The sequence below is a fragment of the Megalops cyprinoides genome, chromosome 22 (genome assembly GCF_013368585.1).
Source record: "Megalops cyprinoides isolate fMegCyp1 chromosome 22, fMegCyp1.pri, whole genome shotgun sequence".
NCBI lineage: Eukaryota > Metazoa > Chordata > Actinopteri > Elopiformes > Megalopidae > Megalops > Megalops cyprinoides.
This window is the reverse complement of record NC_050604.1, coordinates 8,893,090-8,964,877: the sequence shown is the minus strand read 5'-3', so window position 1 is coordinate 8,964,877 and position 71,788 is coordinate 8,893,090. Positions and strand designations below refer to the sequence as shown.

The following is a 71,788-nucleotide window of genomic DNA, read 5'->3' as shown; positions in this document are numbered from 1 at the left end:
CGGAGATGAAGCGGATGACCAACATCAGGAGCATGGAGAGCACTGCGGGGGGGGGGGCAGCAAACACAGGGGTAGAAATTACCCACAATCCCACCCTCGGAAAGAGCATTCAAACATCTCTCGCTCGTTCTGGATGAGCTCCGTCTCCCTGGGTGCTCTGGTAACGCCCACGGCCACGATTCCGCAGGGCAGGATCTCTTATCGCCCGACCTTGTTTCCGTTCTCACTGCCACCTCCAGAGAGTACCTAGCTGAGCGCCAACCTCTGAAGGGCGCCGTTACCACTAATTACAGCTGAAGGGAGGCTGCCGCGGCGACAGCTCATGATAACAGAGTACTGGCCCGTGCATAAAACACGCCCATCAGTTAACTCTAATGCTGTCTTGCTGTGACTTTGTGCCGGTCTATTTACATTACAGAAACGTTGCAAAAACGTTATTGCTTTCCTCTGTGCTCACACACACGTGCATGCCCGTCTAAACACACATACACACAACCTCATCTTCCAGAAACCTCAATTTCATCACTGAAATGCGGTATTACGAAGCCAAAGAAGTCTGACTGTGACCTGCTGGTATAGATAAATAGAGCTGCTCAGTACTGATGAGCTGCACTGGCCAATAGTCCGAGCATGATGTTCTTTTGAAAAGCCACCATCGCTTACAGTTGGCCTGTGAAGGACGCAATAGGCTAAGTGGCTACCTAGCGCCAGGAAGCAGAGCCCTATGATGATCTCCTTGCTGGCCATGACTCCGGCGATGAGCCTGTGGAGAACGCTGTTGTCGCTGACGAAGGTGATGAGGGCCTCGGCGAACTTGGCGTAGCAGGAGATGTTCACTGGCATGCACCGGTGAAATACTGGGAGAGACTTGCTGCGGGCAGAGAGAACACCACAGACATCAGCAGAGGAGAGAGGAGCTTTCACACCATTGATATCAACACTGGAAAAAGGAACTCTAAAACCAGACATCAAAACTGGAGTGAGCGTTTTTAAAATCAGATATCGACACTGGCAAAAGTATATTAAAAACCACTGATGTCAACACTGGAGAGAGAATCTTGAAAAAACAGATATCAGCACTTTAGAGAGGAGCTTTAAAACCATCGATCTCAATATTGAAGAGGTGAACTTTAAAACAGTCCCAGAATCACAAAGGCATTGTGCCATTAGTCACTGTATTCTAAATCATCACAGCCTTCTAGCAAAGCATACCTAAATACTCTAATACATTGTATGTCTGTGTAATTTGATAGTTTATTGAGTTTCAAGTGCATTAGAGAGAGGGGATCTCTAAAACCACAGATATCAAAGCTAAATCTTAGAAAGCATGGATATCAATACTGGTGCATGGAGCTTAAACCACATTCCCACAAGAGATCACAGACCTGGTAAAAAAAAAAACAGCTTTAAAACCTGACATCAAGAGGTGACAAGAGAATAGAGCTTTGAAGCCAATACAGGTGATATGCTCTTGAACAGAAGACAGTACTACAGATAGCTGGAGGGGAAAAAAACAGCTCAACGCCATTGATGCTTGCTGAAGAAACACACAATAATGACTTATTTACATTATCAGTCACAGTAACGTCTTAAAGTGCTCTGAATGCGCTACCCTCCTGCATACAGCGCCCAGAGCGCTAACGCAGCTAATGACAATAAAACAAATTGATTTTGCCACAATCCCATTAAACTGCTGTTAATCTCTGCGAGATCCGCTCTGCTACCTCTAATCTACACTCTGATCCATCTGGATGCTCTTACGTACCTCGGTGGTACTGGGAGCTTGGGGCATTTAGTGGTTCTGTCCGGATGGCTGGCGTATCTGTTTTTCGGCACCTCGTAGGAGCAGAGCTCAGACCCTAAAAATACAAGCGGATTAAACAATATTCTCATTACAGTGCTCGTTCCAAAACCATTAGTAAAAGTAATCACATGATTGCCCTCTTAAATCATGTTTACATCATGAAACTAACTGGAGGCCATGAAGACGAATGGTTGAGCAGTGGTTCCCAACCTGAAGCCAAACCCTATCGACATAATAAGAAGGGAGAAAGGGGGATACCAGCCACATTACATTTGTGACATAGCATAGAGGAATAGCAGGATGTCTTGATTTATGAGGGCAGAACCAAAAATGGCAAACATTTTTATGCCACATTACAACGGAAATTGTGACACACACTTTCAGGCCACGCAATCTCAGCGTCTCATAGCAGTGAGAGTGCATTACAATTTGCAGCCCAATGCCAGGCACAGTGATGGAGACACTGTGTTGGCGGAGGTTTTTCAGACAAGCCCTTAGACCGAATTCCTGACTCACCGCGGTCATTAAGGATCCAGTGGAAAGTACAGACTTAAGACAGGTAGGGGGTGTTAACCCAGCTGTCCGGGCCCAAAGGCAGTCAGGCGTTTCTCATTCCCACTCTGAGCAGCACCCAGGGGAAGACGACGGGCAGTCACATCAGTATCCTCCCACTCATTGTGATATTGTACGAGAAATGTATGGCAAGTTAACATACGCAATGAACTTGCCATTAGGCAGGTCACTGAATGGCCACTTAACAGGGTGTGTCTAAGTGTGGCCCTAAAGGCAGTCAAAACAGTTTAGACAGAGCGCAAACGGTCCCAGTAAGGCTGATGTGATGGAGATCATCAGAGCCATTCTGAGGAAACCAGCGCTCTGGAATTGTGGGTAATGTCACATGAGATTGAGTTCATCGCAATATTCTTTGATTCTCTGTTTCCCCAGTGAAGGGAGGTCTACTCTGTTCTGTGCAGTGGTTTCTGTCTATTCTTCACTACGTATTGCCTGCTTCAGTCATTAGGAGAATACAATCCCTGGTGCTCTCTGCTATTGGCACAGGAAGCTCTGTAATCCTGCATCATGCACCAAACAGCAGCAGAAGAAATTCTCTTTTGAGCTGGGAGAGTGGGTCGCAGCTGTCTGACCTATTACAGTAGCACTGGGCCTTTCCTGAGAAAGGAAGCAAAACGGAGGCCTCACCATTGGTCTGTGCGAACGTTGCAATGTCCTCGTAGGTCTTCAGTTCCTTATCTGGACACTTGAACACGCACAGCGCCATAGACTTGATCTTCCGGTGTACGATGTCAATGTTGCAGGGGTCCAGGAAGAAGACGTACCTAAAGGGACAAAGACAGCGTTCACAACATGAAGTCCCCATTCACTGATCCGCAGAGTCGTCCCCCTTTCAACCACCAGTGAGTGAAAGCAGCAAGCGTTCTGACAGGCACAACTCCATACAGGGATGCTGCTCAACAAATATTTTTCCCGCTTTTTTTGTCTGGCCCCCTTCTTTTGGGTTTAAGCCACACAGCGCTATAAGTGTTTGTTTGTCAGAGTGTTTATCAGAGTGTTTGGCCCGTCTCAGATAGCGGAGGCCGATTCTCTGGAATATTCCGCCGGGGGAACAGTCTCTGACAGAGACAAAGGAAGCTGGACACAAGGAACCAGACAGACTGGCCCTCCTCTGCGGGCTCAATGTCCGCCTCTTTCATACCCTGCCCACGCACAGAAGCAAGGGCTGCCGCCTTGTGCGACTGACCAAAACTGTGAAACAGACCGAGCAATTACAGATCTTACAGCACTGGCCAGATTGAGGACCAGACAACAGATGAGGAACCAAAGCGAACCAGCGTGTAAAATCAGATTTATAACTACAGACGCTTGCACATTGACAAACCACAGTCCCCAAACCGACTCGCAATTCTCTGCAGTGTCATTTGATAAAACGGCACCAGATGTTTCAGTCTATGTGTGTGGGTCTTCACACTGAGTTAAGTATTTGTGGATTCAGAAAGTGCTCTGTGGAACAAAGTTACTTATCAACCCAATTCATTTTCACAAGCATTCTTGGCACAGACAGGAAAACTAGAAATAAACTCTACAAATCCTAAGGCTATTCCCCCAACCCACCCCCACCCTCACACCCCCAAATGGTGTAGCTGTGCGTGTTCGTCTGAAGATCTGTCAGTTAATGTGACTGCTTTTAATGGAGGAGGCAGAATATTTTATTATTTAAATATTCAATCTGCCTTCTACTGCTTGTTATTGAACAAAACAAAGGATTCTGTTTCAGCGGTATTCAAGGAAGTGAGCCAATAACCCTGCGCATGCAAACTCTTTCCCGGCAAACGTGATGACCAAAAAAAACACTCAGGAAGGAACACTGGGTGCACTCCCTATAGCCACCGTCTCAGCCTCCTAGAGCAAGCGCAGTACGTGGTGAATGGCACCCTGACATACAATTAGCCAGTGCGTTCGTGGAGCACCCGTCAGCGCTGCTTTGTGTGCGGAGGCTACCTAATCCATTTTAACCCAATGATCTGAAGACTTAAACCATTTAGCCACTCAGGCATTGCGTACACGCGATTGTTTACAACAGGTGCGTGCAGAGGCCTTTGTGCGCTTCATAGCCGAAGCGCTGAGGGCGCTGTACTTTTTTGAACTGAATTATCTATCAGCTGTAAGTTATTAGGAACAAACATCTTGCAGTTTACCTTTTTTTTTTACAGGATTACTATCACAACAACCTAGAAGAAGACAGTCAAACTAAAAAAATCTGCGTTTCCCTCACACTCATTTTTGTCCTTCAGTGTTTTTGCTGGCTACTGTTCTGTCTGCTTCCAGTCCCCAGCCTCTGGAATTGTGAATCTCGTCGTCCCAACACGAGTAATGCCAGCGTCTTTAAATAAACGTCCCTAAATGTGGATTATGTCCTTAAAGCTGAGTTTTTGTGAAACAATGACTACAGGTCTCAGTGAACTCTCCTGTCTGTTCCAGCGAGGTGCCCCTTATCCCCCTGACAGACATGGAGGGGGAAGAAGGAGACAGAGCGTGCGTGCGTGTGTGCGTGCGGGCGTGCGTGCGTGCTCGTGCGTGTGGGCGAGAGACAGAGCTCGGGTGAGAGAAAGACAGGATGACAGGGGAAGGGCGGAGGGAGGGAGACAGTGTGTGTGTGTGACTGGGAGAGGAAGAGAGAGCGTTAGCGAGGGAGAGCGTGAGAGGACTAGCAGGAAGACGTGCGGGTTTTAACGGAATCCTGTGACAGCTGTTTTCTCAGCAGAGCTCAGCGGCAGGCATTTTTCTGCACACCGCGCTGAGCCCTGCGCTAACCGCACCCCCACCGGCAGCTGCGGAGCCGCGCCGCACCCCTCTCGTGCCAAACTACCAGCACCATTACACAGAACTGTCTCTCCCCACCGCTGCTGAAGCAGCCAGCCTGCTTCTGAACAGGCCTGCCTGCAGGCGCCCGATTACCGGCTACCCCACGACCTCCCCGTGACCTCAGGCTGAAGAGGACTTACAAGGACAAGGCCACTCTAAATCCACGGCTTCAGCGCTGGACAGGCTGTCCAATTAAGATCAGGTACTTCAGAACGCTGTTTTCCCCGGGCAGACAGCAGAGAGCCCACCAGATCCGGGACGTAAGGGACAGAAGCTGAAACCGCGTCCTGAGAAGGGATGACACACGCTGGCCCTGCTGTGGCCGAAGTGCCGGAGCAGCTGGGGCACAGAGAACGTCTGGCTCCTCCTGTTCCACAGGAGTCTTCTGGAAAGCCAGAGCTCTGCTGAATTTACATGTGGGAAGCCTTGCTTTTGTTCATAGTGGAGAATGGGTAGAAGCAGAAGCCACAGCCAGCACAGCAGCCTCCTGGGTAGGCCTTTTTATCCTTTCTGCTGCAAGATGGAGCAGGGAGCAGAAATGTATTCATAAGTAAACCAAACAGTAACTGAAAAGCAGAATAAAAAATTCAGGCTAGGAATACCTATCGCTGCTGTTTCCCCTCCCTGTCTTTCCCCTCTTCTACAGATGTGCAAGGACAGTATTTGCTGTGTGGGTTTGTACAGCAAGGACCACATCAGTAGATACTTGTGGAACCCGAAGACAGTGGCAATAGGGAGGAGGCCCCTAAGCAAACCCATCTGCAACTTAAATACACCTGACCATAGATACAGAAATATAGAACTAGATCTGCATTTTCCAAGGGCTTGGCCATAGATACAGAAATATAAGACTAGATCTACAGGCTTCTCAGGCTTCACCATGGATAAGGAATTACGGCATTAGAGCTGTGATTTCTGTGTTCACCTATCCTTAGCAGCAGCCGATATGGACGCCCTCATCAGGAAATGCAACCTGATACTTTAGAATCAAAGCAGGTTAACTGTACTGCACCCTCCTTCCACTTGGATGTTTTAAAAGGGCTTATTGTGGAATAGTAAACATGGACAATGTCACTCAATCTGGTTCACTCTCATTTCACTCACAATGGAGAAAATTAAAACTAAGTTTGCCTGTCTTTTCCGGTCACAGTGCCTCCAGAAACCGGCAGCTCCAATTCAATACCCAACAATACAACCCACCTCACTAAAAGTGACAGTGAGACTGTTCAAATCGACCCACGCTCTGCCTTCCACAGACAGCATGATTCTATTCACGAGCTGATGCATTTCATGGGTGCAATATGAAATATACTAATAAATAGTACATACAATAAGAACTTTGCAGAAGACGTTCACAGCCAATGGGACCATCCAAAATTCTACTGTCACTCACAGCATGAAAATACTCATGAAAGCAACAAGTGTGTAAGACACATTGTACATAACACGTCACCCATTATGCCACACCAAAAAATCTTCACTGAAACCAGTAAAGTATATTCAGACCTCCACACAAGATTTTCCTGCATAACATCCCAACAGTACAGGAGCATGGCCTCAATCTAGGATGCCGAAACATAACAAACATATTTTCCTTTTTCTCAGACCAGCATCGGCAGTCTGTAGTATATTAAGCAGTATTACTGTCTGACGAGACGTGTTCAAGGTTATGGATAAACTAAACATTTTATCACACCTCTAACCCAAATTACACTATCTGGTGCTTGAGGATTCTAATCCAATAGCAAGCCACCAGACCACAAATGGTTGGCATTAACAGAGTAAGAAGAGGCTTTGTTTTGTTTGTACTGCATTAACTTCCATATTATATTTTATTGAATTTTATTACATTACATCCTAGCCATTTATATAGTATTTCATGATATTTTTGTGTTATATTCAAGGCTGTCTTAACAGGTATTATCAGAGTTACCTACCTTTCTGTTAGTGGCTGCTGGGAACTAATTCTTATCTTCATGAAACTTTTCAAAAGCTGTCACGAATGTCAGTAAGCTGTCATATCCGTTTGTATGCTGTTCTATTTGTCGCCAAACGCTCACGGAAAGAATGTTCATTAAAATGCACAATAAAGGAAAATCATAATCTTGACAGCATTTTACTAGGTACACATCAGCTTCGCCAAAAAAAAAAAACAAAAAAAACAAAAGGCGTGCTTCAAATTGACTCTCAAATGAAGTGGGCTGGCATGCCCATCACGTCCCTGAGGGAGGCCTCTATCAAGCAATGTGAGCACCGAGTGTCCCCAGGCATTTCCACACTATTCAGATCATCCAGCTCCTTAGTCTCAGCATTTGTATAACCCCCCGGGGAAAACTGCCGGTGTTTGACGCATCTGTTCAGGAGGGCATCAAACCAAGCATAGCTGCATTTATTCTGCAGAGAATACGTTTGCACAGGCGTACTGAGAAAATACAGGAAAGTGGTTATACTTCCGATTATTTACATAGAGGAAGACACGGAGGCAACAGTAGCACAACCAGGCAGCACCATGAGCTCAGACGTGAGGAGAGAACGGAGTGCCACTCACTTATTGTTGGTTTGGTCCATGCCGCTCTGTGCCACCCCCTCGATGGGAGAGTTCTTCTGGCCGCAGGTGTTCCCGTAGCTGTCGTAGCCCGAGATGAGCCTGGAGGCCGCCCCCGTCACTATGGCAAAGCCGCATATGCAGCCCTGGGGAGAAAACCGATAGGCTGCTCGTCAGCGCCACCGGGAGGGAGCCCCGCCCCAACCGCGCAGCCCCCAGAGGCACATCCCCTCCGAGTGGTGCGCGCCAATTCCCCAAACGTGGGTGAGACCCACACCTTGACCAAACTGAGTTTTATTTTCATCCTTCTTAATTGGTCTTTTTAGCAATCTCACAATAGTCTATTTCGATTTACCAGTCCATGGCAAATGCTCATTTTAATTGAACTTTGAACACCCCCCCCCCCCCCATGTTCTGGAGAATCCTACCACTCAAGGCTTGCATTTATACAGCACCACATCACACATCATGCATGGTCATAGTGAAAAGGGAATGGCCCAGTAACGCTGGTAGCATTTTAAGAAGCAGGCAATATAGCCAGCTGACCAAACAGGAAAGCCCAGACCATTAATGCTGAATCCTTTGTATGTGTGTGTCTCTCATAGGAAGTACATGGCCAGAAATGCTCCACCATCTTTGAACAGGGATTTTGTATGCACTGTCTTCAAAACACACTGTGCCTCAAAAAAGTACAGATTTACAGCATTTTAGAATGTATATGCTTTTGATATATATTTTTAATGTTTTCACATATACATATATAGGCCTACATATATACACACACACATACATAAATATATGAACAAGCATATACATATATACTACATTGCTGCTGAAACCGTTCTTAAAATAACCAGAAATGGCCAGTTCAAGCTGGTACAGCCCACTATAATTACTGGCCACAGATGGGTTTGGTTTTGGTTTCAGCTTCAGAGGGGCTCTCCACCCTAAGCCACTTTACCTCACTCCAAGGCAAATCTCCTGCTTTGTATCGGCGCCGAGTTAATGATGCAACCCTGCAAACCGGCAGAGCAATAAGGCGCATAAATACCCTCTGATCTCACTCGGATGACAGGGATTGAGGCGAGCCCCACGTCCTTTTCAATGGAGTTACCGCTTCTCTACCCGTGTTACCACTCACCATGCCGATGCAGAAGGCTGCGAATAGAAGAAGCCATGGAATGTCCGTACAGCTTCGGTCTTCCAAAGGCTTCCACTCTCGCTTTGCCCTCTGGGAACACACAGACATAAAAAAAATATGTCTCACTCATTCAAATTATCACCAGAAGCATTTTGGTTTGCGACGTAACTGTTAGCATTACGCCGCGCATTGTACGAACGGATCTAATACAACTTACACCAGATAATAAGGTATATGGTTAACTTTTGGGAGTGAAGGGTGCCTTTCGATTCTGCTAATGCTGTAGACACGGTGTTTCGTTAGGCAGCTAACTGTCAACAAACGACCTTTGCAGAAAACCCCTATCGGGAAGCGAGGTCGTTTTTGTTTACAAGACAACGGTGATCTTGGAACGACTTTTACAGAAATGCCGTTTTACTCACAGACTTTCTCTATAACGCCAGGTTAAGTAACTATCTAAATGATTAGTGATTTTTTTTCTCGACACAAACACGCTCGAAAAGCAGAGAACACTGACAGATCCCCTTCTTACAAATAAACAGGATTAATCCGCAGCGAAGGGTGCTCCGAGAGAAACTGGCCACGGCTAATTACTGAAACGCTAGTGTAAAACGTACTGTCAGTATACTCGTTTCCTAAAAAAAGTGCAAATGTCACCGCACATTCCACTACAGCGTTTCCTCTCCGCCAGACCCGGGAGGCTTCGAGGTAAATGTGCGAAAGTGTTTCCTTACCTCCGTGCTACCGCAGCATCCCATCGCCTGCGATACTTCAGGACTGCGATGAACTTACACTACCACGCAAAAGACTGCCCAAACTTGCAGGGAGTTGACGGTGTCCCTTCACCCCGCATAAACTGCAGAACGGAAGTCTGATCGCTACCAAAAACAAAAAAAAAAGTCGGCCCACGCCCAACTTAGCGCATGCTAATATCCAGGTCTCCTCCACAAGTTGCCGAGTGAGTAAAGACCGATACTTTTTAGGATTTATCCCGCCGTACTTCCTTCCGCAGGTGTAGCCGGAACAGAAATAGCGTAGGCGCTCTCTGGTGTTTCTGCACTCTGTAGTCAAACAGGGATTTCTTGGGATGATGGGACACTGGCGGAACCCGCGAGTTTCAAGTGCGGCATTCCACTGAGTTTCTCACGCACTGGCTGCATTTTGCTCTTCTCGCAATAATTTATTGTCACATTTTAGACCTCGGCGTGTCGACGTTCGCATCTCCATTGTCTATTATTTATCAGAGCATTTTAATAAGACGAATCCTCTTTATGCAGGCTATCCGGGATATGGAATGTGATACTGCCGTCGTTTCTTTGGTTTCTTATCAAGCGTTTTTTTTTAATCAATTAGCTTAGCATCCCAGAGGGAGAGAGAGCGCACAATGGTTATAATAGTGTAGGCTATGTAGTGAAGGAAAAGTAGTTGAAATACTACTTCCAGTCTTCCGAGGTTTTTACTCGATAACCTTTTTTTTTTTTAAATACAATAACCACTTCTGGAATTCTGCACAATTAATTACCGACAGTTTCAAGAGACATTTGTGCTCTGAGTGTACATTTTTTTCAAAGAATAGTTAGAGATTGGGCTGCAACCTTGGGACCTTTTTTCACTTTCCCAGACGCTTGTAGCATCATTGGATAAAGGGAAAATGAATGCAATTTTCAGAAATGGAATTATATATTCTTTACCGATATAAGAAAATGAATATGACCCTAATATAGTCTTTATTTTACATAAATAAGACAAGCGCCGTTAGATCAATCTTATATTAGTCTAACATTGCGTATTGTAGCAGAATAACTGAGATAATGTTTATTATTTTACAATTATTTTGCATTAGTTACAAAACAACCTCTTTGCCAACTGCACTTTATTTATCAGTATGTTGACGCCATCATGTTGACGTTGTATGGATTCTGAAAATGCATGCATATGAATGCATGAGAATGTAATATTTTTTCCCTTTAATCAGAACATTACATTATAGACAAAATCGGGTCATAAAATAAATATAGAGGAACTAAAAGTGTTACGCAGGAAGATAACAGAGCCTAAAAATCTAAAGATACTGCTGACCGCTCTTTATGTGGGTACATGCAGCCGAAGAAAACACATGACCAATTCCAGGCATCAATTCCAGGTTTTCATTTCAATGGTTTACTAAAATACCTTAGAAATTACACTTGCTCTTGCACCACAAATAAATTGTACGTGAACGTTAACTAATATCATCTAACACCGACTTTATTGTTGTGATTTTCAATTATTTGCTCCGAATTGATTCGACCTTTTGAAATGGTCCGTTTCTCTCTTGTTCGGTTGTTTCACGAACAACCACAAGGGGGCGGTCTTGTTCCATTTCACAAAACCTACTCGCCGAGTGGACGGATGGTGTGGCTGTACAGTCCCTACTGGTTAATTTGTTTGCGCCTGATCATAATGTAAAGGTTATCATAATTAGTCTTTCGGCGCTTTGAGTAACAAATTAAAGCCTTTAACTGGGATCGTTCAGATCTACTGTGGCTCTCCTGCAGAAGCGCATGCTTATCTGAATAGGAAATCAAGTGCAAGGGTACAAACATAACCGTCTGAGGCATCATATTTGATGTACATTGCCGGCCACGTGTGCTCCACACTGTCTTAAATGTATTTTCCATTCATTACGAACGGGCAGACATTGCTGCAATAAACCGACGACATAAACGATAATTCTGGGATGTCATATTTAACTCAGCACAGCATCCCTTTGCCAAATTACGGCCCAAAAGCACATTTAAGGAAGTGAACACTTCCTCCGCACAGGTTGGCAGGCACATCTGGGCTTTCATCAGATTGGTCTTGGAGCATATGCAGGGATGTGTAAAGATTTCACATTTTGGGTTCTACATCGTTGGCTACATCCTCCGAGATTTCATGTATCTGGCAGTGGAGTGGTGGGAGGATGAATTATTTCCAGGAACCAGAGCCAAGAAATATGCGTGGGTGCTACCCTAAAAGCACACTTACCAGCACACACAGTATTCATTTTGTGCTTGTTATGGTCAGCTAACCCACTTACCACTGCAAAAAGAAAAGACCTTGCGCAGAATGGAAAAGCAGCTGGAATGCTTTTGAGTATAAACTGGGCCTAATATTTAGCTGCACTACATACCGAGAGCTTAAGGAGGTCAGTGAGGTCTCTTCTTTGGGAGGGCAGCCTTGATGCTGTAGTACCCCAGTGTCCACTGGGTAATATTTCCCCAAACAGCATTTGTTGTTGACTCAAGTCAGTTACAAGTTACAAGTTCCGATTACTATGAATGGCTGTGCATTCAAGGTCTTCGGCAAACAGCAAATACTATGGAGAAACTTGGAATGCCACCAAAATGGCCACGCTCCAGGACGAGTTCATGGTAATCGTGGAGCTCAGGTACAAACAACAACCAGCGTGGGGATCGTTCAAGGCCACGTTACAAAATGCAAACACCGCACAAGTCAAATGAGGCAAGACACTGGACCATAGCCTGTGCTGTTTATCAACAGGATGTAGCATTCAGTTTAAAATGTGTTTTCCCTTTCTGGATGGTGTCAACAACTTTGTATTGGTGGCATACATGTTTCCAATGTGTTTAAACACAGCTAAAAGAATACACATTATGATCCAGGCTGCCTTATGATCATTTGTTTTGAAGGGAAACCTTGGGAAGCACCTAGGAATACATTGTGTAGACAAGAAAAATCCCAAGCATTACACACAGTCCATTTACAAGGGCAATTAGGTGGCTGAAAAAAAAAAAAAAATACAATATCTTATACATTTTCAATTACTTGGTTGACCTTTACATTCATATGGAGCTTTAAAGGAAACATTTTTTTCATCAGTCTCTTTATGTACCCCTGGGACTTCAAAACACACATTTTCAAAAAATGTAAGTGCATAACCATCTTGAGATAAAAGCAAAACAACAACAACAAAACATTTTATAATAAATAGGAGAATTCAGGTAGAATCACTTGTGGAAAAAGACATAACTGATACAGCTGATACCAATCCTGAAGCCATAACCGCTGGAACATTGTAAATATATTCTGTTCTACAATACACAACCAGCATAGATGTCAGTGACTGGGTACATGGTGGCATAGGAGGTTCAGTTACGCACCAATCAATACAAGAGGCAGGATGGGTGTGGAGGAGCCTCGGCCTGTCCTGGCCCCGCACCCCTCTTCCCATCCCAGCTACTGTGTTCTTTTCCAGGAACAACCATATAAGTGGGCAGCAGGAGGTCCCGTGAGGCCTACCTCCACCTTCCACATCCGGCAAGAACTCAGACAGCCCTCTTTGCATCACTGCACCGTTTCATCAAAACACCATGTGCCCGTGACATAACAGCCGCTGATACCTCCGCTGGAGGAAGAGTCTGTTTTCATTTCCTCGGTTGAGGTGAAAATCACGAGCTTGGCCTCCCTGCCTGACGAATTACAGAGGTTGAAAGTTAGAGTCAGGGTTGTTTTGTTTTTTTTTATATTGATGTGCATTGTGACCCTCACTGAGCAAAGGTAAAAGGCTCTACTGCTAAATAAACACACTCTCCCAGTCCCCCCACTTCCATAAACTCCTGTTGTAATATTCACTAAAAACACTAACTTTAGTTTCATGGTGACGTGGGAGTGTATTGCTCAAAATGTGTAAAAGTTGAGAGGGGAGTATCTAAACAGGGACGGGGAGTTGCTTGGGAGGTTAATTGAAATTGTGTTTTTGCATGTAGCCCACCACAAACTCTGATCAGAGGTCACGTAAAGAGTGACTGCAGTTAATTAGTTATTTACCTCACAGACCTCCCATTTGCCTTTTTTCATTTACTTAAGTGCTAATCAATGGTTATCATCAGCAGTGATTGGTTTCAACATTGGGTTTCATTGTCTGAAGTTTACATCTCAATGGAGTGTCCATTTTAAGGACTTTGGAGGGTTAAGGTGGGAGGACATGTTTCATACCCTTGAGAATTCCTTGCCACCTAATTTAAATGAAATATACTTCTTAATCAAGATTTAAGATCAGCTCTGAGTAACTGCATGCGGTGACAACCGCTCAATTACCATACATTTAGATGTGAGAGTTTGCCTGTTACAGAACAAGCCTGGTCTTGTCTTTTTCCAGTCTTTGCACATTTGGTCTTTATTGTACACCAGCCTCTTCACAACTAATATCTAGTCACATTCCTATCTCCCATAATGCCTCTGCACCATAGATGTCACAATAATGGTGATATGAGGACCGGTGGAATGTTTGTATGACCAAGTGCCAGTATATCTGTGAAAACCAGTGAAGAAAATCGGTTAACCTGAAATGGAATGCACATCATTAACAGGGGACTGGTGGGTCCTACAGCTGAATGTAAACTGCTCTGTCTGCAAATCTATAGGTTAAAATGGCTTTGACTGCTGGGGAGAGGAATTTACCTTATGAGGCACTCCTTTGTGTGGTAGCAGCAGTTCATCAACCAGAGTATTTAAATGGAATGGGGCCAAATCAACACTTTTTTTTTTATCAACTGCAACTTTACCCATTTATTTCAACCGTGAAACCTAAAACCAAGGGAACATGTACTGAGCTAAGTGATTGAATCGTTCAACCTCCCCGCAACCGCCCTGTTTGACTTAGAATCAATTAACATTTAGCTCTAGCAGTTACACCCCCTCGGCCATCCCAGAAGCAAATATTTTCACTGAGAATCCATCGTTACGTGGAATCCAAATGCTTTATTTTGTGTGAGCGTACAATGCTGTTTTTGTGATTTCATTATGTAGTCACTTAATTTTGTTTTGATATGGCATTTATTTCAGTACATATCATTTGCTTTGCCATATGCTATATGTCACCTTCAGTAAACAAAACGTATACTGAATGACTCACTAACAAAAGATATTCTGAGATACCGATGCCACCTAACACCGCTGTTGTCAGTGAAGTGAGTCTCAATTACGGATATATCCTATAGGGGGCGTAGAGGTCCATGATTAACGTATTTGGAAAGGGCTGGGAATTGAACATCTAACCAGCGGCAGCTTGATGTTTATTTCGCGGAACACTTTGTTCTGCTGAGGCTTTCCAACCCTCATATTTTAGAGAGAGGATTCACAATGTTAAAGCAATAACAGTTGCATGATTAATTGCAGAATGAGCAAGTAGTTTGGTGTTTATCGTGTGCAGCAAAGGCTCTGTCATGCTAGCTATGTCAATATATGTTCATTTATAACCACAGGATGTGGCTTGTTGATGATAGCTCGCTTTGAGTATAGGCCTAATGGAAATTGACATAATGAATTACAAATTTTTAGATAAACATAATTTAAATAGTAAATCCAAACGACATATTATTTTAAATAAAGGTTGAAAAGAACATTTTATGAAGTTTGTCTGTTATGTGGCAGCAAACAAAGGGTTATGCGAGCTGGCGCTACCTGTTTCAGTTCCCGTGCTGTTGGGAAGCTGACGGCGCAGGGCCGTGGGGCCCTCTGTAACGAGGTGTTCCTGTTTTGTCCGACCTCATCCTTCTCAGCAAAAACCCCCCCTCAACCTCTAACACAAATTTGCCCATCTGACACGTCCACGTGGTGGCTAGTTTCCCGGTACAAAGCAATTTGTTATCTCTTCTCAAAATTCTGTATTTTTACTGGCAGAAAAAAATGTGCGGTGGGTTATCAAAATCAGATTATAGAGTCGTTACGTACACCAAATTAACAAAACAAGAAATTAAAGCAAAAAAAGAAATGTTTGGGTGTTTTTTTCAAATTAGTCTAGTAGGCCCTATTTAAATGCATAAATAGTTACCAAAAGAATATTGGTTAACTCTTAATCCATAATCCCTACTATATGATAATATGTAAGGGGTATAGCAACAGATTTCACATCTGGAAGGAAATAATGTGATGTTGGTGATATGCGCTGAGCGTTTTTTAACCCTTATGAACATGTCATTTCGAACCATTTATAACAATTTTATACATTTATACGTTTAAATAAAATCATGCCAAAACAGTATGTGGGATTGCCTAGTGTCTCACTACGCGTTTAGGACTGCAGTGAGCTTCACGAAGTGGAAGGTCAAAAAGGTAGGCCATTATTTGCGGGACCGTGCCCGAAATGGCGCTGTACGATATGTCATTCCGCGTAAACAGCCTCAGTCTTTTGAGAGGTGCCAATAACGTTGTAAGATCCGCATCATTTCACACAGCCTTCGGGCATAAAGTCTCTGTCATACACAGACACGCATGCTGTACTTATGGGGAGAGGAGATCTCATTGAATGGGAATCAATCAGTACCGCAGTCCTGAGTTTCTCAATCGATGTGGATGCCACATCTAATAAACGTGTATCTAAGTAATACTCGTCTGGATGAGAGTCCCCCCTCCCTTCGCCCGTGCTGTGTGTGTGTGTGTGTGCATTGTTATTCTCAGCAGCTGGGGGGCATCGCTGGCAGCTGCATTCGCTGTGGCGAGTGTCGTGCCCCCCTCACGTGTCGGCAAACGCGCCACGCACACTCGCCCAGTCCGATGGGATTGATCCGCCTGTTTATCAGAGCGCTGCAAATTTTTCTGCAGCGGTGCCAGGGGGGCGGAGGCTCGCGGCTCCCTCAGCCCCGAGAGCCGGGTCTGCTAGCGGCAGATACATCTGTCCCTCGTCAGTATCTGGCCGATGACATTGGGCGCACACGTCCCTCTGTTTTGAGCGCCGACGAAGCACGGGTATCGTGTTTCTTCCTTCGTGCATAGCTCTCCCTTGAATAAACGTAACCCGGTAATGTTATGAGCACATCATTTCCCACATACCCGACACGTCTTTTGCATTATTGATACTTCCGCATTGGAAAAGGTCCTTTGCTTAGTGTTTTCTAAGAATATGCATGGAATGATGCAAGGTTAAAGAGCACAACCCAGTCGACCCCCCGATGCTAACGACCCAGTCGACCGTTTATTTTGAGATGAGGGACATTATGACAAATTATGCACTCATCTGGAGTATGTACACAACTGACGTAAACGGGATTAATGTGGGACCGGCCACATATTTTAAAATAAAAAATTATGGCCAATTATATTGAGTCAACCGTCAATCGTATCGATAATCAATGTATAGCCGAATCTTGGGCAATATTCCGCGGTTACAGTGTTGATACCCACATAAAATGCGTTATCTGTTGTTCCCAGCCGTTAATTTTTGGATGTCAGTGAATGAAGCAACCTCGTCTGAATTGAACCCAAAGAGACGCACCACTTTAACACGCCCCATGCCCCAGAGCTCGTTCCGAGCCGACAAGCTATTTACAGCGGAGTCAGGCTCCTTCGGTTACATATGCACCGACCACTTCAAATGGGCTGCTTAAAATAGACCCAGCGATCCCCCCCAGGAACACGACGAACACAGAGAGCTTAATTAAACTCTGCCTCTACAAGCTGTTTTGTACTTTCCTGTTGTAACCCCTCCACATATTACTATTAATGTGAAATGTGTTTCTTTTAAAACATATGCCTTTGTGAGTCAAATATGTAATATGTTCTTCATGTATTCAGATGTACTGTCAAGCCTGACCTGGTTTATAAAGTTGCGTTGTAATTGCTTCATGCATTCAGGTAGGTGGGGATGTCTGAGAAATCACTTACTCCCACAACAGTACCACTGCTAACTAATATTGCTACTATTGACCCGATTACAAGTATTACTATCAACAATAATAACTGGACTCCACAGACCATCTTATAACATCATATTTACACTTTGCTCACATTGATTGACAAACCCATATCTGATATTCTGTGCCGACAAACTGCACATACAAATGTGTTAGTGTGTTTGTGAAGGTATTCATATTATGGATTAATGTACTGGGATCTGGTGTCAGAATTCTGAACCATCCCTCCATATATTTCCACAATGTCTTGTTTTGTATGCTTAGTAAGAATTGTAGCACTGAGTTCCATTTCCAACTGTTACGCATAGGCAACACATGTATCCTTACAATTGCTATGTTCCCATTTTCAGGGTTAATTTAGCCTAGAAACATGCATGGCAAGCAATCTGAAAGAAAACTGTGATATTAAGAAGGTTTGGGATATTAACTGGGTTCATTGGTATATGTTTTTATTTTTTTTTTTAAGATGGCCTGTGGCTCATTGTTAACAGTCTTTTGGAATATGTCAATATATAAAAAATTAATTTCAGTAGATATGAACTTCCATACAATCAAAATGCAGGGATTGCTGTTGATGTGGGTATAGCAGTACTTATATTTAGCTAGGAGTCTGACAAAGGAACTACACCTGGCCACTGAGCAGCTACAGGAAATAAGCAAGCATCCAGTTAGCAGACTTAAATGGAGATCAGGGTGGTGCGTGTCCATATAAAGCTCCTATACTAAAACACTGTCAGAATGTTCAGGGTCAAAACGTTCACACATTGAAATCTGAGCCTTCACTGTAGTCAGCTGAGGTAATGATGAAAAACAACACAGTAAATGGTGAAAAGGGACAGATGATATAATGATATATAGGGGGAGGGGGTGGGGGGTGTTAGACTTACTCTTACTGCCATCCAGGAACAATAAATTAAGGCTGGCAATAGCAACTGGCCAGGTACTGTTCTGTGTGCCCACAGCTTGATCGTCTCGTCATGACCATTCCATTGTATCCTGTATAAATACTGTTAATTTGGGAAACCATTATCCGATTTTGCTTCTTATGCGGACTAATGACCTCTAACGGTTTTGCACGACAAGGTTCCAAGCATGCAGTGACCACATTCTTAATCGGCTCAACTCCTCTCTTGGCAAGAAGAGTAATTACTAGGTTTTCACAACTTTCAGTACTTTCAGAGTCCTGTGGATGAAATGTCTTGATTACATTTCTCAAGGGTGAGGAGGAAGCTCCATTGCAAAAAAACAGATTTGGAATTGCACAAAACATTTGGAATAGCAGAAACATCACCAATTGTGTTGAATCATCTCCTTGTGGGGCTAGGGTGTGATCCCTGCATTACTGGAAAGGTCAGAATCTCACACTGAAATTGTTTCCCTGGATTACCAAATAATGGAATACACACATATGAGGTCATAACAACAGTACTGGGTTCCACCAAAAAATGTTCTGGGACATTCATAAACACATATTGGGTGCTGGCACTCCGCTGAACAAGAAACGAAAGCAACTTGTTGGTTTGGAGACCTTTTTTTAATTTATTTGTTCTTTCCGTCTGGATTTTCAAAAATAACAAGACACTTGTCATGTACTCTGTCACTTCTTTTACAATACAAAGAAGATTATTGAAATAATTGGTTCTTTTGTGTTGTATGCATTTCATATGAATTACATGTGATGATATATGTCATTCTGTACCATATACCACAGTCCATGCACAAGACTACATATATTACAGATTAGACCTTACACATCAGCCAAGTGGCTCTGCTCTGCATCTTCAGAGCACCTATCTGTCCCTCCCGTACTCAGTCACACAGCCTGGTCACGTCCTCTGTCCTGTCTGGCCCCGGTGTGGTGGAATGACCTTCCCGTAGCAGTCAGGACAGTAGAGTGGGTGGCCATCTTCCATCAGAGACTGAAGACCCACTCTTTCAGTCTGCACCTTAACTCCCCAACCCAGCCATTCCAAGCCATCCTTCCCTTATTTGTATAGTCTTCATATTATTTAAGGGTGTGCTGTTCTGCTGTTTTTCAGATTTGAAATTATGCACTTATAAATTTATGGTATTGTTTATTTATGGTAAGGCTGTTCATGCTAGCACGCACAGCGGTACACATTTTTGGATGTGTTCGTCTGTATTCAATGTATTCCATTATTCCTGCAACTGTGTTAGGTTCAAATTTTACTCTTATTTAATAAGTGACTCTCAATAGGAGCTTCTGCTAAACAATTACATGTAAATTGTAGAAATACATAATAGTAATATATAAATGTAATATATACATATATAAATGGGTAAAACATTTATAAGATATTTAAGACATGTACACTGTATGCATACATGCATTCTATGTATTCACTTTGTTCTGTTGTTCCTGCAACTTTACTAAATACATTTTGCACCCTTACTTTGTAAGTCACCCTGAATAAGAGCATCTCCTAAATGAATAAATATACGGGACAGCAGTGTAGCATAGTGATTAAGGAGCAGGACTTGTGACTGAAAGGCTGCAGGTTTGATTCCCCGCTGGGGCATTGCTGTTGTACCCTTGGGCAAGGTGCTTAACCCACAATTGCCTCAGTAAATATCCAGCTGTATTAATGGATAACATTGTAAAACGTGTAACCTATGTAAGTCTGCTAAATGCCAATAATATATATTGGCATATATAAAGCACATAATATGTAATATATATTACATATAACATTTGTTGAATAGTACAATACATTTGTTGAATAGAAAATATTGAAGCAGATACTGAATTGCCATGTTGGTAGCCAGCTTCTGTTGCGCTAGAATGTTCTAGTGAGGAACATAAATTGCACACGATAGAGGAAGTGTGGGGGAGTGGTAGAAAAGGAGCGGGCGGGGGGGTCACATGTCTTGATGTGTATGTGTGTGTGTGTGCTGGTGGAGCTGGGCTTGTCTGAGGCGGTTACTGGCGTTGCACCAGACAAGTTCAAAACCAGTTTTTTTCTTTTTCCAGACAAACAATGAAAGCATGATAATGGCCCTAAGGAGGAAGGTAAATATAGGTTATCGTTCACAAGAGGGCATTGACCGGGAGTTACCGATGATTTATTTCACGCCTGAGAGTGACCCAGCTTCACTCTGGATGTCTTTGTTCCTTTGAGAAGGCAGTAGATAACTCAGGCACCTAAGCTACAGCAGTGATTGGATTTCAACTGTAATCAGCTGTACAAATGAATTTTCCTGTTAGCATGATGAACAACAGTGCTTTGTCTTAGCCACACTGCTGTCACTAATTACCTCTCACAATTCATACAGGTTTAAATAAAAAAAATAATCATTTTAAAAAGTGGATAAAGACATCAGTACCTCCATAACATTTTTATAATAAATCACTGTAGTGAAAAAGTAGCCGCAATCTTCTCTTTGATGAGCTCCTCTTTGATTTTTTTTTTTTTAACCAAAGCATTTGATTACAAAGTAAAGCATACTGCTTTAAGCAAATCCTTAGTCAATCCTTTAAACACAAGAGAGGTGCTATAACCCTCTACCACTGATACCTGTGTTACAAAATGGAGACTTTAAACTGCTATCTTTTTGTGTTACACCACATCATCCTTTTTAGTGTGACGGTCTAAAAATATCCTGGGGTGCCTTCGGGGCCAAATTGAGAGGTAGAGCTGGATTCCCAACACAGCAATAGAAGCTATGGAGTGTATATCAACATTCAAGAGGACACACACATAACCTAAACAGGGGAATCATTAACTTGTCTGTGGTGAGGGGTAAGCAATTGGTCCAGGAGCTTCCCCCAATGATTTAATTATTGCCCAAAGGATTCTGGTTGGACCCAGTGCCAGAAGAGGTTTGTTTGTCTTCCACATTAACAGGCACCCTAAAACCCAACGTGAGGAGAGCATGGAGCCAATGAGATTCCCTTGTGCTTGCACGCTAAACGTTTGTCTTGTCTTTTCACACCAAAGTGTGACATTCACGCCTTTCCTGCATGTCACTGGGACCCAAGAGAGGCTGAATACCCTGCTCATCCAAAGATGGCCTTGGCTGAAAGTCCGATTGTCCTCCAAGGGCAGTCTCAGCTTTGGCCTCCTGCAGCAGCAGTAATGTAGAGAGCCTCTTATGGTCAATCTTATTTACTAATTTGTCAATGGCTTGTTTTCATTTTCAGCCACACCCTTAGATTGAATAAATGCTACTTAATCAGAGGGGGTTGCGTTAAATACTGCACAAAATCGGTTAGGACCAGTACATTCGTTTATTCTATACACGAGCAATTGAATTCCATTCTCCCAAGTCTGCATTCCAGTGGCCAACCTATTAGGCAAGAACCCTTTCGCTAATTTCGTTAAAATTGCGTAACATATTATTCATCGCCACGGCTATCTTCTTTTGCGTGTGTTTTAACGACTCGCTTCCCTTTTGTTGCACGGACACTATAGATGCACTCACACTTATGTACACTCATCGCTATATATGGCTGCAACATCAGAACAGCGGCAGCAGCAGCACCAGTCCACGGCGGAATGACATCATGTTGCCTTTCACCCAGTTTCTGGGAGCTGCAGTGAGGTTACTATCGGTCAGAAGCAGCTATCCGCGCGAACGGAAGTAGGGGTGGTATATTTATCCTCTTATGACTTGAATTTTAATTCCACTGTTTTCACCTGCAGATGTTTAATCTGTTGTACCTATTGTTTCGTTTTTATTAGCATATTTCTTAGATTCTTTATCTGCACCGAAAGTCGTCGCTGTGTATAGGAAATGGTGATGTTTAATGTTAAACTTACCCTAACGTTACCTCTCCTGTTACACAAAGTCATATCCGCCTTGTACAACGTAAAAACACACTCTTTTTGTAGCCCGCGTTGCAAAACGTTAGAAAACTACAGCCTACGCAATCATTAGAATAAACTTGTTAGTAAACGCTGTTAAATGCAACTGTCACAATATTCCTGCCTCATTTACTGTACAGCCAACATCAATAAGTCCAAAATTTAGCGATACAATAATGCAAACCATTACGGGAGGAAAACATATTTTACTTGGTGCACTATTTTTCTTAATGCACCAGGCGCCGTCGCGCTGTGGTGTTTGTATACTGTATCTCTTCGCAGTGCATTCATCACACAGCTCGAACGCCTGGTTCGCTCGCTTCTCGGGGTTACTATCGGACAAGCATCCTCCACCGCTTACGGAGGCTGGCAGGCTTGACGGGAAAAAAAAGCACGCTTTTGTTTTCGCTTCTGAATGTTCTCTGACCGCCCGCTCCACGAGTTTTCGCAAAATGGATCGTTCAGAGCTGTGCATTTTCAAGCGCCACGTCGGGGTTACTACAGTTCATAGTCATTTTTGCTACCCCTTTTATTAGTTCTATCCTGTTTCTTTTGAAGCGATGAAATCACCCCGGAAAAGACATTTTATCAAACCGCAATACATCGTTGTCAGATCGAACTCCAACTGTAATTCAGATTTCAAGTGAGCGAGTTTTCAAATAAGCAAGTTTATTTCTGACATATTTTGGTTTTCACCAAGGTTAACACTGCAGCAAACAAGCGCTGCACCCATTATATTTTAATCGTAGCATCACACTTGTCCTGCGTTTTAAGTTTTTTTTTCTTCGTGTATCTCCCTTTATTAATGTTCATATTTCAGATGCTGAAATGGAGTGCCCAGATCGCTAATCTACGTTGCTAGGGCACTGTGGTAAAGAAATCGTGCTTTTTATGGAAAGGAAATGGGCGAACTATGCCAACAATTAGGCTATCAAAAGATAAAGAGGAGCAAATACGCAGTACGTGTCAGCTCAACTGTTATTGCTTCAGTTGTGTTTTTAATCTGAAAGGTCTCAGTTCCGTACAGTTGCAGTTATGTGACTTGCGAACCACGTAAGGGGCTTTATCTGCCAAAAATGAATTTCCAGTAGGATATTGTTTCGTTCCTTGGTTTACATTTTGAGTTATCAGTGAAGTTTTCTACGACAAACTCCTGTCCTCCAGAGCAAAAATCAAAACCATGTATTTTCAGCAAGTTTTCTATCAAGCCTTCGTGTGTTTCCACGGCACAAAGGGATCTCTCTATCTCGTAGCAGTTGTAGTTCTTTTTCCGCGTTCATGGCTCATTGCTTGGAATATGAACACTATCTCCCATAAAACACTTCTTCCATTTTGGAACAGCTGCTCTTGTTTAAAAGGGCAACAGCGTTATGAATGGGACACGCGGTACAGTAGTGAAACTATGCCAATCGGAGCAAGATTATTTCATGTGTTCAAACTTGCAAACTGTTGTATAAATCAGCAGTAACACGGTCGTGCTCATATTCATATTTGCTCCAAAAAGAAAGCAATGAATGAACACAACAGGAGCGCTGACCTATATGTAAACTATAAAGTTGGGACTGAACCCTGATTCATGAAGGGAAATTACTATTTTAGACACAACTCTATATCACAGTGTAACTATGAGGCTGATGATATTTGACCTTAGTTATCTGTCTGTTTGGTGTCCACGTGGTGACACATTCCAATATAACAGGATGTGTCTTAAAATGATTCCCCGGATGTCTGTGTCAGCTGGACTTGCACTCGGGTTGCACAGGCCAGTGATGTAAGCGCCTCCTGAAACCTGCCGCGGGGAAAGATCGTTTGCAATGACAGTACAATGTACTGCAGCTATTAACAAACGGTTGGAAGCATATATAGTGCTCACCATATTTACGCATACCATATTCATTAATCTTAGCAAAACTTACATGTTGGATCATTTTTCATCTTTTTTATATTACACTTCAATCTTAAAAACATTGCACAGAGCAAAGTCATTTTGTTCCCAAGTAATATATTTTGTTCCGCAAAACACGAGGATCACATTTATTTAAATGATTGTTGTTTTCATTTTGTACATCAAGGCTTCCTCTAGAGGTTTCAGAGGTGGTAATACCTTTGATGAAGGATTTCTCCTGACAGATTCTTGGTTTTTCAGATCCTTTGGTTGTTGTTTCTGAGCTGCTTTCTGGAGTTTGCTTGCCACAGTCATGCAAGATAACATTTGATGCTCTACATCCCAAAGTTGCCACTTTGCTTTGGAGATCTCCAACTGTTGCCTTTATGTTTACCATAGCCTCCCAGACTACTTTTTCCGCAGCTTGTGAATATCAAATAGCCTTGTGTTGTCTGCTTGGCAGGGCTGCCACTGCATGACTAGCCTTAGATAACGGACGCTACACTGGAAAGTGTCAGATTGTCAGAGTGTGAATCTTTTAATAGCCTTTCATAACCTTAATAATCTTTCATAACATTTATAATTTGTGGAGGCCAAATACCTGCTTTCTGGCCCAAGCCTTGACAATGTATGCTACAAAAGAGTTTCCCTCCTGTGTTACTTCCTTTTTGGTGCTAGAAAACAGGAAGCCTTTGGCCGTCTCTGTATAGATTTAGAAGTTTCCCTTGTACCACCAAAATGCAGAATATTGGTGTAGACCTGTTTTTGTTGAATTTTCTTTAAAACATTATTATGAATAAAGGTGTGAATAAGTGTGACTCTCATGTTTTCTTCAAGCATAGTCTTTGTGAAAGGTCTGAATTTGTTCTGTACAATATTATATTTAATGTCATTGACAATGACATTAAATTACATTACATTACAATGACATTTTAATTAATTAAGCAAGAAATATGACCGTATATGTACATTGCACTTTTAGCACATATTCATGGGTATGAATAAATATGGAGGCCACTGTACATGCACACACATATCTATATAAGTACATATAATCCCTACATTCAATCACAGGGCTAATGAACTAAAAAAAGATGGTATAACAGAAAAATTGGAAGCTCAGAAGAAGCACTTTTGCAAGAATAACTGAATAATGCTAACAGTGACAATACTACACAGCAACAACAACATATGTCTCACAAATAAGTGGATGTTGTAGACGATCACGTTCATTTACACCTCATAATTATCTGCGAATAAAAATCACGTCACTGTAATCATGCTGTAGGTTTCAATTATCTGAAAGAAAAAGCTTCTGCCACACTTTACAGAAGCTACCAACACCCATCTTACCTCTGGGTACAAAGGCAGCTATGCACAAAAGTGATCCATTCCTAGCATTCATTGTTAGGGTTAAAGGCAGAGAGCTTGAGTTATTTCAGGGCCACTGACCTCCACAAGGCAGTTTGTGGTTTGGAGAAAAATCACAAGAAGCTGACCCTACTGGTTTTCGCCGCAGTATCCATTATCTAGCATTATCTGGAGGTTCAAGGCTGCAGGGACTGTCATCACCCTGCTGGTAAGAACATAACAGAAAATGTTTACCACAACACCCTGTGAGAAAAATGTGAACTCAAGGATAGATTGTAGATTGTAGTGTTTTTTTTTTTTGTCTTGAAAGTGTTATGGTCTTCGTGATGCAATGTATCAGAAATGACTTATCATTTGATATCAGCTGCATGAACATGATGTTCATGGCAGATTTACCAGAGAGATGCCAGCTCTAATGCCACAACATGAACATATGTTGTACAAAATACGCCATACTGCATCATTTATGGACTTGGTATGTTTTGCAATCAGGTGTAGTCTCATGGACACGCCCACCCAGTGGTAGGTTTAGTGGCGAAAAGATGAGGTGCATGCTTGGAAGAAGCCAGACCTATGCTTTTCTTTGAGTGCCCTTCTTGTTCTTGAGGGAGAGTTTGGGTCAAACACAATCTCTAGAGCCCCAGCCAGTGAAACATTGGCGTTCTGAATTCAGGAAAGTACTTGTCAAGTAAAAACAGAGGATTCTCAAAGAGATAAAGAGGTTCTTCAAGGAGGAGTGCTCAAAGATCTCTCCTGAGAAGCACTTGATCCTAACGACAAGCAGAAAACATCTTCTTAACGTCCTGAAAGTCCACAGGAGGATGCAAAAAGTATTGATTGCAATAGGGTGAATACTTTTGATTGTGTTTTTATTTTAATTTTTTGTTTGTTATTTGCTTATGTAACTTGTCCCACCATGACAAAAGAAGTTTACAATTTCAAGCATAGTATTAAAAATCAGTAAAACATATGCTGTTGTCTTGTGTGGTATTGGTAGGACTAAAATATTACACTTTTGTTTATTTGAGTAAAAATACACTGCTTATATGCTTCCATCTCTTTGGCAAAGTTGTCTTTTTGTTAGTTATTTAAGTATGAATATCGTTTGAAGTGACTCTACAACAAATACATATGTTAGACATGTACACACGTAGAGAGCTATACATACACAGCAGAGATTGATGCATAGCTATATTATAGATGTATAGATATATAGATACAGTATGTGCAAGTAATCAAAACAGATACTCAAGAAATGATCCTGAGTATGAAATGATATTGCTACTTCACGTATCAAGCTTCACGCTGCCTCACATTTTCTTAACTTTCGTGCGTTTCTAAACAGGCAGGAAGACAACGCAACCCTGAGAGAAACCACATTATAGACAGCGTCTCTGCAAAAGCTGACACATCTGCTACATTGGGCCTGCGGTTTTCCTCCTGACAGCTGCTTGTACTTTCTTACTTGACTTTACCACCGAAACAGCCGAACCGAAACAGCTGAACCAAAACAGACAAACTGGGGAAAGGGAATAAAGAGGCCAGGCGGTTGTGAGTGTTAAAGCTGTATACAAAATATCAATCTAAGATACAATTCTAACAATACAGATAAGGTGTAAATGTATATATGTATGCATGCACATCTCCCTCTTTTTGCATATGTATATTTGTGTGCACCCACCACATACATGCACAAACACACATGCATGCTCATAAATATAGTATGCATACCTTTATGTTCATACATATATTTATTCTTAGTTAAAAATATTTCCATTACATTGCATTCATCTAGCAGACACTCTTATCCTGAGCGACTTCCAGCACTAGAGAATAAATATTTGTCAGGGAAGGAATTTAACACTGTAGAGTATGTAACTCAGAATACTTACTTTACCTTGTATAATATTGCACATTGCATACCACAGTGGTTAACGCAACTAGGACATGCGTGCGAAACACACTCCGTACCATAAACAAACACATCCTGCTTCTGATATTACTGACTGACATCAGCCACAATGCTGACGTCCCCAAACATGTGGAGCATGATGGTCTCAGTGATACTTTGCTCTGTGGCACTGTGTCCGACGTCCATCTTGTCTCCACTCTTAAGTGTGAAACATCTTTTGGGACAGGAGAAAGGCTGGCGTGTGCTGCAGTGGTGGCCTTTCTCACTCCCAGTCCTTCTCATGCTCCCTGCCTGTTTTTATAACAAAGGCTCTGATCTGTGTCTCTCTCAGCACTGCCATTTGACCCCCACGCCAGCCAAAGTTAGCCACAATTTATCTCCCTTATCTTAGAAGTGGCTTTTACAGAAAGGGAAGCATGGTAACGGCTAACAACTTTGACTTAACATCATGCAATCACGAGTCCAGTTTATATGTCTAGAAACTATGTTGTCTACACATTGACAAATATAACATTTCGAGCCTGGTCTGTGTATGTATATATGTATATACGTATGTGTGTGTGTGTGTGTGTGTGTGTGTGTGCATATATGTGAGTGTGTGTGTATGTATTTGTGTGTGTATATGCACAATAGCGTATCTGTGTGTATGCATTCACACATGTGTATGTGTATGTTTTGGTGTGTGCAAGCTTGTGCATGTGCACATGTGTGTGTATGAATTTGTGTGTGTGTGTGTGTGCATGTGTGTTCTGAGTTCTGATGTTCATTTTTAGCAAGCTCTCCATAAGCAGGCCTCCGTTCCCCCATTCTCTCAGCTTGTGTATAGGTATCAGTCTAAAGTGGGCACCGCACAGGTTCACTGACCTTTACGTCATCTGGATGAGCTGATGGATCACACAGGATGTTTAGAGTAGCTAGCCTGTCCACACAGCTTAAAGAAGAACAGATCTGTGCAGTGCCTGCTCCGAACTGATCCCGTTTTGCCTCCTTCTCCATGTGGCTGAAGTACTGGCCTAGTAACCAAGAGGTTGCAGGTTTGAACGCCAGGGAGGACCCTTCAGCAACGTGTTTGAACTCCATTCTCTTAGGAAAATGACAAGCTGTGTAAACAGACAATATGTAATTAGAATAAGTGACCTCAGTATTTAAGTTGTACTGTAAGCAAACGAATCCAAGAGAAACCCTTTTCTACCTTGAGTGAGAAGTGACAAGGCAGCAGCCTCTTGAATACAGCACAGGATCACAAGCGGAAACACAAATTGAACAGAGACTACGGTTTTGTTTACAGTTTTAGTAAAATCCATCCTTGATGTCAGATGATCAATACACATGTACATTAAAAGATACACAAGCCGTTAAAAAGATATGCATTGACTATTGGATCATAGTTACAGGACTGTGTGGTGCATTCTCTCTCTCTCTCTCTTTCCCTCATGCACTTTATTATTATGTTACCATTCAGTCTAGCCCACCAGCGGGAGAAAGGTCATTGCACTCATGTGAAGAACACAAAATATCCAGCCTTCCCTAGGGTGCCATCGATGCCTAGAACCGCGAACACACAGTACGGTATCATCCCCAGTTCAGCCCAGACAAAATTCGTTCAGGGTTCATTATGAGTAATTTTGAGATTCAGTGTGTACATGCTGAAATAGTATATTGGCTTAACTGCATCTATCATTTGTGGCACCATGCTTATAGGCAGAAAGCCAGTATGTTAGGCATGCCATGGCCTTATGAAAATTACTGCAGGTAAGCTATGCTGGGAAGATACATTTGTTGTATTAATAGATAGTTATTAATAAATAGAGGTTAGTTTTCCAAATGTAATCCATTATTTATGTCTATTACAGCCCACTGAACTACCAATCAGGGGCAACACAGTTGTGGTCTGCCATTTAGGGTTCCACCCAGCTTTAAATCTTGATGGTAGAGGAAGGAGTTCTACCATGCTAGTAAATCTACTATCATCATGCCTAACGAACAACAGTGATCAGTCGGATTCGCGAGCTATGAGCCAAGCTGGCCAGAAGAACTGACGACAACTAATGAAAATGGAATATTCGTAAACATAAAGTTCCAGCAAGAACAAGCAAGAAAACCGCAGAGGCAGAGTGAGTCACTCTCACATGATTTATGAACAGCTCCATGCTGCGTAGCGAGGAGTAAGCATTGTTAAGGATGTTTTCCGTAAAGGTTAACACAGCAGCTCCAGCCTGACTCGTCTGGACTCCGTCCCAACCTACTATTGTATGTGAAGCTGGCCCACATACTGTTGGTCTGGGTCGATTTGTTGTGGAAACGTCTCTAGATTGCCTCAGGTGTGGCTGACCTAGAGTTAAGGCAAGCCAATGGAATTGCAGCTGTCTGAGTACAAGCTTGAGTACTGTCATCTATCCAACAGTTCAGTTGTGTCAGACAAAGAGATTTTGGTTTGGTATGCTACATTCTTTGTGGATTGTAGAACAATACCCTTCAAGGCTTCATCTCTGGACATCTTAACACATCAAAGTGTCACAAGATACAACAGCCAAAGAACAAACACCAGGTGATAGTTTAGGCCCCCACCCCTACTAGAACCAGGCCTGCCATGGCCTATGATGACTGAAAGAACCATAAAAAGGTTTAGATATTTTACTGGGCTCAATCAACACTATAGGTAAAATTCCCCAGTCAAATGTGGGGTTGTTGGGATCTGAGATTTGGGATACACAGAAATAAACAACAATAGTTTAATTCGGAAGACATTAGCTTTGTGTCTGATCACGATGTGTGCTCTCTTGAGGCAGAAGCCACTCTGCTCCAGCATATTAAGACAGTGTAGCAAACGGTATCCTAGCAAACTAAAAAGTGGCAGTTAGTTGAGTACCCTAAGGAAACTCAGTACAGCCAAAGTGGTTGCTACATTTATATCATGAATCACCAATTGACTGGAATAGACTGCTTATTGTCAGGTTCAAAAACTAATGTATTTATACAAAGTGATTCGTTCGTCGAGGGATCGCCCTGCTCAGAGCCGGGGAACGGGAGATGGCAAGATAGCCTATTCGTGTATAAGGACAAAGAGCTAATGCAAGACGCAACAGAAACGTCAACTTCGGGAAACTGGAACAGAAGGATCTGGAAGGGAGAAGCGCTAAAATGTTGATGGGAGCGCACAAGAGAAGTCTAAATATTTACTTGCCTACCGACAAAAGTCCACCTAATTAGACCTACTAAGCTTACCTCAATCAAAACCACTTAAGACGATACACACACAATAATGACACTTACAAATAAAAAGAATTACATGTAGCTGGTGGAGAATGTTGTGTTTTTTTTTTCCATTAGAGTAATAAATATGGTATGTTTCATTCGTTTTCTTGTCTAAACGCAGTGCGAGCGTAGCCCTTTTAAGAGCTGTTTTGACTCTACACGTGCTTGCCTTGAAAGGACCGAGCTGCAAAAAACAGAGCTCGGATCCTTTTGACCGAGAGTAACCCTGCCTCTTCAAGCGGTTGCACTATAAAAGCTTTGAGGAAAAAAACGGCCCCCTTACAGATCGAGCGACGTCGAGCAGTGTGGACAGTAACGACCGGAGAGAAAGTGAAGAAACGGTTCATTTTTTTATCCTTCGCTTTATCAAAGGAATACGTATTTATGTTCAAAGAGAGATCATTTGGAGATTTCGCGAAAAGGTAACTGTCCCTGCGTATTTCTTCTTTACTTGCTTTGTTAAGTTGCGTGTGATATTTTAGCTGGAAAATGTAAGAAAATGCAAACTTTACGATTCATTGAAAATTAGGGGATGACACGGACTGGTTGTTTTGATAATCTGTAAGCATTTTGTTTTGTCGATAAAAACATGTAACTAGCTAAAACAGAGGAAATAAATGATGCTGTTTTAGTCCGTGAGCTCCTTTTCCCAAGTTTTATACAGCAATTTGATTATTACATCTGAGGACGCTGTTGGATTCTTTTACTAACAAGACATGTCTAAATGATAGCAATTTATGCATGCTTACTTTTTTCGTATATCGAATAAAGAGTGCAGACTAATTTTGTGACAGGAAGTGCCTCTGTCTGAATTGGTAAGCGCAGCATCTGCCGTGCATTGTACTGAGACTGCACTGAATGACCGATAGTAACCCTGCTTCCCGAAACAATGAGACATGTCTTTGAGCTTCAAGTTAAGGGAGAAATCCCGAATTTTAATATCGATAACCATTTCTTCAAACTGAAAAATGTCATTTCAAGCAAATTGTACGTTTTATTTGAAATTTGCAGTGTTGTTGTTATTTGGTGTGAGTTTGTTGTTGTAAACAAGCGCTGAGAGGGCAGTTTGTATGTAGAGGCACAAGCGCTTTGACCGTGTCCTTGTTAATGAAAATAAATCCGAAACTGGAAACTGCGACTCTTGACAACCCCTTAAATTAATGAAAAAAATTGCAATAAGATAATTTCTTTTCATTAAAATAAAGATGCATATTGAGATACACTGAATATCGACGAGCATTGCACCATTGGTTTGAGCTCGAAGATCTCTTGTTTACATCAAACCCAGACTGTAATATAATGGATTTTTACAGTTTGAATACCGTGAGAGAGACCAGCATAGCGATGCTGGCAAGGCACGTGAGCTGAAATAAACAACAAAATTGAATAAAGAAAAAATGTAATACGTTCACCACTAGGGGCAATAGTGTGTTTTTCTAGTTTACGGAGCATTGGGTTCATTGATGGCACGGGCTGAAAATGAAGCGCTGCGCACAGCTATTTTTTTCTCTTTGCACAAACCCCGCAGTGCTTTCTAAAATCAGTGTCGTTACACTAAGATTGACCCCCTGAAACAGCTCCATAAACCTGCATTACTTAGCTCTCTTTCTGTTCTACCTGATACTCTGGCTGATTTTCATCATCGCGTTTTTATACAAATGACAAAGGTGACAGTCTTAAAGATAAAAAGAAAAACGTCAATGAGTGTGAAGGTAACGAGGTTCTGAGGAAATTCGTCGTTTAATGTGATATTTTAAAGACGTGGCGATACCTGAAGTCGTTAAAAGCGTGTATCTTGGCCCCACGAAGCACAGTGTTGCTCCGAACTGCTAAAAACTGATGAAATTTAATCCGTGTACAACCTTCGACTAATACGAAAAATGAAGTCGCTCGCTTATTAGGTTTAGTTTCGACTTAATAAAAAACAAAATCCAATGTCTTTCTTTGCGTTATAAACCTTAAATGAGTTTAATTCAAATTACAATTTATATGTTGGCTTCAAAGCGTGGACCTGCAGCCGTTATGAAAACTATCAGATTTACCTGAGGTGTTTATTCTTCATCACGTGGCTGATCTAAAAGTTAACAGGCGGCTGTCTGCACTTGTTATGCTAAATTAATGTCAAAGGAGCTGTTTTTACTAAAACCATCTGCCATTTAACCGATCCGTTGTGATTACAAATGATGTATTTAACCAACTGTGATAGAATCATGCTTATCATAAATATCAACACCTACAGAACATTGAAGTGAATACATTGATTGTAACTTCTTAAAGCCATAGTCAACTTAAGTGCAATAAAGAAATTATATCCTGGGTATTAAAATCAGATGGAAAAAAAAATACACATATTAGGTTGAAAACTGTCTTGGTTCAAAATGAGCAAGAATTTTTCATTAGCAAATGTACCAACCTATGTAAAATGAAAGCTTCTATTATGTTCCTGCAGCTCCACAGCTCTCGTACAGAGCAGAGAACAAAAGCATTCAAATTTATGAATAAGGTGCACAGAAATCTCACAGATGCCCCTTCACAACATCTACTCACATTGCAAGACTTCAAATTGATCAATATTTCACCTCAGTTAAAAGTAGTTATGACTTTTTTTATTTGTCCGTTTGTTTTGTAAAGGCGATTCATTTGGCTTTCCTGGGTGTTTGCCACCACCTGTTTACAAAGGTAACCAAACACAAACCGTGGAAGCTGTGTAGGTGGTACCCCTGAACGTGCCAGTGGCCTGATGAATATTTGCGGATCTAAGTCCCTGTGTGTTTTTTGTGCAACAGCGTGCCTCTGCCGGTTCGGGACCTGGGGGCATGGGCCACGGCCCACATAAAATGTGGGGGCACGCTGAGGCGGCCTCGTCAGTTTGAGATAGGCAGGCGCACTTTGCCCGGGAGCCTCAGAGTGCCGGTGCGCATCTTTCCCTTGGTCCAACCGTGCCGTGTCTTTGCAGCTGAGAGCCGGAGTGCGCTGGGGGAGCAGTCCGCAGGCAAGATGTCCGTCTCAACCCAGCTGGGATTGCTCCTGTGGAAGAACTTCACCTACAGAAGGAGACAAACAGTACGTCCCCGCTGCCTCTTTCGCCATAAGGCCGTTGGGTTGTGCATTCTCACCCTGTAGAGACGGTGCAGAGGGTAAATGGTTAATGGATGCTGAAATTTAGTGGAACACGCAGTCTGAGTTGATGGAGACTCCTGTCTCAGTGTAAACACTTGCAGAGCAGGGGGAAATAAATGCAGAAAGGTTGGGGTTTGGGGTTAAATTCAGAATTTTCTTTTTTTTGTCATTTATGTGACAGCACACCATTTTTAGAAGAGTGCATTTGGTTAGAGAATTTCATTGATCTTGATTTGGTACGTAAAACATAGTATTTTCACTAGCAGTGAATCATTTGAGTTCCAATCAGAGGGTTTTGTTTTATCTAACTGGGGGTATGAATTTAAGACTAACTAGTTGTGGAAGTACCTGAAGAGCACTAGCAGTCCATATATATGTTCAAAGGTGCTGGCTGCACATGGCATTCCGCTCTGAAATCACTATCTATTGTAATATTATATATTAATCTGTCCCAATTTGCATTCTGAGCACATGTTAAGTAAAGAACGTTTGGGTACATGTTCAGAATCAGAATAGGATTTCTAGGCTCCACCCACACACAGTCACACACACACAGAAACACATGCCAAGGGGAGGACGTTTGGGGCACAGCAGCTGTTGGGGGGACAAGGGGAGCAGATGTATGGGGCGGCTGGGTCGGTCTGGGGATTAGAGGGGGGGGCGGAGGGGGCAGCTGATAAGCGCGTTAGTGAATGGAAGAGCCCCTCCTCTACACCCCCACCCCATGAAACGGATGATGACGAGCCGCTTCTGTTACCCCCTATTGTTAAGGCGAGGGCTAATTGTTGATCTCATTGCTTAGTATCTGTTGTCACAGGCTGTTAGAAGTCTCTTCATCCCATCACCTGTGTTTGTCTGTGTACACAAATGGTGCTGACATCGTAAGCATAGAACACTGTCAGACTTACAACAATGGAAAACCTGACAAGCACAGCACAACCACGCCGATGTGTGTCTCTCTCTCTCTCTCCCTTTTCTTTCTCTCCCCTCCTTTCTCCATCTCTTCTTTAATATCTGTCCACCTCTCACCCTTTCTTTTTTCCTTTCTCTTCCTCTATCTCTCCTCTTTTCTCCCTTTCTCTCCCTCTCTCTTCTTTTCTACCTCATTCCTATTCATTCTCTCTCCCTCCCTTTTTCTCTCTCTATCTCTCCTCCTTTCTTTCACTCCCCCTGTCTCATGAATCTATCTGGTAAGGCAATCACATTGCTTCCCACTGCCTTCATTTCCAGACAACTCTCAGCAGGTTATATTGGGCTGTGCTGACTGTGCACTGTACTGATCACCATGTGTGGTGGAAAGAATGCACTGTTTTGCTGTTGGCTTCGTGGCCCTAGTTATTACCTCTGTAACCTATGATGGATTAATATTCCTAATGCAGAAGTTTGATGAAACAATTGCATTGTTTCTGTAGAACACTGAGGCTTCAGGTTGAAGAAGGGCAGTGCACTGATTGGCTTGAGAGCTCTCCAGGTCAAAAGTCCAGGAACCCCCTCACACTTTGTGGCACTTGAATAATGAGCTTTTAGGGTGCAATTTCATCTTAAATGTTGACCTGCCTTCTCACCTCCCCTGTTTTTTGTTTGTGCATTGTAGCTCCAGCTACTGATCGAGATAGTATGGCCCCTCTTCATCTTCTTCATCTTGATATCCGTGAGGCTGCATTACCCTCCCTACGAGCAACATGAATGTAAGTAACCTTGCGCCAGTCTGCAACGTGCACTGTTATAACAGCAGCTGAGCCTATTCATACTGGCGGCCATATTGGAGTGAGAACAAGGCTTGGGTGGCAAGCTTTTTGAGTTTGCTGGCTAGCTGCACTGCTGTGTTGGCTACAGCCAGCTGGAGATTCTGAGGAAGAAAACAAGATGCCCTTTCACAGGATTTCCTGTCAGAAAATGTGTAGTGGGAGTAGGTTGTAGAATTTCAAAAAAGGGATATAGGCTCTCACTTTGAGGTACTTTGAGCTGATCGGTCAAGCTAGCCGTTGGAATTGCAGACGAGAACCAAGCCTCGTTGTCATTTCAGAACGGCAGCCCAGTGAATAAGGCCATCGGTGTTAGTGCGGAACATTCCACACGTCACAGATCTCCGACCGCATGAGTCACGGGTCACAAGACACGGTGCAAGGCGGTCATTTTCCGCCACAACCACAATTGTCTGTTGGGCCTTTGTGTCGTTCTGAAAGTGAACATAGAGACAGATCTTTCAGATGGACACACAGGGCAACACATGAAATATTATGCTATGTCAGTTATTCTCAGAGACAATTGGCTGCATCTGAAATGTTCCACTGAGACAGTCGTAGGCAGCGCACAGTGTGTATTCAGTATAACACAGCAGCGACCGAGAACAGAATGAAAAGATAACCTTTGTCCCATACCCGGTGAGTCCATTTAGATTTATTTAGAAGTTTCTAAGGAAGGATCCAGATATGCCCCAACATTGAACTTCTTCTCAAGTGCAGTCAGCGGATGTCATTTAAGCAGTCTAGTTTTTATGGGAAGTTTATGACCCCCTAATCGAATTTCTCTCAAGAGAGGTTAGAACAGCCTAGATAGCAGACATCTGTTATCTGCAAACATGCAGTGGAAAGCATGTTGATTCTGTGTGCCACTAGGTCTACGCAATCTCTGAAAGGGCAAGTCAAAATGAGTTTACCAATATCTCATAATTATCTAGCGGATACAAGGTATTATTAAATTTCTTAATTGCCTAGTCCTCTTGACACCCAATACAAATAAATTGAATGAATGCTTCTCGGTTTTGTTTTTCACTTGTGACCAGAACTATGGGTCAAAGCAATGTCACAATACTCCAAACAAGGCCATGGGTCTCCCTTTTGAAATTAGTTTTTAAAATATTTTTCATTTAGCTAATGACCTGCCCCAAAGATCCTTGGTAACATGAGGTGTGGAATGACGCTTATTTATGTCTCCCAGTCCAAGGTCATTTCGTCAGCGTTCGGGTCTTAAAACAGCCCACAGCGATGTTCATTATTTGTTTTGCTGAGCTGATGAGGTTAGGTCTCATTCGTGGAAATCTCAAGGACAAAACGCAAAAACCAGGGGATAAAGAACTCTGTAGTTGAAAACCGTTGAAAGTAAATGCTATTGTTCGTCATTGCTTAAAAAAAGTTCAATTCAGCTGAAAATATTTCAGTTTTGTTTTCTTTCATTTGGGTTCTGACTGCCAACTCTCACTGATCAAAATGTGAGTTTTATGGGTGTTTAAATTTATGATGTCTTACTGCCCCCGATCTCATGGTTAAACTTCGCAAGATTTTAATGGTTCATGTCATCCCAGGCAGAGTCTTCTCAAAGCCTATGAATTTACGAAAGAAGCTTTGCTCCTACAAGTTATAACTGTTCCTACAGTGGCTTATATGTCCAGTGATAAATTTGTTTGGTTGGGTTACTGATTGGTTTCCTTAAATATCCTGCCATTCTTTTGACTGGAGAGAAAATGTTTATAACTGTTCAGAATTAGTGAATGTGGCTTACAATGAAGCCCAGTGACTTTCTTTTCCCCCTGTAAGAGATCAGGTTATGTCAAGCTTGAAATGATGTCTTTTTTATATGGCATTTAAGATTCCCCCCTCCTGTTTTTGAGGAGGCATCGTGTAGTAGCATTTTGTAATTTGTTCCTCTTCAGAGCCTGAAAGGAAAAGTGAATGCAGCCAATTGTTTTCCAGTTCTGCTTAAAAATACCTTGTTTTTGGAGTGGGGTCAGAGATAGCTTGGGTGTGAGTCACGTAGCACGTGAATCTCCCTCGAATTCCTTCCATAAACAAGATGGCGGCTTGCATTTCTCAAGCTCCAAACTTCTAGTACATGCTCAGTTTTGTTGAGTCATAACTACATTAAGGTGCCCTGCAAAAGAAAGGAAAGGCTATTTCTCATAAAGCTAAATTTAAGAACTTTACAGACAGAAGAAAGGCAAAAAACTATGAATAAGTGCCTTATATTTGCTGACTGTAAAAGCTGGACAGTTAAATTAGTTTTGTTTTAAAGAGCACACCAGTGCACACCGGACTTACAGAAGTAAATCCCGCTAATCCCAGGTCCAGGTGTTTATCTTATCAGTCTTTGTTTGCCTTAGCAGTGTGCCAGTTGGCAGTCTTAAGGTTGCCCGATAGCGGACCCCGCGTTGTTTGACTCCTCACACAAACGGGCTGCAAGTTTTTTCAGAGGGACTGTGGGGGCTAAGGTCGGGTGGCCCGGTGAGCCAATCGCTCTGCAGATAAGGTCTGCCAGGTTAGAGGGCACCATCACGTCGGTCATCTTGCTCTGGTAGCCTGTTGATAAGACAATCTCTGAGCCCAGGCCTGCTGTCTATTCATGCTCTGCGCAGGTGAACCACTCATAAGATGTGCCCCGGCATTGCAGCTCAGCCTTTTTCCGGCCAATTCTGTTGGACAAATCCATTGGCTGATGAAGTAACTGACAAAACAGCTTAAATTAATCATAGCCACATCAGTTTCAACTCCTGCAGGCTTACTGTGGAGACAGCTCAGCAGTCAGAGAGCAGAAGCATATTGCCATTTACTGTTGTTTGTATTGTCAATATTTTTTCACCTGTCTTTGTCCATTTGGTCTGCTTTTAGCTTGTGCCCTTTTGCATGTATGTGTTCTTACTCACAATGTATTCATGAGTCAGAAAAAAGGAAAAAAGTAACAAAAATACTCCTGATGAAACTGCAGAAAATATCCCCTCTCCATTTCTGGCATTGAGGCAGGTCACAGAGGATACAGTGATGTGGTGGTGTTTAACTGCCCTTCATTCACCCCCCAGGTCACTTCCCTAACAAGGCCATGCCCTCGGCGGGGACACTGCCCTGGGTCCAGGGCATCATCTGCAACGCCAACAACCCCTGCTTCCGCTACCCGACCCCCGGGGAGTCCCCTGGAGTGGTGGGCAACTTCAACGACTCCATGTGAGTATGCAGCCCGCGCTCCGCTGGTGCACCTGAGACCGTGCTCTGAAAGCAAGATTCTGTGGTAAAATCCAAAAAGCATAGGCATAGACATAGCCTAAAGTGACATATACATAGATAAAACATGCAGTTAATTGTCATTTTCAGGTTTTTTTTTGCCCACCTGCATGCCATATTGACCATGTATTTTCACCTCCTCTGCAAATCTGTACAGAATCTCCCGCCTGTTCACCGACGCCAAGAAGATTCTGTTGTACAGCCAGAACGACAAGAGCTTCGAGGGCTTCAAGGGCCTGGTCCGGGCCCTGAGGAACATGCAGCAGCGTACGGCAGGTAGGAGCACTCGCACTCTCCCCTGCTGCGAAGCCAGGCAGGGGGGCTAACCGTCACCTACAGAAATGGCCGCTGACCTTCATTAGGTCTGCAACCAGACCCCAGGGTGGCATGCCAATTACCAACAGGAATCCGGGGCGTGACCTCAGGTTCGTCTCTGGCTAACAGGCTATGGGCATTATGGCCTGTGTGTTTTTGCGTAGCCATTTGTGAACCCCTCAAAATCCCCATTCACTGTTTAGGAAATGGGGGCATTAACAAAGCTGTGGTGTTTACTGTAGCTCATTTAACAGAAGTAAATGGAAAGAGGTCTTCAAAAAGCGTTATATCGAGGTGACTGGATATCAGGTTCGTGGCTGTTTACAGCCGCTGGTCATTAATCACCCCCGAGCACTCTGCTTTAGTGTCCCAGCCGCGGAGTAATCCGAGCAGACATAACATCGAAGGGTTATGCGAGAGGGAAAGTAGGGTGTCCCTGAGCCACCGCGAGGAATGAGAGCGAGAGTGAGAGCGGGCGAAAAGCAGAGAGCAGGGCAAGGGGGAGTCGCGGCACCCCGCCCCCCTCTGCCCCCCCCCCCCCCCCCAGCCACGCCCAGTGGCTTCTGCCAGGTCTGCTCCGGGCCTAACCTCGACCCCCCGGCCGGGACCGGTGCCATAACTGACAGGAAGGCATCCCGACACCCACGCCCTTCATAACAGGATGCAGATTCTTAACTGCCACTGTAATTTGTTTTAGTCTGCTACGTGCAGGGGGCGCCCCTGCCGAGCTGTCCGTAACCTCTCCCCTCCCTGCCCCTCTGGCGTGACTCCGCACTCACCCCAAACAGTGAGGCCCCCAGACACGGGGATCGATCTGGCCCACCGTGCTGGTTGTGTTTTTTGGCTGGCGCCTGTGGGGCCGCCGGTTGGCACAGGTGCCTTGAGGACGTATCACTAGTGCGTCAAAAACACACGCTGTTCTGCAAAAAAACAAATCATAGCAGGGTAAGTGTCTGGCTTGACATCGTGGGCACTTCTCCCAGGACTATTGATCGAAAGGCATTCTGGGTAGACGCAACCCTGTTGCTGCTTTCTGTCTCACTGTGTTGGCCTACTTTTTAACCTTCATTTTTTTAGGTTAAAAGTCTATCCTTGCTGGCCATTCACAATCACTTTCTTTGGCCGAACCTTATCCCCCCATCGGCAGCTCAGGAACAGGGAAACCGTTTGTATACACGTTTGTTTTAAGCCTCTTGGAAAGGAACAGCGAGTTCCCATCTGGAGGAGATCAGCGATACCGCTGCCCTCTGCTACCGTTCTCTCCGAGGAGCACTGGGAGTGGAACTCTCAAGGGAGGGAAGATGGTCCTGTTTCCTCTCAGCTGAAGATGGTTGAAGATTTCGCCGAGTTCCGGCAAACGTGTGTTGGCTGAAAATGGTGAGGTGCTTCACCTCCTGGTTCGGCTCTGCAAGAGATTTAATTTTACAATATATGCCGGAAGTCCCCAAGCTCCCCAAAGACAAAGACCACCTCGCTTGGATCAGGAGAAAGGCTGTTCATTGTGTCCTGCTGTTGAGTTTGAAAATACAAATGAGTTGAACCTGAGAAAAAGGCCACGATGATGTGCAATAAAGTGAGAAGAAATTGTCCTGTATGTGTAAAATAGATGCACATTTACTCTTTATTGTACGGTTCATAATATCTTCATTGTTGGCACACTACTGCCAAACTCAAGCACTTGTTTTTTGAGTATCTTGACTCCCATTTGCTTTCAGTGGAAGTTAACTACAACTAGTAAACCGCAGTACACTACATGACCTAAACAGGTCATGTGCTTTTTTGAATAAAGTAGGGTAGCTCTGAAAAAGTATGCTCTTCTTTGAGTGAATCATGATCCGGTTGATCAATGACACAAAGTAAGCACTTATTGCTTACTCCTTTTTTCAGTCAGCTCAAATTTTCCTATGTACCAAGCTGAATTTGTCTCTTAGCTTTTATATATGGGAAGTGTGTGTGGAGAAAGCATCTGCTTTGGCAGATCTGGCCCATTGGAAGTTGACATGCTGTCATGGGCTGACCTGTCACAATTTTTTTTGGTTGAATGTTGACTGTTTTGTGTTGTAACACCAGCATCAGCGATGTGCCTAGTAATCAGTAGTAAAGCTCATTAATCACGGTTTCCGTAAAGTGGATAATATAACTCTGGCTACCTGAGAGCCAAAACATTGGTCCATATCGGACTCGTTTGCATCGTAAAACATTGCCGCACCAGATAAGCTTCCCTGGATTGTCTGCCATTCCATAATGCCTAGAGGCATTATTTCTGCATTAGAAAATTTTAATTGCGTCTGATTGGATGTTTGAAAGCGGTATTGATCTCCAACCTTCAGTGGATGCCTTCTTGAAAAATTCAGTAAGACCAAGATCAAAAGTCAAAGTATGTTCGACCATTAAGTGAAAACTGACATTTCCAATGAGCACATATTGGATAAGTCCATAAATCAAAATGATTTTCAGTGTATATCAGAATATATCTATTATATATGCACATATAATTATTATTGTGTCTTTGATTTATGATTTTATGAATATATCGTAGAGAATGTTGAAAGCACATAATTTAAAATGTATGCTGTTATATATGGAAAATGTAACTGCCACATTTGTAATGCATAACACATTTTTAATGTATTTATAATGTATTTTTAACACATATCTAGAAATATTTAGAAATATTATTATGCCATTTATTTCTTTAATAATATGGGTAACAGCTGTAGAATATGTTGTAAGTCATGGAAGAGATGTGCATGTTAGTGCAATCATGTTCAGCAAGAAATGGAGCAAGGTTGTCATTACAACACAGTAGATCCATGTAGCACAGAGGCAATTGGCTCTATTCTTATTAATAGAAATGGTACGTTTTTTCACTAACATTAAGTGTTGCATAACTATGACACAGTTTCACTGGCGCGTCTCCATTCTTGTTCTTAGGGAAGAAGGCTAATGGCTCCCTCCCTCCCTCTCATTAACTGGTCAGCTAAGTGGCCGGGGCTTCAGCATTTTAGGTTGTTGCAACTTCTTGGGTATAATGATTAACTGTAGGTAGCTGGGTGCAGAGTAGTTCTTCCTCTGGAAGAAGAGTCCAATTGCATAAAGACCATTTTAGCTCATTTTCCTGTCTGTGATACATTGCATAATGTCTGAATTTTACTCTCTGAAGTGGCTTGAGGAGTAGGGAGAAGCCTCGGTGTGTGAGAAGCGGGTCTCTTTGCTAGATGCACTGCAGCGCTATGAGGTTTTATAGATCATCATGCTTTGGTGCTGACCAGCTTTAGCACCGGAGGCACCCTGGGGCTTCGCTCGTGCCAATTAGTAATTGATTATTGGAAAACGCAGAGAGCGAATGGAATCGATTATCCAGCGAGGCATCTTAGCCATGATTTTACATTAAATCGCTCAGGTTCAGAATACTTTTTTTAACACACAGCGCTTCAAACGTGCCCCTATTTTGGAATCTCCCTGTCAGCTGCCACTGTTTGTGTATTGAAAAAGAAAAAGAAGAATGCGGAAAAAGTACAGTAAACACACATGGTTTTAGCAACTCTTAAATTAACACCATGAAGAAAACAATAGTGTGATATTTCTCAACCTCTTTTTGTATTTATTCATCTGTTTATTGATTGACCAAAACCTGATGCTAAACTGGAGATCGTAGCTCATTAAAGGTAGTGCTTTTGGGAGTGCATATCCTCGGAGAGGATGGCCTTCAGAAGTACGCCCAGACAGGCGCCTTCTCCCTCCCAGCCCCTTGACCTCCTTTCTCAGAAATCTCCTTTGATATCCCACGGGGCGGGGTGGGGGGGTGGGGGGGTTATGCTTCAGGAATCCGGCATCTCCTGTTTATTGTCCCTTTCCCGCGCGGGCTGGGCATCGGCCAGACACATTTCCAGCATTTGTTCTCCGTCGACTGTGGGGTCATTGAGTTTTCCCAGTGTCAGCTGGGGCATGAACCGGGTTACGCGGGTCCAAGAGGCTGGGAAGGGCTCAGGCAGACGCCCCCGCGGGTGGCCCTCTTGCGGCGTTTCGGCCGGGCTGCGGAAATGCCGCCGCGACATGTCGCCGAAAATCGAGAGAAAGCGTTCTTGGGTGCTCTTGGCTGGCAGAAGCGCACGACTCATTACAGTGCATTAGATGTCCCCAATCGCATTGCTGCGGGCCTCAGGGAGCCATTTAATGCCCTGGCCCGGGTCCCTCGGCTCCTCAAATGCCTGCCTGTCCTCCCTTGAGCCGAGCAGCAGCAAATTATTTCTGCTCCGTGTTGCTGCGGGAGAAGTTGGTGGCGTGCCACAGTGTTTGATAACAGGCAAGCGTTTGCGCGGCGTTACTGTAACGCTGCGGCTTTCCAAACCAACACACCGAAAAGCGTTATTGTCAGTCTTCTCCTCGGGGAGGGGGTAGCAGAAGAGCTAGCTGATTTTCATTTCAGCGTTTGGCTTGCCAGGGAATTCCTCCCTGATGTAGGCTAAAGGGGAACAACCTACAGTAACCCCCAGCTGAGCAGAGAGAGGGCCTCAGACTGATTTTCATGCGGAGGTGGTGGTTCTGGAATGTTCTGACACAGCACGGAACAAAGAGCTCCCTGAAGCCGCCGGCTGGCAATGTTGCCCACTTCCCCTGAATCCAGCCACTCCCTTTAGGCTTTCCTTATCCAGTTAAAACAGGCCTTCTCACTCAAAGATATGATCAATGTAAACCCCTGCCACCAATTATATTACTGCAGAGCCAAACCTCCTGAATGTAACCCATACCCTGTAACCTATACAAGATGGGACAAAGCTGTTGTGCACTTGGACTGTTGTTCATAAACCTTTGATAAAGTTTTGAATTGGTGGTCTGTTAGAATGAGGTGTACCTTCTACAGTTGGAACTTTAATTTGCAACTTTTCATTTGCATCATGTGTTATTCAAGTTATCTGCTGCATGAGATTCTTGTGCTTAATTTCCTTAGAGAATATAGCCTCTTCTCCCGCGAGCCGCTTGCTGGTGACGTCCTCTCCCCCGCGTGCTAAAGAGCCTGTGTAATTATTCTCCTCAGGTTTCAAGCTGAAGGACTTCCTCCGCGACAATGAGACCCTGTCGTCGTTCCTGGAGCGCAATGCCTCGCTCTCACAGCACGCCGTCCGGGAGATCGTGGAGGCCGACGTGAACCTGGAAAAGGTGAGGGGAGAGCACCAGTATTCCTCCTTCTGCCTACCCCCCCCACCCCACCCCCACCCCACGCTGCATTCTTCTGCTCACTCTCAAAAAAGCCCGCGGCCCTCTCTTTTGTGGTTTAACATATGTGGAGAGAGGCAGCATCAATGACATTTCTGGGTCGGAGGGAATGGATCTATCGTGAAATACCTTGGGTCCGTTACGCCCGTGGCTCAGCACTTGCCTGAAATAAATCCCTGCCCGGTAGAAACACTGGCTAACTCTGTGATTTGCTGCCAATGGTCATGTGACCGGCCCCCCTCCCCGGCAGCCCCCCGCACCCCCCTCCCCCCCCTCATGTGAGCACGTGCAGGGGAGGTTGGAGCCACGTTTCGCATCTATTAAGCAGTCTGAGGGAATGCTTACTATCCATCATCTCCTTCCCTTGTCCTTTCCCGTAAAAGACCAGTTTAGGAGCAGCATCGAAGAATCACCTTCATTCTCTGCAGTGCCTTTGAAGGTTCCCCTGAGACATTACCCATGATAATGTTTTTATGCGATTGAAATTCCAGGGTTTCTCCCTTTTCGCTTGTGAAAAAAGGGAGCAGTGGAATGGCATATTTTGTAATGACCTCCCACTGGATATTTTGTGCGATTGCAAATTGCATCAGTCTAAACGAATTAGCTTTTCATAGCGTTAACGGTTCAGGGCCCTCCCTGTTTACTGAAGAGGAGCAGGCCCTTATCTTTGGGAAGGCTGGGGTGGGTCCGCCCCTTCCTCTCCGCACACGGCGGTGTGCACGTGCGACTCATCCCGAAACATCGTGTTCCTGAAGGGTGAACGCTGCGAGGCAGCTGCCGAGGAGGTGGCCAGTTAGGGGTGGGGGCGGGTCGAGGGTCCCGAGGGTGCAGACAAGTCCTTCAGTTATCTGTCCTCCTCATTTACTGGCAACCGCAAAGAACATAATAATGATGTCACAATGGAGGATTATCTGATGCTGTCATCTGGGACAATCCGGAACATTCCGCAGTGTTCGTACACTGCTGCCGGAGCTGAGCTCAAACTGAGCCCGCTCTCTGACCAAAGCTTTAACCCCACATTCACAAACCAGAAGGTCTGTTGAAAACAACTGATAACCACATAATTTGAGCCCCTTTTGTGCCATTCCTGAGCTGTGAATCAGTGCGTAATCAAGTTTCTGTTACAAGCGGCCTCAAATGTCAGTGAGCCAAACCCCTTTTCTGTAACACTTCTGCCCCGTAACTGTCATTGTCCGTTTTCCCAGGTGTTGATCAAAGGATTCGGCGTTCATCTGAGGGACATGTGCAACACCACCTTGCTGGAAGACTTTGTGACAATCTCAGACAGGAGCGTCATGCTGCTCACCCAGGACATCCTCTGCACCTCCTCCACGCCGTGGCTCAACCAGGCCGAGAGTCACTTCCTGTCCAACCTGGACTTCCTGAAACCCATACGGGTGAGCGCAGCCAGTCCGTCCCCGTGAAACATTACAGTGCCACTTTCAGGGATTTTATCATTTACGTCATCTCTGGAAAACTGCACTTCGAAACGTTCACAGTGCACCCCCCTGCTCTTACTGAACGAGAGGAAGTGGCTGAAAATTTTATTCGTGCTTTTTGATGCTATTTTAGGTTTTGTGATTTTTTTTCTGGAAAGCCACCAAATATGTCCCCAGGAAATTCTAGTCTTGCGACACATCATCCTGATATTTGTGATTAATAGTTTTATCAGTACAAAAAGCTTTACACAGAAAACGTACAAGGAAAGATCCTCCCATGCCCCACACCAACAACCTGCACCTTCCAAACCCAACCAGCTGACTGTTATCTACAGTACATTGTATAGTACATACATATGTATACAGTTCATTGATGGAAGGACTAAAGCACAAACTAAAAGAAAAGAAAACCAACAATGAAAAATCAAGAAGTACGGTAATTGGACTACTCTATAATCATTGCAGACACCTTGGTATGGGCCTCCTGCCCAGCTCAAGCTGTTCACACTCTTAGTTCAAATTTATGCTGGGGAAAAACCAAGGCTGAATCAATGCATGTTCAATGCATGTTCATTAAGGAGGAACTTTTCTGTCATAAATATCCCACAGTGTAAGCCAATGGGCTTTTGCTATAGGATTCTTGGTAATCCTGCAGGAAAACTGGAAAGGCTTTTTTAGAGAGGCTGTTCGGTAGGAGAATAAATCTAGGTAGATTAAAGAATTCGTTTGCAGTTTGCTAAAAAAACAAACAAACGGATAAATAAAGCTCAACTACTGTACCTGGCTAGCAGGCCAGTGAAACACCAGCGATTGGTGTTAACTCATGCGTATTCCCCCATATAAAGTGTACGTGCTTGCGTCTGTATACCAACAGGGACCTTGAGAGAGTGCGCAATATTGCACACGCTGACCCCCCGCTAATCGGCAAACGGTACACAGAAGGCAAACTAAAACAAACGCAACTCGGAATCCCTGGAAACGCAATCGCGGCATCATTCTGGGAACACATTACCAGAGAGGACAGACGCTGGCTGCGCAATCTAATTCAGCGAGGACGCATATAGCAGCCTTTAAACTTCGAACACGTCACAATGCCAGATGCTTCCAGCTTCATTGTCCATGTGTTTACCGCAATTCTATTAGATGTTTCTAGAACACAATCAGAGGATCTGTGTCCACTCAGGGTGAGGGTGCCTCAGGGCCACGGAATTTTGGCCCTGAGGCACCTTTTTTTCAACGTTTCCCCCGATAAAGAGCATATCGAAGTTTACATAAATAACAACGCTAAATGCCAGGACGCGGTTAATAATGAGATCAGTGGTGGCGAATGCATATTATCATGTTTGCAAGAATAATCTGAGGAGGCTGTCCAAGCCCTTTCTCATGTTGATGTGTTCTGTTCCCTCGGTGGAGGACAGGCACATTGTGGTGAATGCCTCCCTTGTTTCTAATAAGTTACAGAGTTCATGGAGACCATTGGGGGGGGGGGGCAGCAATGAGACTTTTATTCGGTTGCGTCAGTTGTCTGAATGTAGCCCTTTTCCTCAATCGCATGTGGTTGGATGTTTATTTGTTTGCTAGATGACAAAGGGCTCACTGAACAGTTTCACCAAAGACCCAGAACTAAAGTGAACTATTACCCGCGATGTCAAAATTATAAGATCAAGAGGGCGTGATTGCTGACTGGGTAATTATTTTCAGTTTTTTTTTTTTGCAGTTTTGCACTGCCTGGAACACCCTCACTCAGAATTCACATACTCGCATAGATGCCAGTATTGTGTGTAGAATATTCTAGTGTAGCAAACAGTCGGTTGATGGAGATACTGCTTAGCAAACATAAGCATAAGGAAAATAAATTAAACAAATAAAATGCCTTCCTTGGTACTCTTGAGCTGTTCTCAGAACTCCAAACTATAGGCCCTCTCTGACATTATTTACATAAATGCCCGACATTGATAGCTGCCTCAGTTTTCAATGTACGGCATTGAAAGGCCAACCATCATAAAAGTTTCAAATTTTGATTTGGGAGCCTTGTGAAGAGTAGCCGATACGCCTCAAACACCCTCTCAAACTGACCTCTCCCCTCCCCTTTCTTGTCCCTGCAGAAGGACGTGAAGTCGGACCCCAAGTATGTCCAGGAGGTGTCCGTCGCCACAGACCGTCTCCTGGAGAGTCTGGGATCCCTGGCGGTGGAGGTACGCATGCCCGGATTCAGACGTCAGACATTGCCCTCAGAGCACTGGATCCCCAGTCTCGTATTCCTTTTATTTCTATCACGTACCCCTTCTGAGACCCCAGACTCCCCTGCCAGCACAGAGGGCTCCAGACGCCACACTGGCACATCATTACTGTCCACTGTGAAGCCTGTCTGTGTGCTGACAGCTTTGGAGGCTGATTTTGCACTTACTTAAGGAAACAGGAGTAGCTCTAAAACTTTGACAGTGTCTTATGAAAAATACAATTAAAGGGCAATGAGCTAATGAATGAAGTACTAAATAAAATCCCTGAGACAGCCCAAGCACTCCTATCCCTCTTTGGGAACCAGTACTCTAGAAGGAGCTCCAGTGTTGGCCAAAAGCCTGAGTCTGGAGTTATATGTTACCTTTGTGTTCTCTGAAGTAGGATATCTGTATCAGTGGTTACTATATTTTCCTGTTCTCAGTGGTTTCCTGTTTTCTTTTTTTGTCCTTTAAGGCCTCTTCCGTAGTTTCAAAGTAACGATGAGACCCTTTGGTGTTCTTCTTTGGTCTCCCAACTGTTGCTCCATTCTCTCTGTCTGCACGCTGTGTCCTGTTTTGTGTGAGTGGATGTTGTCACCTGACGGGGGGCTGTTAGACAGCGGCCCTTATCAGAGGGCGCACTGTCTGGCATTCCTACAATTGGGGGGGGGGGTTAATCATTTGTGGCCAACAAAAGTACAGAGTGACACTCTGTAGCAGATAATGAGGGCTCAGCAGCTGGCGGGGGGTGAACCAAGGGTGCGACGCAGAGCCACCGGTGTAGCGTGGGACGCGAGGAGGGGTCGCGACTGCTGTGACGAACAGCTGCTTTGCCCTCGAGCTCGATCTGTTTGTCCCCTTTTAATAGGCCGGGATAAAAAGTCCAGCTTCTCCGCATAGCTGCCATGTCCCCACACGTCACGTGTCCCCGCTTATGGGAGCGCAGCCGACTGCGGTGTAACTGTAGCCCGGCAGGAGGACGGCGGCGTCACGGCGACGCGTGTCCGTACAGTGGCCGTACAGTGCCGGGGGCCGCATTTCAGGAGCTGGACCCTGCCGCGGGACTCCCAGCTCCCAGTGTCAGGGCTGGGAGACGTACAGCCCGGCCCAGCTGAATAAGCAGAATAGTTTAGTGTGAGGCAGCGAGCCATCAGCGCTTTTTTCTATTTTTTTTTTTTTTTTTGGCAGGAGGGATAGGTGGGGGCGGGGGTGGTCGTTGGTGGTCATTTCTGCTGATCCATTTACCATACGTTATGGATGTACGAGAATGCCCAAAGCCAAAAAAAAACACGCGTTTTTATTGCTTTTCTTAAGGACAAGATACAAACTGGTAAACAGTTAAAAAGAAAATTCTGTGCTTAAAATGCCTTTAAAGAAAGAAGTAACAGATAGCCCCTCCTCGGCCCCCCTCTCCCTGGGAGCTCTCTTTGTTCCCTGCTAGAGAACTTACAGCGTGGCTGAACTACAGTAACCTCTGCGGGCCCGCGGGGGGGAAGGCACTCGAGGTCGTTCCCCGCGTCTCAGATTACTCAGCCTGTTAACGAAGAGCTCCCTAAGGCTCGTGTGGCTGGCAGAGTGGCTGCAGGTTCCACGCTGTCTGGGGCAGAGCCCCCGCGCCTGTTCGCGTGCTGGCACGGTGGTCACCTGCGGCTTGGTCGCGGTTCTAAATTCTAAGCACTAAATTCAGCTCTGATTACATTGATATTTGGGGGGAAGAGGGGGTGGGATTCTAAGTTCTAAATTTGGTTTTTAACACATTAATATTTGGGGGGAAGAGGGGGTGGGTTGAGTGTGAGACTCTGAGGGGCTAAGGGTGTAATTGGGGAATGTGAAAGAAGTGGCAGGGAAGTGCTCTCCATTTTTCTCTATGTTTTGAGGTGAGCACCCCCTCCCTGCCCCAGTCTCTGTGGTGCCGCATCAGACGCCAGCCAGAGCATGTGACTAGCCCCTCGGCGATGTGGCCACCGTTGCCTGTCCGCTTTGGCTTTATCTGTTCGCCACATTGGCGGAAAGGAAAAACCAAAATAAAAAACAGGAAATGTCCCACCTGGCGCCCTTCCACCACTCGACACACAGTGGCGGAGAAGCGCGTGTACAGAGTTTATGCAAAACGGACCTGACGGCACTCTCGAAAACATCCCCACTACTCGAGAAAAGGAATCTTGTTTAAAATGAACAAGGGACATACCGTGCCTGGAAGAAGGATGCTGTACTATGATTGGTGTTGGGGTTGCGTGTGTTGGGAGGGGGGTCATCGCTTGGAGATTGGCCAGATTGCACTACTTTCCCCGTGTCTGGAAGTGACCGACAGTAACTCTCCCTGCAGCTGCTGTTCCTCCTTTGTTCTCCACTCGTGATGGAGGGATAATGGCCCTCAGCTGGGGGGGGTCACTGCAGGGCAGGTGGCACAGAGCCCTGGTTTTCATAACCCCTCTTTCACACCTCTCAAAGCGCAGGATTACCTACATATTACAGAATGTGCTTTCTGTTTGAACTCCGTTTCGTGTGTTTTAAAGACTTTGCATTCCGACTTTGTATCACGAGTTACAGCGAAATCTATGAGTTTGCGTTCCTCACTCTCATTGGTTGTTATTGAGGTGAAGTTACTCTCAGTCTGACCAACATCCTTTGCTCTCCTGAGTGTGTATGACTATATGCCATGATCTTAAATAAAAGCTTTTGTATTTTTTGTATTTTTGAATTAGGAATGTATGAAAACCTTGGAGAGTCAGTTTTCAAAAATTCCTTTTATTGTCGGAATAACACAATCGGCACACAGTTCCTTGTACACAATGGCGTTTATTAGAATCAATATTTCCATGGTAGTGATAGATGTCTACATAAATGCCTATTTCAGATAACTCCCCAAACCAGATATTCAGAATGCTTTGCATCACATACACCCTGTGGCGGTAACAGTAGTAGTAACATGTCTAATTGCGACAGACATGAAGATCCTTCTCATTTCATCACCTTTGCTTTATACTGTGCCTCCAGCTAGCCAAGCCTCAAACACAGTAACCTGGCCCCAATCACACCTGTCTTATAAAAACCTTGAAAACCTGAAACATGTTTATTGCGGTGCTTCAAGAAGATGACTAGAGTGCTGTGTAAAATGTGTGAAGGCATGTGGCGCCCTTACATGTTGTTGCCTGAAGTTTAACACCGCCCCCCTCCTCCCCTGCAGCTGAAGTAAGAAGCACATTCTGTTCTCACCTATGCCCTCCTCCACCCCCTCACCCCCACAGCTGGCCAGCATGAAGAGCTGGCGGGACATGCGCAACGAGGTCCTCTACCTGACGGCCAACGCCACCGGCTCCCCCAGCCTCATGTACCAGGCCGTCTCACGCATCGTCTGCGGGCACCCCGAGGGCGGTGGCCTCAAGATCAAGTCCCTCAACTGGTACGAGGACAACAACTACAAGGCCCTGTTCGGCAACCACAACAGCAGCGAGGACGAGCCCGTGTCCGTCTACGACAACTCCTCCAGTGAGTCTCTCCGTCGGGGGCCCTCACCGAAACACATTGCAGGACAGGCCAAGTTACTACACCCGTGGGCCAAGTTACTATATGAATTGGCCAAATTCTTAAAAGACTGTGTGTTTTTCTGTATTTTTAATATACATTTGTAAAGAGGGTATAAAGAGAGGTACAGAAACACAGCATATTGCTTTGGTATGTGTATGTTTAGAACCAAGCTGTAAGAAAAATTCAAGTGCCGTTATTGTAAAGCTAAAAAAAAAATGTCAGCACAGTTGGAAACAATTCGCCGAGAGACGCAAACGTTGTACTAACACCTCGGGTCTCGGGACTGCCCCCTCCCCAGCTCCGTACTGTAACAACATGATGAAGAGTCTGGAGTCCAGCCCCATCTCGCGAATGATCTGGCGGGCCCTGAAGCCTCTTCTGATGGGCAAGATCCTCTACACCCCCGACACGCCCGCCACGCAGAGGATCATCAAGGAGGTGAGAGATCGTCCCCCCCCCAGCATGTGTGCAAAAGGCCGACGACTTACAGTAACCCCCCATTGAGCGGAGACTGGCTTAATGAGGGGGTGATGGTTCTGGAATGTTCTGCCACAGTGAGGAACAAAGCGCTCCCACAAGATATAGGCAACGCTGCCTGCTCAGCTCCCATGAGGCCCTGCGTGACACATCTAGACAGTGACTGTATAGTACACGTTGTACACTATACATAATACGACACTGTATGTTACAAATTATGCAATACACATTGTGCCACACACATTATACATTCACACAGCCATTCTAATCTGCAGTTCTAGTTGGTTGAAACAGCAGTGCATTCTGAGACCTCGTTCAGAGGACATTGAGAAATGTGTAATGCTTGTGTAACTATGTAAAAGTGCAGACGTTTTATTTCATTGAATGGCAACTTTGAAAAATGCGTTTGTACCATTTGGACATGCATATCCCAAGGGAGAGCTGTTGTGAAATGTTCAGTGTGTAAAAATAGAGTTTAATCCCCATGCATTACCTAGCTCCCACACAGCGGGGGGCTAGCTGCCACTCGGCTCACTGCTGCCAGGGCCGTGGTGGTGGTGGTGGTGGGGGGTTTCAGGCATTAGCCCGGCGTTTTCCGAAGAGCCAGCCTGCTAACGCTGTCTGCTGTCACTCTGCGCCCCAGGTGAACAGGACCTTCCAGGAGCTGGGCGTCCTGAGGGACCTGGGGGGTATGTGGGAGGAGATGAGGCCCAAAGTGTGGAACTTCATGGAGAACGGCGAGGAGATGGACCTGGTTCGGGTAGGTCCGCACCTCCCGCCCGAAAAACCACATGATCAGCTCAGCTCGCATGCTGAGACACCCCCCCACGCTGTTTGTTGTCTCCTGCACCCTCAACAAAGCTCACACTATCCTTACTATTTCACACACGTCCCTTTATGCTGAACGACACTTTATAGTAGGTCAGGTAGATGGCATGCAAGCTCCATCCAGCCCATGATTTGAACCTTTTTCAAAACTTCTGAGACTTTTTAGAGTCAGTTTTCGTAAACCGGCATTCCAGCCCTCTCCATTCCTCTCAGTGTACAAGAGTAGGGGGAGGATATGGTCAAACACCGCCAAACGCGTAACACACAGAAACACCATAGGAATGTCGCTGGACATTCCAAGAAGACGTCTGTGTACAAAACACTCTGTATGCATTTATAAATATTTGCCTGCACAATCGATTAAAAGAGGGCAGGCTGGCATGCTATGAATAAAATACTAAGATGCATTAAGATAATTATGGTCAGTGGAACATTTGAATCATATCAGTCATACAGTGCGTTAAGAAAAAGTAGGGCTCCATTGGAGTGCCCTTGTGCACAAATAGCACTTGCTGTTTGTCAGCAAGCGCGGACAAACAAACAGATATGTCACTATAATCTCTGTTGCTAATTTCAGCGTGTAATCAATTTGTCCATAGCTGTCAATAAGTTATGTGGCAAAGTGTGTCCTCGGGCATGGTTAATTTCAGCGAATCGTTTCTAATGAGCGCAGACAAAGAACTTGTTATTGGGGGCAGTCTTTCTGATCTAGAATGTAAACAAGTTGCTCCAATACATTGAAAGTAAGCATTTCTTTTACTTATTCCTATAGACTGAGAGTAAAGTTGCCCGGCCACATGACGTTACAGCAGCTGACAGCTGGTGTTCTTCGCCACTGTTTGTGTATGACTGGTTTTGTGGATGGCAGCCTGCTGCTGGGCGGGTTACGTAATGCCCCATTATCTAGAGGAGTTATTTACCACACAATGCCCCGTGCTGGTGTGACATGAGTTACCTGCAGCTTCAGCACTTCTGTTTGATTTTCACTGTAGACGAATGATACTCACACAATGCTACACTGCCCCCTTGTGGGGGGATGAGGTACTCTCCCTGTTGTCTCGTGTTAGATTGACACTAGTGCCCTTGAACAATTATAATTAGCTAATTCCACAGTCATATATGTAATTGGTTCAGTATAGTATTGTATTGTGACATATGTGAAGCATAACTTATTAATAGTAACTTAAACTCTCCCGACAGATTTTGTCAATTGATTTTTTGACACATCCTTTTTGCATGCCAGTTACGTGTAGATACTGTTGATGTTTCCTGTATACTTTGTAGAGATGAGATGTAGATGTCTCTAATAAGGAGGACCTATTAGATGTCTGGTTCACACACACAGATGAATGCACACACACACACACACACACACACGCACAGGCACATACATTGACACAGACGCTGACGGATGGTGTCTTCTGTGTTCCTCTGCACAGACTCTCCTCCAGAACAATGCCAGCGCCCGCTTCCTGAACGCCCAGCTGAGCAGCACGTCCTGGCGCGTGGAGGACGTCTCCAGCTTCCTGTCCAAGGCCTCTGAAGACACGCGCCCACAGGGGACTGCCGTCACCTGGAGGGACGTCTTCAACGAGACCGACCAGGCCATCCAGACCATATCGCGCTTCATGGAGGTCAGTGCCTCTGTCACGCGCGCAGTCACACGCACGCACAGTCACGAAACACACATGCAGTGAAACACACATCACTTCCCCTTTGCAGTTCTCCTGAAGAGACAGCTCAGCAGATGTCTCCAGAAATGGAGCTCTCTGAGTCTGCAGGTCCGTTTCCTCTGGCAATGTTGTCACAACGTAACACGCAAGACAGAAAATGACTCATAGCGTCAGGGGACTTTCTCATTGACTGAAGTTGATCCTTCCTTTTACAGAGCCCTCATTCATAGCCTTGGAAGGAAGCACAAAGGCAGCCATTTTAGGTCACTATATCTCTCCCCTGGAAAGGGGTATGGGCAAAACAGCTGCGTTACATTAGCCTTTGACACTGATGTTTTTCCCACAAACAGTTAACCTCGTAGGATAGGAGCTTCATTTATTTCCTGGAATAAAGTTGTCTATTATTAGCAATCGTGTTAACCCAGTGTGGAAAAAAGCATGCGTTTGGTTCTGACCAGTCATCAGAAAATCTAATTTTCCATGACCCAGTAAATCTAATTAATAAACAATTCTCTCTCAGAAAAAAAGCCATTTTGTCATTATTCTGGATCAGCAAATGCAAAGTAAAGGCATTAGAGAAGCTAGTGCAACACTCTGTGCAGCAATCTGTTCTAGTGCTCCCATAATGAGGCTTTTGATATGACTCTTGAACTACTAAACTCCTGCTGAACCTCAGCTTATGAATCAAATCACAGTAATCCATCTATGTTCAGTCAGCATTCAGTCCTCATCTCTCTTATTTGGACTGTTTCAGAAGCAGCTGTGGTCCACAGTCCAAGAAAGACTCAATTAGTCCTGCTTTATTCAGTTACTCAATAAGCGCTGTTTGCTCCCCTCCAAAGTGTGTCAACCTGGATAAGCTGGAGCCTGTCGCTAACGAGGAGAGGCTGGTGAACAAGTCCATGCGCCTGCTGGACGACAGGAAGTTCTGGGCTGGGATCGTCTTCCCAGACATCCGGTCCAACAGCTCGGAGCTGCCACCCAACGTCAACTACAAAATCCGCATGGACATCGACAATGTGGAGCGCACCAACAAGATCAAGGACGGGTACGCCTCCACTTGCCTGTTTCCAAAATAGCATTCTTGTTTGGGGGCTTTAGTTTACACAGTAGCTCACTAGCAGTGGTTCAGGGAAAGTCTGTGAGGTCCAATTGAGTCATTTGTAGAAACGCTGGATGGTTGTGAACATGGTAGAAAAGAAATATGTTAGCGATGCCTCTGTTGACAACCACTGTGGAGTTGGTATTCAGATCCATCACTTGGAATTGAAGAGTGTGAAATACTCTGAATTTAGCTTTTCAAAGTCTGTTTTGCTGGTTGTGTGGTCTATTTTGATTTCTCATTCCCATAATCCACCGGGTCAGAGATCAGATCCCATTAAAGGCTTTGTATCTGTGCAGGTACTGGGACCCAGGTCCCAGAGCTGACCCATTTGAGGACCTTCGCTACATCTGGGGTGGGTTCTCCTACCTCCAGGACGTCATCGAGCACGGCATCATCCGGGCAATCACCGGCAGCAAGGAGAAGACGGGGGTGTACATCCAGCAGATGCCCTATCCCTGCTACGTGGACGACATGTGAGTGTCCTGCGCAGGCCGACCGCAAGGCTTCACTGAAGTTCCCCCCCAAAGCCATCGTGTCACGCACATGCCTTCCCGTTCTGCCCTCACACTTCCTCTCTCGCTCTGAACCACCTCACGGCATATCTGTAAAAATCAATGCCGCCAAACCCAAGTAGGTTGACACTGAGATTGTTATGTCTTAGGCCTGGCAGCTGGTTGTATGTTGTGCTTTGATGCCTGGCACTGATAACATCTTGCGTGGTTTTAATTGGGGCTGTAAAGGGCTGTGACCATCAGATATGTGAATTGCTCCAAAGTGCATCGACCTGGATAAGATGGAGCCATTCGCTAGCAAGGCAGTTAGCATAGTTAGCATAGAGGCACCGTGCTAGGAATGCCCGGATTGCATGCTTCATCACGGCTGCTGTTCGGTCCCCAGATTCCTTCGCGTGATGAGCCGGTCCATGCCCCTCTTCATGACCCTGGCCTGGATGTACTCGGTGGCCATCATCATCAAGGGGATCGTGTATGAGAAGGAGGCCCGCCTCAAGGAGACCATGAGGATCATGGGATTGAACAACCTAATCCTGTGGCTCAGCTGGTTCATCAGCAGTCTGATCCCCCTGCTCATCAGCGCCTCCTTCCTGGTCCTCATTCTCAAGGTAGCGCCCACCCCCTCTCCAGTGCTTCTCCCTGTTACTTTGGTGAGAGCCCAAGTCCTGAGGTGTGACTGGCCATTGGCCCCTCTCCCTCGTCTTTCCGCAGATGGGAAACCTGCTGCCCTACAGTGACCCGGGGGTGGTGTTCCTGTTCCTGGGCTCCTTCGCCGTGGTGACCATCATGCAGTGCTTCCTCATCAGCACCATCTTCTCCCGCGCCAACCTGGCGGCCGCCTGTGGGGGCATCATCTACTTCACCCTCTACCTGCCCTACGTTCTGTGCGTGGCCTGGCAGGACTACGTGGGCTTTGGCGCCAAAGTCGTTGCGGTGAGTGCCGTCCACACTTCTGAATGTAAAGCTGCTGATTTGAATCTGATGTGCACTAGCTGAGATTTCTCCTTTTGCCTGTTTGGGATGAGTATTGGTCCAGGTTTTGTATATGGGTGAGTTTATGAGGTTGCTTTCGCTTCCCCCCTCTTCCGTGCAGAGCCTTCTATCCCCGGTGGCATTTGGCTTCGGGTGCGAGTACTTCGCCCTCTTCGAGGAGCAAGGGGTGGGCATCCAGTGGACCAACCTGCTCGCCAGCCCCTTGGAGGAGGACAGCTACAGCCTCACCACCTCCATCGTGCTCATGTACTTCGACGCCTTCCTCTATGGACTCATGACCTGGTACATTGAGGCGGTCTTCCCAGGTAGGCGGAGCATGTCCACTCAGAGGTGCAGTTCTCTGGGATATTATGATGCACATTGTGACATCCTCGGTTCTCTTTCCTAACACGTGATTGGTCTCTTCCAGGCCAGTACGGCATCCCCAGGCCCTGGTACTTCCCCTTCACCAAGTCTTACTGGTGTGGGGAGAGTGGGGAGAATGCAGCCGCTGCACTGGGCAAGAAGGGGAATGCAGATGGTAGGTGTTTCTGTGCAGCTTCTTTACAATGTTTATCTGTGCTGAGGGAAGAGCAGTGTCAGGGTAGGGTAACAGTGGAAAGAACAGCAGAAAGACCCCTCTACATATGTACCTAGAATTCCAGGGGAATGTCTTTGAGTACGATGGCAGATGTGAATAGCAAATTGTGACTTGCAAGAGAAGGAAATGACTGGTCTGATTTCAAAATTTAATTTACCATTAGAGTGCTGGCCTCTGATAACTGTTTATATGGAAAACAGCACCGCACCATGGCCCTGATTTGCCTATGTGAACACTCTCACTTTCCCCAGCTGTGTGCATCGAGGAGGAGCCGGCCCACCTGGAGCCTGGCGTCTACATCGAGAACCTGGTGAAGGTGTACAGCCACGGGAACAAGCTGGCTGTGGATGGGCTGAGCCTGGGCTTCTACGAGGGCCAGATCACCTCTTTCCTGGGCCACAACGGAGCGGGCAAGACTACCACCATGTAAGGGCTGCTAACTGCTCTGAGCTGGCTTTTTTTTGCAGTGTTTTTAAGGTAGGGTATGGGCAAGTCAAGGCCAGTGTTGTGCTTTAAGGGTGTCTAAACAAGTTTCCGTTTCCAGGTCGATCCTGACCGGATTGTTCCCTCCAACGTCTGGCACCGCCTACATCTTGGGCAAGGACATCCGCTCAGAGCTGAGCACCATCCGGAAGAACCTGGGCGTGTGCCCGCAGCACAACGTCCTCTTCAGCATGTACGTGGTAGCGGGGGTACCCAAACCTGGTCCTGCTGGGCTGCTGGCCTTATAAAACATTCACACCCTCAGGACATGGCAATGTGTTCAGCTCGTAGATTGAAGGCAGTACATACAGTAGCTAGTGGTTGACAGTTCATCTGGACTAAACTGTTCTGACAGCAGTGCTCTGGGACTGGAGAGGCCGTGTAGGCTGTGTCATACAAGTGATGCATAAAATCTGTCATCCTGAAGGGATTCCTCAAAGACCGGTAGTGATGAGCATAGCCTGACCTTTGCCTTGTGCTATTGTCTCGACCAGGCTGACCGTGGAGGAGCACATCTGGTTCTACGCTCGTCTGAAAGGGCTGCCCGAGGAGGCGGTGAAGGCGGAGATGGAGCAGATCGTCAGCGACATCGGCCTGCCGCACAAGCGCAAGTCCAGAACCAGCCAGCTGTCTGGTGAGTGGCAGCTTCCTGTCTGATGGTTACATGCCAGGCTTTGAAGTATTAACAGTGTGGTAGAGGGGTCAGGGGGTATTGTGATGTAATGATCTCTGGGAAGATCCTGATGACTTATCCCCATGGCCATTTGATTCACAGGAGGCATGCAGAGGAAGCTGTCGGTTGCTTTGGCCTTCGTTGGAGGGTCGAAGGTCGTCATCCTGGACGAGCCCACTGCTGGTGTGGACCCCTACGCCCGCCGAGGCATCTGGGACCTCCTCCTCAAGTATCGTCAAGGTAACCCCCTTTGTAGCATTTTTCCTCCAGTCACATTCAAGCTTTGGGTATGAGCGGGCAGCACAGAAATGTTTTTGGATGTTTTGGTGTAGCCAATTCTGACGTGTTTCGTGGTCACTTCCCCTTCCCAGGCCGCACCATCATCCTCTCCACCCACCACATGGATGAGGCCGACATCCTGGGGGACCGCATCGCCATCATCTCCCATGGGAAGCTATGCTGTGTGGGCTCCTCGCTCTTCCTGAAGACCCAGCTGGGCACGGGCTACTACCTCACCCTGGTCAAGAGGGACATGGACCTGTCCCTCAGCTCCTGCCGCAACTCCAGCAGCACCGTCTCCTACATCAAGAAGGTGGGTGAGCCACAGTGACCGCACACGGCCACATGGGAGCAGTCTCTCCACCATTCAGTCTCTGAGAAAACATCCCCATGTGTTTATAAGTGTTTTACAGTGAAAAAATAAGGAAATAGTGGTGGAGTTTGATTTATTTACCGCTGTACAGTGGGAAAGGTTCAGGTTTTGGCAACCTAACTTTGCAGTGTCCCCACAATATATCCATACTTTACCAAATCATTTTCCCTTTGTCCTGTCTGAAATAATGCTGCTGTTTTGTAGTCTAGCTCCTAACTGTTGTGCTCTAATTGAAGGCATTTTCACAGTATGTAGAGCATTATGGTGAAGGACGGGTAAACCTGTGACAGTATGGGGGTGGTAACTGGTGGTCATTCCCGTTGCAGGAGGACAGCGTCTCTGAGAGCAGCTCCGACGCCGGGCTGGGCAGCGACCACGAGAGCGAAACCACCACGATCGGTAAGAAGGCGTGACGCTCCGGGTTGGACGGAGGGAAAAGCGTAGCATTCTTAGTAACATTCTTGGTGCCCACGGTTCCTGACGCCCCCCACCCCTCTCCCCGCCTCGCAGACATCTCCCTCATCTCCAACGTGATCTTCAAGCACGTGCCGGCTGCACGCATGGTGGAGGACCTGGGCCACGAGATCACCTACGTGCTGCCCTACGAGTCGGCCAAGGACGGCGCCTTCGTCGAGCTCTTCCACGAGATCGACGACCGCCTCTCCGACCTCGGCATCTCCAGCTACGGCATCTCTGACACCACGCTGGAGGAGGTACAGTGACAGCATGCCCTGCGATTTCCACAGCAACCATTAGGGGGTCTATTGTCATTACTGCTACCGTTACCATTACAATACACTGAGAACATTGAATCAGTCCTCTGATGGCGCTATGATATCCCCTCTTTCTGTAGATCTTCCTGAAAGTAGCTGAGGACAGTGGGGTTGATGCAGAACTTTCAGGTAAGAGACTTTCCAAAACTGGCAGTGTGTCTGTACAGATGGGTGGATGTGTGCTTGTGTGTGTTCACATGCATGAGGGTGTGCATTAGCATGTGTTTCTGCATGTGAGTGTATGGTTGTGTATATTTGCTCTCTCCTTTCTCTCTTCTCTCCACGAACTGTAACCTGTACTTGTTTCTCAGACGGCACCATCCCGGCTCGCAGGAATCGCAGGCATGCTTTCGGAGATCACCAGAGCTGCCTCAGGCCCTTCACCGAGGACGACGGCTTCGACTTCAATGACTCCGAGGGAGACCCAGGTAACACATTTGCACATAATGTCGGTCTAAAACCACCACGCTTCAATTTTCACAGCCTGCCATCAAAGGGATAGATCGATATGGGATTGATTAGTAATGGCTGCTCAGCATTCCCCATGATTCACCATGGAGGGCACGTGCCCTTTGGTCCCTTTGTGGATCTTAAATGTGACCACATTATTTCATTCCACACATGCTTCATACACAGTGCCTGGTGTTGTGTGCATGTTACCGTGGGTGATGCAGAGCGTTCTCCCCCCCCCCCCCCACTAGAATCCCGGGAAACTGATTGGCTGGGAGGTGCGGACGGGAAGGGCTCGTATCAGGTGAAGGGGTGGAGCCTAAAGAGGCAGCAGTTTGTGGCCTTGCTGTGGAAGAGGTTCCTGTACGCCCGCCGCTCCAGGAAGGGATTTTTCGCTCAGGTAGGCTGGTCCTTGAAATGTGTCCTTCAGTCAGCTTTGTAGATACATATCTCACTTTGACCAGCTACCAATGTCTTCTTTGAGCTTGATGCCCAACCCAATCCAATCCAGTCTAAACAGTTTCTGTTCTGGGGTTAGTGTCTTTGGAGAAAAACTCCCTCAAAGGATCCATCTTTGGAGTGGGAGATTGACCCTGAACTAAGGACCAGCATGTCTGGCCTGTGATTGTCGGTGTTAGGCCTTGGAGGTCTTGATGATTCAGAACAGCTCTGTCTGTATGATGTAGCCTTCCTCCCATTGCGGGGGGGTCTGTATTTAAATGATTTCCTCCTGGTTTCAGATCGTGCTGCCTGCTGTGTTTGTGTGCATCGCCCTGGTCTTCAGTCTCATCGTTCCGCCGTTCGGGAAGTACCCCAGCCTGGCCTTGCATCCATGGATGTATGATGAGCAGTTCACCTTTATCAGGTACGAGAGCAGAGAGAACTCCTTTGCTGTTGTTATAAGAACCAGCAGTAGCTATGGTCAACGATGGCCAGTTATTTATGACATAATGTCTAATATTTGTCCTGTGATCTTGCTCTTCTCACAGCAACGACGCCCCTGAAGACACCAACACTCAGAAGTTACTGGGCGCTCTAACTGATGAGCCCGGGTTTGGAACGAGATGCATGGAAGGAGAGGCCATTCCGTAAGTGTTGGCGCCTGTCCTCTCTGTCCACCTCAGCCTAGGCACAGAGTTTTTCGGTGATTATCACTGTCTTGCATTTGAGCTGTCAGCCGCATTCAAAATGCAAAAGGGTACCTGTATCTGGGGGTACAGGGAGTGAAGAAATCGCAGTGGAATGATATATTAACATAACATTAGCGCAGTACATTAGTACATTTGCTTAGCAGATGCTCCAGGGTGACTTACATGACTGACATTATTACATGTCACGCGTTTATACAGATGGATGTTTCTTGAAGCAAGTCATGTTAAATAGCAGTGGGAGTTTAATCTGGAGCCTGTCGGGGTAGAAGCAATGCTCCTTTCCCAGTGTGTCACCCTGTGGCTACACGCTGTGGTGTGGCGCGTGCGAGGGCGATGGCGGGGTCGTGACGGAGCGTTCTCCCCTCGCCGTGACAGGGACATGCCGTGTGAGCCGGAGGAGCTGGAGTGGAGCGCCCCGCCCGTTCCGGCCAGCGTGACTGACCTCTTCCTGAACGGCAACTGGAGCATGGAGAACCCTTCCCCACTGTGCGAGTGCAGCTGCGAGGGGCGCAAGAAGATGCTGCCGGAGTGTCCCGTGGGAGCCGGGGGCCTGCCGCCCCCACAGGTACGAGGAACCCCCCCCTTTCCAAAAAAATTGGGTCCACAGCAGAAACCCTTAAATGTCGAGAGCGGTAAAGGAGTGCTGTTCTGTTGGTGAATATGTTCGTAGGATTGCTGCTGGAAACTGAATGAATAAATGAATAAATGAATAAATGAAACTAATTTTTTTTCTGCTCCTCTTCTCACAGAGGAAAATCAGCTCGAAGGACACCCTGCAAAACTTGACTGGCAGAAATATTTCTGACTACCTGGTGAAAACGTACGCCCAGATCATTGGCAAAAGGTACAGGAAACATGCACAACATAATCTGTCATCTGTCAAATGCTGTGCTTCAAAGAGATTTTGGTATTGGTGCAAATCACAAAGTGGTGGGTCTGACTGGGGTCTGCGTATCTGTTCACAGCCTGAAGAACAAGATCTGGGTGAATGAATTCAGGTACGTTGACGAGGCGTCATGTTTTTCAAAGTGATACATGTAGCCTTTTGAATGAACAGCTTTTGTCTCAGTTGGCCATTTCAAATCGCTGTTGCCCGGTGTATTACACCATTAACGTGTGGGCTTTTCCTTCAGGTATGGTGGATTCTCACTGGGTGCCAGGAGCTCGCAGTTCCTTCCTCCAGCCGACGAGATTGACGATGCCATCTCACACATCAGGAGCCGGTTCAGCCTGGAGCAGGTAACACCGCCTCCTTCCTCTCCTCTCTCCCTGCATCAGAACACATGGGGCTGAGAGCGCGCCATGTGTTTAATTTAGTTTAATACAGTATGCAGACAAGAGTAACCAGCACACTGAATGGCTGATTGCACCGAGCAAGTCGAGTGAGCGATCAGAGCAATCAGCAAACAACCAAGGTGTTAGCTTGCTAAAAAGAGGATGACTTTCCTGTACATAATATTTCTTCACAAAATGTTAAAATTTGGATGTGTACATCCATAAATGCGTGTATATATTTTATGTGCATTGATAGTATTTAGCCCCACATACAGTTAGAAATGGTGGTTAAAAACAGTTGCCTTTAAACACAGCCTTTTTTAAAGGACTTGATTGAAAAATTACCTTTTTAAATTTACAACATGCTGTCAAAGAGCTTAATTAAAATGCTGAAATTGCTCAGTCTGAGCTACACAGTGAATTATGTTTAATTAGATGATACTTAACGGCTCATTCACTCTGAGTGGGCTGCTGCTTATCAAGCCCACGGTGTGTTCCTCGTGTTGAGCGTGTGTGTTTCGACTCTTTATCAGGGCACCGCGGCCGACCGCTTCCTGAGGAGTCTGTCCGGCTTCATCCAGGGACTGGACACAAAGGATAACGTGAAGGTTAGTCTCGCCCTCTCCCCGTCTCTCTCCCTATCTCCCCCTGTCTGTCTGCATCCTTCTGACCTCTGTTGCATCTTGGGAAATCAGCCTTCATCCCCTCCAAGGTCTCCGCGTGCTTTGTTGCGTAATTCCATTATGTAGTAATACCTCCGAGGAATACCGGGAAAAGCTGGGCTCCAAGGGGAGCATGGGAAGGACCTTTGTTTTTGGATTACAAACCAGGAATTCATGATTTCCCATGCGAAATCAGCTGAAAATTTACATAATCAACACACTGTACACAGCACTGACCCCTGTCAATAAGCACTTCTGCCCCAGGTACATACATGCCTTGATAAGGATGGAGAACCTCATATTGCTGAAAAGAGTGTATTCCTTATAAGGAGACATGAATTAGCAGAATGGACTGACCCTTTATAAACCTTTTGTGCAATAACAAGAGGATTGACTTCCCGTTTTTTTCCTTAAAGTGACAACCGGAAAAAAAACAGCAGCTGGTTTTGCTCAGCAGTTTGTTTCACTTCCTCCGGTTCAGACCGGCACAATCTGGATTCAGATCTCGCTTCCTTGCCCTCCTGGCCCGCAGCCAAGATGACCCCTCTGACCACCGCTCCTTCCTTTCCCCAACCCCTTCCCCCCTCTCCTACCCCCAGATCTGGTTCAACAACAAGGGCTGGCACAGCATCGGCTCCTTCCTCAACGTGATGAACAACGGCATCCTGCGGGCCAACCTGCCGGCCGGCGAGGACCCCAGCAAATTCGGCATCACCGCCTACAACCACCCGCTCAACCTCACCAAGGAGCAGCTGTCCCAGGTGGCACTGTAAGTCCACGCCCCCCCCTTCCCTGATTGACGTGGGCCCATGAGTGAGCCCCGCCTTAATAAGACCACCAGTGTTCACGCTCATAACAACCTGCATCACTCTGCCAAGATAATTAGTTGTATCAGCAATACTACAAGACTACCACAGTAATAAAAATAGAGCTCAAGGTCTATCGTTAAGACTCAAGTATCAATCAGGTCAACACGGTTACTGGCGCTACTGCCACAGGGCTTTTCAGGCAACATTAAGTTTATCGAGCAATTGAATCAATTCAGTCAATTGAGTCCATAAGTCTGTTTTTCAGTCGAGCAATGACTCAGTCATGTAACCAGACGCATTAATCATTCAATCAGTAACATCACCCACAGCAAGCATTGCATGAATTTTGATGAAATTTAATATAATTACAATCAATGAAAAGACATGACGTAGGTCAGTATGCATTACCTCAGATAGGAAAATGGGCACAGAAAAGAAATCACGGGAAAACAGTGATACACAAGTAGCGTAAATGTTTACTGGATACTAAAGTAGTAGCAGTAGCAGTTTAAGCTGGGGTTGATTTACTCTCTGTCCACACTGCCAGAGCAGAGACAGTGATGATATCCTCTTTGCAGGATGACCACCTCGGTGGATGTGCTGGTGTCCATCTGCGTGATCTTCGCCATGTCCTTCGTGCCGGCAAGCTTCGTGGTCTTCCTCATCCAGGAGCGCGTCAACAAGGCCAAGCACATGCAGTTCATCAGCGGGGTGCAGCCCTTCCTCTACTGGCTGGCCAACTTCGTCTGGGATATGGTGAGTCCCGCTAGTGGTTGTACGGGGAATAGCAAGACCATCTATGGGTCTGCGCTCACTTTATCAGTGGATCGCTTTGTCCTGGAAACTCACAGCTGACTCTCTCTGTGTCTCAGTGCAACTATGTCGTCCCGGCGACCCTCGTCATCATCATTTTTGTCTGCTTCCAACAAGAGGCTTACGTCTCCTCCACAAACCTGCCAGTTCTGGCTCTCTTGCTGCTTCTCTATGGGTGAGTGTACACAACAGGACTTTGACCACTTTGCTATCAGTGGGCGTTGATCATCTCCGTCTGGTGTTTTTGTGAGTGTGTGTCTCTGGATGTACTAACCTGTGCTCCCTCTGTCCCAGGTGGTCCATCACCCCCTTGATGTACCCAGCCTCCTTCTTCTTCAAGATCCCCAGCACGGCCTATGTGGTCCTCACCAGCGTCAACATCCTCATCGGGATCAACGGCAGTGTCTCCACCTTTGTCTTGGAGCTCTTCGGCAGCAATGTAAGTGGGAAGTCCCTTTCCATTCACTCATTTTCTCAAAGAACGCCCATCACACAAGCACCTCAGAGAGAGCCCAGCCTCACCTGGCCTGACCTCTTCTCCCTTCATACAGGAGATCGGCGGTATCAACGACATCCTGAAGAACGTGTTCCTGATCTTCCCGCACTTCTGCCTGGGTCGGGGCCTCATTGACATGGTGAAGAACCAGGCCATGGCTGACGCCCTGGAGAGATTCGGTAAGGTGCAATGGTCCAAGTTGGATGAGTCGCATCTGAGACTTGTCTTGCATGCCACAAAAAGGCAGTGCTTTTTAGCATGGGCGTTTTTATCACGGACATGTCACTTGCCGTTGTGTTCCCACGCCCAGGTTCTATGACATGAACTGCATGCACAATGGCCTCTTAAATCACTCCTAATGAAAATGCCTACACAAATTAGGAATGTTAAATACTGTTTGTGGTGGTTAGTCATTATGTCTAGCTGTGGTGGTGCACAGATTGTTGGGGGATAAAGCTGTATGAGTATGGTGGTTAGCAGGGCGCTGTCACTCTCTCTCTGACTGTGGGTTCTGCTGTTCGGCTCCAGGTGAGAACCGCTTCCGCTCCCCACTGGCCTGGGACATGGTGGGCAAGAACCTGTTCGCCATGGCCGTGGAGGGCGTGGTCTTCTTCTGCATCACCGTGCTCATCCAGTACCGCTTCTGCATCAAGGCCAGGTAAACTCCGCCCTTGGGTACACCTCTTCAAGCAGACGATGGACTCTAACCACAGTCCATCAGCCCTGTGCAGGTCCACAGTATCACAGAGAAGAAATGTGTCATAGTCAAGGAAGTGCAGAAAGACAGTTCACCCAAACCGGGGACTTAACCTGAGCTGCTTCAGTGTAATATATCTGACTACAGAAAGAAATAGCAAGGACAGCATCTCCATATGATAAGTGAGTTGTCCTGTGTAAGTGTCTATGCTGAGAAGCTGAATAATAGAAACATGATCTTCTTGCTCTGTAGGTCAGTCAGCACCAAGCTGAGTCCCATTGGCGATGAGGACGAGGACGTTGCCAGGGAGAGGCAGCGGATTCTGGGCGGAGGCGGACACACGGACATTCTGGAGCTCAAACAGCTGACCAAGGTGAGGGGTCATCACCATGGAGATAGGCTAGTCCCACTGTAGTCTTCCACTACAGAGCTGGAAGCAGGCTGGCATGAGCTAACCCAGCATGACTGCTTTCCCATTGGATTCCCTGCAACCCTGCAGCCATAATATGTTGACACATAATGACTGTTAGTGTGAAATAAAGGATTATGGAAAGTCCAGATAACCATTCTGGAGTGAGCCAGCCTGGTCCCAGCTCTACAGGTGCCCTAGGGTTGGACCTGTTTGGAGGGGAAGCAATAGTCCTGACGTTGTGTGTTGTTTGGGTCCACAGGTGTACAAGAGGAAGCAGAAGCCAGCCGTGGACCGCCTGTGCGTGGGCATCCCACCTGGAGAGGTAGGCTCACATTCAACACCTGGTTCTGATCCGGTTTCCAAGGAGTGTTCTGTTTTGTTCTGTGGAACATCGGGTCATGTTCATGCAGGTCACTGGCCTTGAGCAGCTCGTTAACCAGGGCTATGTTCTCATCTGTGTCTCCAGTGCTTCGGCCTGCTGGGAGTGAACGGAGCCGGAAAGACAAGCACATTCAAAATGCTGACTGGGGACTCTGTGGTCACAAGCGGAGAGGCCCATCTGGCTGGGAAGAGGTGAGTCATACTGCCTAAAATGCACCACTACCACATAACAACAGCGTCATCATATAAGGTCACATAGTTGCCAAATAACGTCGAAGTTACTGAAGCCTAGATTACAGAAGTCCAGCTGGCACGTCTCCAGTGCCCTCAAACTGACAGTCTGTTGTTGTTGGGTGGGCAGCGTGCTGACAGAGATCGACGAGGTGCACCAGAACATGGGTTACTGTCCCCAGTTCGACGCCATCAACGACCTGCTTACAGGCCGGGAGCACCTCGAGTTCTATGCCATCCTGCGGGGCGTTCCTGAGAAGGAAGTGTGTGAGGTAAGAGCTGACTCACAGGGCGGGAAGGGGCAGAACACAGTCATGACTAACTAGGAATCCTTACAGGAAGTCCATGCTTTAATTATTATGTTTTCTCATTACACCATTACTATCCCTTTTGAGTCTCCTTTCCCAATTACTTACGGCTGGTTGAGTTCATTTTGCACCAGACGCTTGTTCTGTTGAAAAAAAAAGTGGCAAAAGTGCATTGTTGCCTTGCTAATGGAGGGCAGTGTCTCATATTTGAGCTTCTCCCCACCAGGTTGCAGAGTGGGGCATCCGGAAGCTGGGCCTGGCCAAGTACGTGGACAAAGCGGCCGGGAGCTACAGCGGCGGGAACATGCGCAAGCTGTCCACCGCCATGGCTCTGATCGGCGGCCCGCCTGTGGTGTTCCTGGTGAGTGCAGCCACGCGGTAACACCCCCTTGCCCAGTTCCGCTAACTTAGTAACCTTGCTGGGAGAGTTCGTTCTCTGGGCCTTTGGTCAGACCCGAGGGAGCTGCGATTACCTAAGTGGGCCAAAAGCATCTTCTCACAGAGTGCCCTTGTGACATTAATCACGTAGCAGCCTGCCTTCAGCTGACACTGCTTTCTCAGAAAAAAAACCGTGGCATGGGTGCTTGGGGGGGAGGTTGTGCAACCAGCCTGAGATTAAAACCAAATAATTGGCAGGCCACCTTCCTCTGCGGGGAATTATGGGAACTCGTGGCTCCTTTGCCGGTTCCCTCGCACCCTCTGAGCCAGTTTGTTTGTGTTGCTGGCCCAGTAATTAGGTTGTGCTTAAAGCTTAGCGCTTGAGAGGGGGGGAAAAAAAGGAAAAAGAAGGGAGCTGCAGAGCTGGGGGCTGTTGCTCAGTTGCGCCGTGGCGACGGTAAGCGACGGGCGGGCTCGAAGATGCCGGTCTTACCCCTGCTGCTGGTGTTCTGTCTGTGCTTCCTGCTCAACCTGTGGGTCACCGTTAACCTGGCTGTGCTTTTGGTGACAGGACGAGCCCACCACTGGCATGGACCCCAAGGCCCGCCGCGCTCTCTGGAACTGCATCCTCAGTATCATCAAGGAGGGGCGCTCCGTCGTCCTTACCTCCCACAGGTAAGAGGCACTCTCAACCCCCCCGAAACTCTTAGGGGAACCCGAGGGAGTGGTGCACATGTCAGAGGCATGACCTTGTATTATTTGTATTCCGTAACACTGCCGCTTTGAATGCAAGAAGCTGTTGGGGGGTGGGAGGCAGAATATGAGTTAGTTTGAGGGAGGTGAGCGGTAGTTCAGATTAAATCCAGCCAATGGCGTGCTTCTGCTTGGCGGGTCAGAGCCCCCCCACTCTCTTCCTGACCGCTGTGTATCTCCTCCTTGTGTTTGCCCTGCAGTATGGAGGAATGTGAGGCCCTGTGCACCAGGATGGCCATCATGGTTAACGGCAGGTTCCGCTGCCTGGGCAGCGTCCAGCACCTGAAGAACAGGTAAGAGCTCAGAGACCCTCATGTGTGGTAGGACACTCTGCCTCTCAAACATGTTTCAGTGCGATTCCATCACAGCTAAAGCACTTCATAGGGCTGACTGATCCTATGAAAAATATGTTCCTTAGCTATGATTCAGGGTCTGCTGTTTTATGGTCTACCTCGTTTTTATTTTACGCACCTGGTACTTTAAGGAAAAGTAAGCTCTTAATGTAGTGGATGGTATGATATTCTTAATTAATGAAAAGTCAGTTTTACTGCATTGTTTGTGAGGAAACGCAGCAGTAGAAATGTATACAGCTAATGGAAACATCAGGCCAATCAGCGTGGACACATATACACACACACACACACACACGCGCGCGCGACCGCGACCGCACACACTGGCACACCCAGGGTCTAGAATTGGGGGAAAAAAGGACACTTGTGTTGCGGAGCTGAAGGTGCGCGTCTTTCTCTCCCAGGTTTGGCGACGGGTACACCATCATCCTCCGCGTGGCGGGCCCGGACCCCGACCTGCGCAAGGTGATGGAGTTCATCGAGACGGAGCTGCCGGGCAGCACGCTGAAGGAGAAGCACAGGAACATGCTGCAGTACCAGCTGCCCTCCTCCCTCACCTCCCTGGCCCGTATCTTCAGCATCCTGGCCAAGAACAAGGAGCAGCTCCGGATAGAGGATTACTCCGTGTCCCAGACCACACTAGACCAAGTAAGACCTGGCAACCCAGCCTCCACAGCACCGGCATCACCATGCCAGTTACAAGTGCAGCCATTTATGTTAAACCTCTCATTCAGTCACATCTTATTGGCTTACTTTGTGAATATCTTGCACCCAGGGTTATTCTTAATATACTGCAATCATCAAATTTCTCATCACTTAATCTTTATAAATTTCCGCTTGAAATTCATTTGAATGTCTCTGGCATGACAGATAGATTTGAGTGCTTAGTATTCCCAACAGTATAATTTTCTGGATCACATGATAAAGGACACCCATTACATGAACTCGTTTAAAAAGCAAAGCTTGGAGTTTTCCTTTTTAAAACACCATTGCAAAATGTCAGGGTCATACATCCAGATTTCCATCATTGCATGGATTCCCTAGGGCAGGACTTGTTACTGAACGTGAACGTGGGATTGGTTGAGCTCTGTCACGTTTTAAGATGTGTAGTTCTGGCATACACTGACCACTCATTGCTCTCTCCCTCTCTCCCAGGTATTTGTTAACTTTGCAAAGGACCAAAGTGACGAGGACCACTTAAAAGACATTTCACTGAACAGGAAGGACGCCGTGGTGGACATTGCACAGCTCGACACCTTCCTGCAGGATGAAAAGATTAAAGAGAGTTTCGTGTGACCGGGACGCCTCTCCACAACTGGAACTCTTGAAGCAGGAGTTTTTTTTAATTCTTATCTTGTTTAGTCCTTTTTTTCATTTTTCGGCGGAGCGCGCACCCGAAAAGCAAGAGGAACTCGGAGAACGGAAGCACACCGTCGAAATAAAGCTCAATGCAAGTCAATGCAAAAACGAAAAGAAATTCCACTCTGTTGACGAGGAAGTGCCTGGAGCCCCTCGTCTGTTTTGAAGCATAGCAAGTGCGAAACTTGAATATATACGTCATTTGTTCCTCAGCTATGTTGTTGTGGGGCTGTAACAATGTGTGCTTGTTACTCTAGGGTTTGCCAATGAGTGTAATTCCAATCACTTGCTATCGGCAGCAGATTCAGGGCCTACTCTCTTTTGTACAGAGTACAGACAACTGATATCAAAGAAACACAATCATTCACAGGCTCAAGACCAAGAGCCAAAAGAAAAAAAAATCTCAATTTGTTATCAATTTGATTTGATTTTCTTTTGATATGCAACTTTGTATCAAAATATATAAACAGGTTTTTTGTGACCAGTACACTTCCTGATGTAGTAGATTGGGTTTTTTTTTTTTTACACTCCAATCAGAAAGTCGTTGAAAGTGCAGAGCATGCACCATGGAATGTACTGGACAGACAAAACAAAAATTTTCAGATATTTTATATTTTTTGATGTTTTTTAAAACCTGTTAGGGTGTTAAGGTTCAGTTTGGAAGTAAACACCTCAGGAGATATCAGGAGCCCTGACATGGAGAAGGTGTCTCCAACGCGCCCGGCGTTTTTCTCTGTCACAAAGACTGTAGAAAACTGGCAGAATGATGTGGGTGAGCGTCAAAAAAAAAAGAAAAGAAAATCTTTTCTGACAGCAAACAGCTCTGCTCTGGTGCTTGTCGTCAGTTTTTTTTCTGGAGGCGTTTTTGGGGGGTAGGTTGCATGCTTTTG

General features: G+C 45.6%; 2 protein-coding genes across 2 annotated transcripts in view; one reads left to right on the top strand and one right to left on the bottom strand.

Moving 5' to 3' along the window:
- slc44a1a (solute carrier family 44 member 1a) overlaps positions 1-9,883 on the bottom strand; it is a 22,560-nt gene extending 12,677 nt beyond the window's left edge. Inside the window, exons 1-7 of the mRNA XM_036517010.1 lie at positions 9,606-9,883; positions 8,872-8,961; positions 7,734-7,876; positions 3,005-3,141; positions 1,766-1,859; positions 702-871; positions 1-42 (exon numbers count right to left, since the gene is read on the bottom strand). The exon at positions 1-42 is cut by the window's left edge and continues 48 nt beyond it. Coding sequence (XP_036372903.1) covers positions 1-42; positions 702-871; positions 1,766-1,859; positions 3,005-3,141; positions 7,734-7,876; positions 8,872-8,961; positions 9,606-9,629 — 700 coding nt within the window. The 5' untranslated portion in view covers positions 9,630-9,883. The remainder of the gene's footprint in view (positions 43-701; positions 872-1,765; positions 1,860-3,004; positions 3,142-7,733; positions 7,877-8,871; positions 8,962-9,605) is intronic.
- Positions 9,884-33,644: 23,761 nt separating this feature from the next.
- On the top strand, positions 33,645-71,483 carry abca1a (ATP-binding cassette, sub-family A (ABC1), member 1A). Its single transcript, XM_036516735.1, has 49 exons — positions 33,645-33,858; positions 35,510-35,603; positions 38,708-38,849; positions 39,064-39,182; positions 44,260-44,381; positions 45,644-45,835; positions 47,983-48,072; positions 51,345-51,585; positions 51,923-52,062; positions 52,745-52,861; positions 54,369-54,563; positions 55,445-55,650; positions 56,004-56,180; positions 56,605-56,827; positions 56,931-57,152; positions 57,313-57,517; positions 57,622-57,732; positions 58,044-58,218; positions 58,337-58,468; positions 58,770-58,909; positions 59,051-59,188; positions 59,320-59,540; positions 59,927-59,999; positions 60,111-60,313; positions 60,454-60,502; positions 60,685-60,801; positions 61,075-61,223; positions 61,564-61,688; positions 61,813-61,911; positions 62,350-62,539; positions 62,724-62,818; positions 62,940-62,972; positions 63,108-63,213; positions 63,783-63,857; positions 64,511-64,680; positions 65,299-65,476; positions 65,593-65,708; positions 65,828-65,972; positions 66,085-66,208; positions 66,558-66,687; positions 66,979-67,099; positions 67,398-67,460; positions 67,605-67,711; positions 67,881-68,022; positions 68,285-68,419; positions 69,008-69,111; positions 69,390-69,482; positions 69,944-70,187; positions 70,695-71,483. The coding sequence occupies exons 1-49, from the start codon at positions 33,793-33,795 to the stop codon at positions 70,833-70,835; spliced, it is 6,795 nt and encodes a 2,264-aa protein (XP_036372628.1). The 5' UTR covers positions 33,645-33,792; the 3' UTR covers positions 70,836-71,483.
- The last annotated feature ends 305 nt before the right edge of the window (positions 71,484-71,788 follow it).

Coding starts and splice junctions, on each gene's coding strand:
- abca1a (XM_036516735.1), top strand. CDS start 33,793: ATGTCCGTCTCAACCCAGCTGGGATTGCTCCTGTGGAAGAACTTCACC. Junction 54,564..55,444: donor CCATATCGCGCTTCATGGAG/GTCAGTGCCTCT, acceptor TCCCCTCCAAAG/TGTGTCAACCTGGATAAGCT. Junction 65,709..65,827: donor CTCTTGCTGCTTCTCTATGG/GTGAGTGTACAC, acceptor CCTCTGTCCCAG/GTGGTCCATCACCCCCTTGA.